Source organism: Hibiscus syriacus, unplaced genomic scaffold, assembly GCF_006381635.1.
Source record: "Hibiscus syriacus cultivar Baekdansim isolate YM2019G1 unplaced genomic scaffold, ASM638163v2 tig00111582_pilon, whole genome shotgun sequence".
Lineage (NCBI taxonomy): Eukaryota > Viridiplantae > Streptophyta > Magnoliopsida > Malvales > Malvaceae > Hibiscus > Hibiscus syriacus.
This window is the reverse complement of record NW_024063126.1, coordinates 10,954,056-11,026,144: the sequence shown is the minus strand read 5'-3', so window position 1 is coordinate 11,026,144 and position 72,089 is coordinate 10,954,056. Positions and strand designations below refer to the sequence as shown.

Sequence of the window (72,089 nt, the reverse complement as noted above, 5' to 3'; positions counted from 1 at the left end):
ATGGAAGATAAGGATAAAATAATAAATATTAAATAATAATTATAATATAATGATAAAGATAAGAAAGGGGAGTTTTTAAATTGTTTAAAGAAATATAATGAGATAAAAAATAAATAAACAACTAATTCAAATAAAATAAATTGAGATAAAGAAGACTTATGGTAAGAACAACCTCATACTTCAGGTTTGCCACAAATTACTTGGATCATCGAAATGGATCTTTACTTAAAGATTCACGTTGGCTACTTGTTTACAAGGACAAATCCTTGTGACTATGCTTTGTATAACAAATATCCAAGTGCGCTCTTAAATTTCGGTTTGTGAGTTGATCTAAGCAACAATAATGTTGTAGATCTTAAAACGTTGAAGTTCGAAAAGTTGTCGACTTGGATTATGTTGTTTCAACAATAACTGATTCTGATCTCAGTTTCCTCTTAGCAAACAATTTTGCTAAGTGTGTTCACAGAAAGTCGGATGTGCTTCAATAAGTCGATCCTTCTTCCCACGTTAACCATAACAAAAATCCAGACCAACACTGACTTTTGGTTTTGAAAATCGTTTTGATTTGAAAATCAGCCCAGAAAACATAGAGAAAATTTGAAGCAATTTAAGTGCCTTACAATTCTCACGTTTGGAATTGAGCCTTCGCTTTAGCCTTCGGCTTAAAAGAAAATTAGCTAAGCATGAACAAAGTCATACTTAGCATATTTGAAAACAAAACTTTAAAATAAAATAAAATAAAATTTGAAAACTTGAAAGAGAAAAGAAAAGAGAGAATTTTATAAAACTAGAAAGAAGAAGAATAATAAATTCTTAGTTGTTGAGAGATATATTTCTAGACTTACCCTGAGAGGGTATTTATAGCCTTCAAAATCCTTAAAACAAGGTAAAGATAATCCTAAAATAAAGAAAATAAATTCTAATTAAAATACTTAAAACTATTTAAACTAAAATACCTAAAACAAAGATAAGATAAAATATAATATTTAAAATAATATCATAAATCCTAATTAAAATACTTAAAACTATTTTAACTAAAATACATAAAACAAAGATAAGATAAAATATAATATTTAAAATAATATCCTAAAATTTGAGTTTAATTCAAATCCGAATTGCAGAAACGTGCGGCTAATCCATTCATTCTTCTAGAAGCGCTGACTAGACCTTCTAGAAGGTGTTGATCTCATCGCCTCGTCAGATATTTCATGTCAAAGTCATGCCCACTAATCCAACTTTGATTCCGAAAATAAAAAGACTACATAATTATATCCTTTTAGTGCAATTTTCAAAAATCTAGCGTCCTGCACATAAAATGAATCAAAACAAACAAATAAGCCACAAAAACCAATGATTATAGAGCAATTTAAAAGTACAATAATAGCTAAATAAATCACTTATCAGTAACCCAACAACCACCATCACCCATTGCCAACGACCACTTTCTATTCTCGAAAAATCATTTTATGCAATATTTACTGCTGTCGTAGAATCATATCCAAGGGAAACCGGTCTTGCTTGGATCATCGTCACCCAACTACTTATCGTCACGATTGAAACCATTGCCATTTCTGTAGCTAGTCGTCCGGATCGTTATTGGAGGACTTATGGTAAGAAATGGTGTTGCTCGAAAGATGCATACTCGAACTCTGCTGTGAAAATGGAATTCGACAGTGTATTAATGGGCATAAGGGCCCTGTTGAGTTAATAAATTGGATGAATCGGCCAAGAGGGGGTGAATTGGCAATTAGAATTTCGGTGGAAGCTTTTGTAGAAAATTGAAAATATTTGCACAGTGATTTAGAGTGGTTCTCTTTTCTCAACTAAAGTCTACATCCACTACCTTAGCTATCCACACTAAGGATTTTCCACAAATTCAATAATTTTTCTTTGTTTTGAGGACAAAGAGTAATTTTACAACTCCCTCAAGAATTATACCTCAAATTCTTGAGAACACTCTCTCCCAAAGAGAAAATTACAAATTCGCAAACTTTACAGAAAAACCTCACAAGGTAGATTGTTCGCACAATTCTAGAACAAGAAAAAAATACTCAAGAATAAATACAATTGAGCACAAAATGTGTTCTTGAAAGCAAAATGAATATTGAATGAAAATTGGCTTGAATTTCTCAAACTTGATGTTTGATGCTTTCTCTCTTGTTTCTCTAGCTTCCATTTTTAATTATTTTTCATCATTGGCTTCAAGAACTTGTTTAAATACACCTTCAAGGGGTATCGATACATCCTGTGTAAAATTCAAATATTTTGATCGTTATAAGACTAGGGGTATCAGTACCTCTCAGGGGTATCGGTACCCTTTGGGCATTCTATTTTTCTCGGAGCCAAAATCAACATAAAGGGTATCGGTACCTTTGAGTTATATATAGGTACCTCTTTGGATAGGGGTATAGGTACCCTATAGGGTATCCATACCCTTATTGCATTCGATGTTTGAGGGGTATTGGTACCTCTTAAGAGGGTATCGGTACCTCCCTATTTAAAACTTATTTTTGGCTCAATTTTGGTTCGAAATACTTTGTAAAAATTATTTCAAAAATGTTATAAGATTGAAATACAATTTTTCACTTAAGTAAGGAGTAAAATTGACATTTGAAAACTTGGAGTAATATATGTGATATTTGATTAATTAGATCGAATATTATTTTTTAAATTGAATATAAAATCTTAAAATTCATTTACACTTTATTTGTTATATTGAAACATCAAAATGTTTTCAACAATCTCCCCCTTACTATATTCTCTCCCTTTTTGTTAAATCAAAAAGACTCTATAACACGTTTAAACAAGTTTGTAAAGAAAATAGCCAATTAATTTATATAGTTATAGCTACTAAGATCAAAGTCAAGAGAAACATAAGCCATTAGTCCATAAATCAATATTCATAAAAAATGTGTAATGGTAATTGGTCATAATTGATTTAAATGATGCATAAGCTAACATAAAAATTCAATTTAAGTTCAAATTCTAAATATCATTCATAAGAATTCAAACAAACCATAACACAAACAATCCAAACCAAATATTCAAAATCCAAACTCATTCAAAAATTTTAATAATTAAGTTCAAATTCAACCTAAGAAAACTAGCAAGTGGAGGTTAATCATCCATCGGAGGATCTGGAAGAGATAGATGTGCTCATATATTAGCCACATCTCGTGTAAGCGCATCAAGTCTATAATTCATAGTATTGAATCGATTATTCATTGCTTCGCAGTTAGCTCGAATCTCTCATTGATTCTCTAAATCTTGAGTCCCCATAACAGTCAAGTAGGACTCTAATGATACAAACCCCAAATCTAATGTCTCCATAAATGATTGAAAGTATGGAGGCATATAATTCCCTTGCTGGGCTGGCTCATTATTGACTAGGTTAATGGGATCATCGGTATCCTGAAGAAGTTCGTCAAGCTCTGGATCATCAGCCAGAGCTGGTGCAGCTCGTAAGGAGCTAGCTCCCAGAGTTTTCTAGGTTGAACAAACCCATTTATTCGTGTCACCACTCCATCTCGATTTACGCAAAATTTTGAGATTAATTTGGGTGGTAAGAGGGATGGATACATCAAGCTCTACTCTTAGTTTGGATTTGATAAACATATTTCTCAGAAAAAAACCGTAAACTAAAGTTTCTATTCGTTTAAATGGGACATTGTTTATGATTTCAACTAGTTTGGAAAAGATAATTTGAGGTAGGTTTATTTTCATATTTTCTGGATACAATATATCCACCATAAATATAACGCTCTAAGAGTGGAGTATTTTACTCCGGATGGTATAAACCACCAAGAGATGATCAGATGAAGAAATCGTTCATGGTGATCTAACACACTCGCACTCGACTTTGCTTTATAAGGAGTACCTATTATTTCTCACTCATTATCTAAGCCGTTATTAACTAGACCAAATGTGTTAGCTATGTAGTCTGAGTTAATATAAATATATTGGCCTAGGAGATAAGACCTAATACCTACTGTGGCGGTTTAAGACTCATTTTGGATGTATATCGCATTGGAATAGAAAATGCGAACAAGTTGTTGGTAAACAGCTGGTTCAAGCAGAAATAGTTTATCAAATTTCCATGCTTGGAGGGTAGAAAGATATTTAAATTTCATATCAATCATGGCTTGAAGAGAAGGGATATGTTCTTTCCTGAATTTTATAAGATTCGAAAAGGTTAACAAACCTAGTGTAAAGATTTTCCCGACGACCAGGCTCGTTAAAACATGAGTTTCGAATTGTCATATCGGGTTCATTTAGATTTTGTGGTGGAATATAAGGTGGATTTGGAGGTAGGTTTGGAGGTCGGTTTGAACGACTCGAAGATGACCTAGGGCGTTTTGAAATGATTTACTAAATCGTAATAAAAGTACCTGCAATTTTAAAACACGTGTATGCAACAATTATCAATCCCAAAACTCAATAAGAGTCTTCAATTTTCAAGGTTCTCTAAAAATAACCTAATAGGCAATTTTGAAAACTATTTGAAAAACTTAGTTTGAAAGATCATTATATGTATAGTTTTCATTAAGACAACATAATTAAATCAAAATCAACAATTTAAAAACAAAAAAAAATTATTTCGAAAATTAAAAAAAAAATTGAAAAATCTTGAGTTTTTGATGAAATTTGTTGTAGATTCTAGTTCTAAACTATAATCTATCAAATACATGATGTCTATTTTGAACTAGAACTAACTAAAACTAGTCTTAAGTTCAAAATCAATAAAATAGTGGTTTTAGAAAATATTACCTTGAAATTTGAAGATTGAGTGAGATGTGATGTAGTTTGCACTAATTTGATGATGCTAGCATGATTAGGAGTTGAAAAACGAGTGAATTCTGACTTGATTTCGTTGAAAATAAGCAAGGAGGCAATTTTGTGTTTTGAGAGAAGGAAATGGCGTGATAGTTTATATAAGAGTTTCGGCAAAAATGAAGAATTTTAGGGATTTAAAGGCTAAACCCGACAGGGGGTATTGGTACTCATTGAGGGATATCGATACACATTCAAAGAGTTATCGATACACGTTGAAGCAGTATCGATACCTAGCAAGGGGGTATCGATACCTGTTTATGGGGTATCAATACCTTGTGCAAAAAAGTCAAAAATCTGCTTTTAATCACTCAACATGCAAAATTAATCATCTCTAGTGGTATTGGCAACTCATATTATGAAAATTAACTATGTCCAATCAATCAAATATACCCTTAAATTTTATTTGAACATATTATTAATTTTCACTAAAGATCATAAACACCCCCTAACTATTAGCATAGAAGGCATTCAAAAATGTTATTTTTATAAGCATTTTTCATTTGCTAATTAAAAGTGCTAAAATCATTTTAAACACTAATTCAATGTAGGTCAATTAAACCTTATTCTCTCCTAAGTGACCAAAATCTTTCTTTGTCTAAAGGTTTTGTAAAAATATCAGCTATTTGATGCAAAGTATCAACAAATTCTAGAACTATATCTCGTTTGTGACATGATCTCTAATGAAATGATGTCTAATTTCAATGTGCTTAGTTCTAGAGTGTTGAATGGGATTTTTAGTGAGACAAATAACACTAGTATTGTAACACTTGATAGGTATGGTACCAACTTTAATTCCATAGTCTAAAAGTTGTTGTTTCATCCATAAAACTTGTGCGACATAACTACCCGCTGAAATATATTCCGCTTCAGTGGTAGATAACACAACTCTATTTTGTTTCTTTGAAAACCAAGAAATCAGCATATTTCCTAGGAATTGACAAGTACGGGAGGTGCTTTTCCTATCTATTTTGCATCCTCCATATTCTGCATCAGAGAAGGCATGCAAACTAAAGCTAGAGTCTCTAGGATACCAAAGTCCTAAACTATGAGTGTCCCTAAGGTATCTAAAGATTCTCTTAATGGCTTTTAGATGTGATTCCTTAGGGCATGATTGAAATCTAGCACATAAGCAAACACTAAACAGAATGTCCGGTCTACTTGCGGTTAGATAAAGCAAAGAGCCAATCATAGACCTATAAAGTTTAACATCTACACATTTACCTCCTTAATCTTTGTCAAGCTTTGTAGATGAGTTCATTGGAGTGGCTTGGGGTTTGACATTTTCCAAACCTAATTTCTTGAGCATATCCTTGATGTAATTTTCTTGATTGATGAAGATGTCATCTTTTCTTTGTTTGATTTGGAGACCCAAGAAAAATGAAAGCTCCCCCATCATGTTCATCTCAAATTCACTCTGCATTAGCTTAGAAAATTCTTGGCAAAGAGCATCATTAGTAGAACCAAATATTATATCATCAACATAAATTTGAACTACCAATAAATCTTTACATTTTCGCTTTAAAAATAATGTAGTGTCATCCTTTCCTTTTGAAAAAGCTCAACCTTTCCTTTTGAAAAAGCTTTTTCAATTAAAAAGTTTGACAATCTTTCATACCAAGCTCTATGAGCTTGTTTTAAACCATAAAGCTTTTGTCAACTTAAAAACATGATTTGGAAATTTTGAATCTTCAAAACCAGGAGGTTGTTCCACATACACTTTTTTTATAAAACCATTTAAAAATGCACTTTTAACATCCATTTGATATAGTTTAAATTTATTGAAACATGCAAATGCTAATAACATCCTAATAGCTTCCATCCTAGCTACGGGAGCATATGTTTCATCATAATCTATACCTTCTTCTTGAGTATAGCCTTTAGCAACAAGTCTAGCCTTGTTCCTCACTATATTACTACTCTCATCTAGTTTGTTCCTAAATACTCATTTAGTGCCTATAGTAGATTTATTATTAGGCCTTTAAACTAATGTTTATACTTGACTTTTCTCAAATTGATTTAACTCTTCTTGCATAGCTATAATCCAATTTTCATCGGTTAATGCTTCTTTAACATTTTTAGGCTCTATGCATGAGATAAATGCAACATAATTACAAATATCCCCAAAAGAAGATCGAGTAGTTACCTCTTTCGATGGATCACCTAAAATCTCACCATCCTTGACATAGTTGTACTCTCTTGGCTATGAGATTTCCCTTTCTTCAATGGTTAGATTCTTGAAGGCATCTTGAGTTTCCTCATCCTTCACTTCTTCCTTTGATGATGGTTTTCTAACGTCATGTCCAACGTCATGTGTATTTATAATACTTATATCCTCGGAAGGGGATTATCATCAAAACAACATGTATAGACTCTTCTACCACTAATTTTTTTTATTAAATATCCGATAAGCTTTAGAATTTAAGGAAAAAACCCAGAAAAATTCCTTCATCACTTTTAGCATCAAATTTGCCAAGGTTATCTTTACCGTTGTTTAAAACAAAACATTTACATCCAAATGGATGAAAATGGCTAATGTTAGGCTTTTTATTTTTGAAAATTTCATATGGAGTTTTCTTCAAAATAGGCCTAATCATTACTCTATTAATTACATAACAACTGGTATTTGTGGCTTCCGTCCAAAAATATTTTGGCAAATTGTTTTCACAAAGCATGGTTCTAGCCATTTCTTCTAAAGTTTGATTTTTCCTCTCAATAACTCTATTTTGTTGAGCGGTTCTAGGTGCTGAAAAATTATGGCTAATTTCATTAGAATTACAAAACTCAGTAAATCCAAGATTTTCAAATTATGTACCATGATCACTCCTAACACTTGAAATGGAGTAACCTTTTTCATTTTGGATTACTTTTGAAAACGTGATGAAATTTTCTAATGCTTCATCTTTAATAGTTAAGAATAGAACCCAAGTATATCTAGAATAGTCATCTACTAATACAAAACCATATTGTTTTCCACCCAAGCTAATTGTTCTAATTGGCCCAAAAAGATCTATATGGATCAATTGTAATACTCTGCTAGTTGATACATCATTAATGGATTTAAATGAAACTTTCTTTTGTTTTCCTTTTGAGCATGCATCACATATTTTATCTTTATCAAATTTTAGCTTTGGCAACCCTCTTACTATATCAGCTTGAATTAATCTTTGTAAAACACTCATGTTTTTGTGTCCTAGTCTCCTATTTCATAACCAACTATCATGTTCATCCTTGGAAACTAGGCATAAAATTATCCATATTTATCAAATCTAAATGCACCATGTATATGTTTCATATTCTATGACCAATGAGCATAATCTTATTAGATGCAATGTCAATAACTTTACAACCGTTAGATTTAAACATGACATTGTATCCCTTATCACACAATTGACTTATACTTAGTATATTATGCTTCAACCTATTCACATATAAAACGTTATACAATGTAGATTATTGAGATTAAGAGCATATGCATAAAGTTTTACAAAATTGTTATGCATTAAAAAAATTTGATATAAATTGTTAGAGAGATATCATTTATAACATGAATTACTTGCATAAACATTAAAAATTTAAGGTCAAAAATTAGTAAAATCAAATTATTTGATAAATTGATATCAATTGTTAGAGAGATATCATTTACATTTAAAAATAATTTTGACCAAAATTTATTATGATGAACTAAATTAAAAAAATACTAAAGATCTAAATTGTTCATCATAAGGTATTTTTCAACATACATGAGTTTAAAAATAAAACATAATTATTTAAAATCAAAAGCTCATGCATGCATAGATTAAATGAGCAACCAAATAATAATAACACTAAGTTTAGAGGTTACCCATTCCTTTTTCAAGTGTGGCTAGAGCATTTGAATATCTTCACTTTAATCAAATATTGCTCCCACACACCTACAAGAGACATTTAAGTAGATTTTGGTATACAAATTGCTTTGGATCCTTGAACGTTAGTTTCAATGCCCCTTGTTCCCTTGGGAATCCATAATTGTCTGATTTTGAAATAATTTCCTTTCTTTAAAAAACAAGTATGTTCCTTGTGATTGTGATAATGACATTGTGAATATTTTGTCATTATGGAACTAGATGAATTATTTAAGATGATTTCTTTTTCTTTTGTTAAGCCTTCTAGCTTAACTTTTTGAAGACACCAAATTTTGTCCTTTAATGTTATTACATTATATAATATAAATTATATTATATAATATATGTATCTATTACATTATTGTTCCCATTTGTTTTACAAGTCCAATAGCAAAATACAAACGAGTCCAAACCTAAACAGTGGTTGGCCCAAGTGCAAACAACCCAAGACCCAAACCCAAAATGTATTCCAGCTGCAGCAACCCAGATCTAGTGCAGCAGTCCAAACACGCGACCCGAACCCGTTAGAGCCCCACGACCTGGTTTGAAACCCTAGAGCAAATTACGGTTTCAAATTTTTCCTCCATAGCATCGTTGCCTTCGAGGACTCCTCACCCACACCTCCGATCTTCACGGCTACACGCAAGCAACGTCGGCCGTTTTGCTCAAGGCAACCAACAACAAAGTTAGCCGAGTGTTTTACATTGAATCAAACACTCAAATAGACTAAAAATAGGACCCCTATTGTACTATATAAATAAGTGTAAAAAAATCAACATGATTTACATACAAAATACAAAACAAAGCACTCAGAAATACGCAAGTGATATTGTTGAGATTTGAGCACTTGTAACTTTTGAAACAACAAAAGAAATAAAGGTAGCATTTTTTACCTCGTTTGTTCGTTTCTCGCCCTTGCATGTTGTATTTCTTTTGAGATTTTTACTTAAAAACCCCTAACAAACAATTTTTGGTGGATGAACGGAAAAGGTTGTTGGGATCTATCTTATTAGATCTAGCAATCCCGAGGCCCATTTTGAGGAAGAGAACTTGGTTTTTGAATAAAGGAAGAAAAGAGCTTTTAAAAAAATAAATTTTTTTGTGTATCCCCGTCGATGACCGGCGGCCGACGCCGATCAACGGCGGCTGCCAAGGTGGCGCAACGGCCTGATTCTGGGTTCATCAAGAACCCAGGCTGCTGTTCATCAAGAACCCAGGCTGTTGTTCTTCATTTGGAAGAACAATACAGAGCAAATCGGCTTGAGAGAAGAGCAAATGAATTTTTTTTAAAAATTGGCTTATATATTCGATCCATGGACCCTAGGCGACTCGCATATTGATCCGACCCATAGCCCAGGGTCCGCGTGTTTTTGCTTCGAAATGGGTAAATCACCCTTTTGGTCCCCCTATGTTTTTAAAGGATTATTTCGACCCAAAATTCGTCTTAATTTGGTCTCTAGTTTTGATTTTATTTTAATTTGGACACCCAATTTATTTTTCTTTCAATCAAATCGCTTCACAGTTTAGTTTCTTTTTTTTTCAATATCTTAATTTTTTCCTATTTAAATATTATATTTTATTCTTTAATTTTTCATTAGTATTTATATATATATATATAGATATATATATTTAATTATTTCTTTATTATTATTTATTTTATTTATTATTATTTTCCCTCTTTATGTTTTTTAAAATTTATTTACTATTATTATTTTTTAGTATTTTATTCTATTTTTTATATATTTCTTTTATATCATTATTTTGTATATATATATATATATATATATATATTTATTATTTTATTTTATTTATATCTATCCTATTTATTTATATGTATATATTATTTTCACTATTATTTTCCTATGTTTTTTTCTATTTCATTCCTTTTTATTTGTTTTCATTTAGTTTATTTTATTTAGTTTATTTTATTTACTTATTGTCTTTATTCTTATTCTTGTTTCTTTATTTTCATTTTGTTTATGTTATTTACTTGTTATCTTTATTTTTATTCTTTTCTTTATCTTTCGTTACTCGTTTTATTTCATCTCCTTTATTTCATTTATCTTTATTTTTGTTGTGTTTTATCCCTTTTTTTATCTAACGTGTTTCTTGACTTTTTAAGGATGTTTTCAAATCGATCTAGGGTAAGTAATTTGGACCGTTCTTTTACCTTTTAATTTAAAGTTATAATTTTCTTAATTAAAGACAACTAGAAATTACATAGTACCGAAATGGCAGTTCAAGGGTGCTAACCCTTCTTTGAATGTAACCGACTCCTAAATTCGACACATCTTTGGTAAGATGCAGATCATGTAAGAAATAAGGTATCCAATCAACCCATTTATCTTAAAATAAATTATCGGTGGCGACTCCTAATCTATTTTCCTAAGTCAAAGCCCAATTCTGGGCCCACCCGAAAGACGGTTCCGATAGCTTGGCGACTCCACTGGGGACAGGTAAGCGAGTCAGGCTAAGGTAATTTCCAGTTGTCTTTTTATTGAAAATAGTAAGTTTAAATTTTAAGGAAATTTTTCGATCCTTATTACTTACTTTTGATTATTTTTTTCAAATAAATAGTTGTACTGACGGTTTTCTTAATGATTTTATCCCTTAAAGTCTTTTTCATCTAAGGCTTTATACCCGAGTACCAAACCCTATTTTTAAGTAAGGGTAAAAATGACGCCTTCATGAGAATTTATTCTCCACGCAGGCCTAGGAAGTAAACTTAGGATTCGTATACCTTATGTCTTCGTGTGAATTTATTCACCTCACAAACATAAGCCAATGTTTTCTCTCGAGTTTAACTTAGTCCATACAAGCTTGAAATGAGCTTAGGACTAAGGGTTTGGCAAGCCCAAGGGGGCACTAGCAAGGAGAACTCGGGTACCTTTTTTTGAACCTAAACTAGAAGACTAAGGAAAATTAGAGCCTACCCCGAAACTTCATTTCAAAACCTAGGATATTTTTACCCTAACCATGATGTGTGTTTGTCTTTCTACTTTTCTTCATTTATTTCATCATTTATATTTCTTTTATTATTTTTACAAACTTTTTGCTTTTGTGTTTGTCTTTTTCTAGCATTTTCATCATAAAAAGAGGCTATTGATCCCTAAAACAGTGTTTATTACACACAAATAATCTGATTTAATGGGAAAAGAGGTTGTAATGCAAGAGATAAAAAATGTTGAGGTACGACTATGTTCCGAGAAGACTCGGAAAGAGAATGGAGACAGTCTTCAATGGAGCTATGTGTCAGAACTGGTTAGCTACGCCTCTATAAGCCTAAAATAGAATGATGTGCAAGAGCTTCAAGACATCTGAGACAGTTGGAAGAGTGACCGGAAACAGAAGTTCAGCCAGCGGTACGGTGATATTGCACTTTTGTTTCATGTCAAGACTGATGAGCCCTTAATCATAGCCTTGGTTAAATTCTGGAACCCGATATATAGTTGCTTCACTTTTAACCAGGAGAACATGGTACCCACCATCAAATAGTACACTACACTGTTGCACTGTGAAAGCATCAGACTGGAGCGAGCCTAAATTAAACACATCAAAAGTCAGTATTTCAAGAATACACTGGCCAAGGTTGTCGGGGTTGACAAAAAATGGGTAACTGATCGGGCTCGATGTAAACGTAGCGGGGAAGGAATTTCTTGGCTTCATATCAAGCAACTGATGAAGAACCATCCTGATGAGTGGAAGACAATAGATCTCTTCGCCTTGGGTTGGTATGGCTTGATTATATTCCCAAAGACTTTGGAATACATTGATGCAGCTGTAGTAGAGCTATTTGAACAACTCCCGAGGTGAGTAAAACCAGAACCTGTAATCTTAGCTGAGACCTTCCGCTCTCTCAACCACTGCAGAAACACTGGTGGAGGAAGATTCATTGGGTGTGCTCAGCTTCTTCAAGTTTAGATTCACAGTCATTTCTGGAAAACTAACGGGGTTGTCTATCGTCGATTCAACACCACTTATTCACATTTAGGCGAATTCATCACTTTGAAATGGCATAAAGGCGTCTCGAATGACAAATGAATGAAGGTCTTCACGCATCTTCAAGACCGAGATATTGCATGGAGAGCCTACTGGTTGTTCCACAGTGATATTCTTTTCCGGTATGGGGATTATGATACTATGACCCTACTTGGACTATGGGGTAGAGTTGGATATTCTCCGCTTCTAACACTTAGACAGTATAGGGTACGTCAGTTTGTCCCAGCCACATACAGATTATCTAGATCAGAGTTCATGTACCTTGGAGATAACTACAAAAAGATGATCAAAGAGGTAGTTGAGTCTTGGAAGAAGGTATTCTGGATGGATGTCATGGCTATCAAAGACATACTTACTCTGGACTTTTTGGAATGAAAAAGAGTGAGGAAAAACGACAACATCCCAATGCCGGACTGTAAGGACACCCGAACCATGGAGGAACATCTTAGGCCTGTCTCATCCGAACTTGAGATAGTAAAGGCAGAGTTTGAAGCTGTGAATAATGAGCTGAAGCAGAGGGTAGGATAACTCGAGGCTGAACGATACCAATGGAAGTTAGATGTTGACACTCAGAAAGATCGGGCAGAAAAACTGGAGAAAGAATATAAGAGAGTTCATTTTTAGCTCGAAGACTTGAGAAATGGGTACCAAGAGAAAGTCCAGGATAACTCCAATTTGAAAAGGACTTCCGAGTACTGAAAAGATTAAGCTCATAGCCTGAAAAGGAAGTTTGAGGGGCCTGATGAGAGAGCTCTAAAAGAACAGCTGAAGACTACCCAAAAGCGCTTGATAGACAGCCACCATCAGAACAAGCGCTTCAGAATCTAGGTAGCAGATCTGGAGAAATCTCTTCAGAAACAACAGGAGCGAGATGGCAAAACAATAGCTGAGTTAGAAGCTATTGTGGATAGATTCAACAAGAAATCTAGCGAGCTTCAGATAGTGCCCTTTGACGGAAGTCTACAGTGGTGTTTCCGTTAGGAGCAAGCTCAAAAAAGGGTGAAAGCTAGAGATGCAGTCATCCGCGACTTCCTGGAGCAAGTACGGAAGGCAGCTTGTCATTTACACAGCCTAGCAAGGGAAGCTGGAGTGGTTCGACAAGGCATTCAACCAGTGACAGATAAAGGAAAAAGACTGGTAAACCTATTAGAGGATGTTTGGGGTCTAGAGGATTTAGTCCGGGTGTACCTTTGATTGTTTTTATGTCTCTTAAGAGATAAAACACTTTTATTTAAATAGGGATTATTTATAATAACAGGCACTTTTCTAGATCAATGCCTCTAAATTACATACATCATGCATTGCATACCTTGCATTTTATATTTTATATTTATTTTTTTATATTTTCCATGTTTTTACATTCATATTAACTAACAGAACATGTCTTAGAGAGAATAAGCATCAAGTTTACCTCCACGAGCTCAAGACACACATCATCCACACAACACTCGAACAAAGAGGAGATAAATGGAGGCCAGAATCGAAAAAATCGAAGAGAACATGGCAAAATTGTAGAAATAATTAGAAGACAAAATAGCCCAGAACAGTCAGAGTACCCTGGATTCCATAACTAGAACCCATGAGTCCTTGGTTGATCAAATCGTGGCCAAGTTGTCGGGTTTACAGCATGCAGTGCACCAGGGGTAGGTGCGTCTGAGAGGGTAGCTATACCACCAACCCTGCAAGTGGTTGTCTCACCTGAGATCTTACCCGGGCTGCAATGGGGACTTATTTGCGACAAAAGGAAAAGCCTCATCTGCTGCACAGACGCAAACTTCTACAACCAATCCTGACAACCATCTAGATAATTACTATATCCTAGATTTTGATGAGGATGATAAAGCAAAAAAGATGAAAGAAAATATTAAGATGCTGGAAGACCAGATGAAGGTGGTCAAAGGGGACCACGACTACTACAGAGTGGATGCAATAGAGCTGAGTCTGGTTCCAGATTTGGTACTTCTACCAAAATTTAAAGTCCCCGAGTTCTAGAAATTTGACGGGAACATCTGTCCTTCAGCCCACATCACTATGTTCTGTCGGAAGATGACAGGATATGGGGGAAATGACCAACTCATGATCCACTATTTCCAGGAGAGCATGTCCGGAACTCATATCAAGACATGGAGGAAAAGCACAACGAGAGTTTCCGATAGTATGCACAGAGATGGAGGGATTTGGCTGTGCAAGTTCATCCACCCTTGGATGAAAAGGAAACGAGGAAGCTGTTTGTACAGACCCTGAAGGCACCTTACTTTGGGCACCTGATGGCAATCACATCGGGAAGTTTCTCAGATCTAGTTATGGCTGGTGAGATGATCGAGTTGACCATAAAAGAAGGAAAAATTGAGGGAGGGGACTCTAGTAAGAAGCCTTGCAGCCTCCCATGAATAACAAAGAGAGAGAGATCAACAATGTTAACACCTACAGCACCAAAAAAGGTGTTACGATCTCAAGTTCAAATACCACTGCAGCTGTACCATCCGATACTTCTAAACAGAACCAAAGAGAACCGATAAAGGAAATAGAAAGGGAACAATTTGATCTCATTCCCATGACATACAAAGAGTTATACCAATAGCTCTTCGACACTCACGCGGCGTCGCCTTACCCTATGGAGCCAATAAAGCCCCCTTACCTGAGATGGTTTGACGAGAATGCTCACTACAAATATCATGACGGTGTTCAGGGGCATTCGATCAAAAAATTGTCTCGTATTCAAGAGGCTTGTACAATGAATGCGAAACAAGAATTGGATTTATTTCAACTCCGAAACACCAAATATCACACAAAATCCCTTTCCCAATCATCAGGAGACTGGGATTAATGTAGTCACTACCGAATGGGACATGAGAGTCAAATCGAGTGTTTCATAGATAAAATCTCCTTTGGATTGGGTATGGATCCAAATGGTAAATACAGGGCTTCTCGTACTATATCCAAATACAGTAAAGAATGAAGATGATAACCACTGTTGTTACCACAACGCAAAAGGGCATCAAGTGCAAGATTGCCCAGAATTCAAGACGTTAGTCCAGCTCTTGATGGACAGGAAAGAGCTGGAATTTTACGAAGAAATTCAAGATTCTCTGGAAGCGGATGTTTGCGCTACCATAGAGTCATACGACAAGAAATACGATAGGGGTAGTCCATTGATAATTACCCCTAAAGTAAAGATGACAACAACAACACAAGCCAAGGTAGTGATCACAGCACCTCGGCCTTTTCAATATAAGGATAATTGACAAGTGCCATGAAAGTACGAATGCCAAGTGAATACTTCGAAAGAGTGTGATAGCAAAGTGAGACAAAGACCACTTGAGAATTTTAAAGAAGATGTGATAGCTATCAACGAACCTATAAAGGAGGAAGAAACTAAGGAATTCCTCAAATTCTTGAAGCATAGCGAATACAGTGTTGTGGAACAGCTCCATTGCGCACTTCAATGTTGGCATTATTATTAAACTCAGAGGCACATCGGGAGGCACATTGGGAGGCACTGTTGAAAGTTCTGAATCAAACGTTCGTGCCACAAAACATACCATTCAGCAAGATTGATCGACTGGTAAACAATATTCAAGCTGATAATCTCATCTCATTTTCAGATGATGAGATTCTATCTGGAGGAAGAGGCCGAACAAAGGCATTACATATCACTACGTATTGCAAGGGGCATGCCCTACCAAGTGTTTTAATCGACAACGGTTCAGCCCTGAACGTGATGATTTTAGTCACATTGAAGAGTCTGCCAATGGATACCTCTTATATGAAAACCTGCCAGAACGTGGTCTGAGCATTTGACAGGACCAAGAGAGAGGTAATTGGCAAGATCAAGGTTTCGTTAACAAACAGACCAACCACATACGACGTTGAGTTCTTAGTGATGGCTATCATGCCTTCTTAGAATTGTCTTTTGGGAATGCCATGGATTTATCAAGCAGGTGCAGTGTCGTCCACACTGCATCAAAAAGTTAAATTTGTTATTGACGAGGCCTTAGTAATCATCAATGTTGAGGAAGATATCGTGGCAAGTGTGACCACGGAGGCCCCACATATCGAGGTAGATGAGGAAGCGGTAGAGTGCTCATTTCGCTTCTTAGAATTCCTGAATACCATATTTTTGGCAGAAGGAAGAATGATTCATAAACCCTAACTCTCTAAGTGCACTAAGATGAATATCAAGCAAACCTTGGGACAAGGCGCCAAGACCAGAATATGGTTTGGGAAGCAGCTGCCAGGAAGGACTAATCCAGTCCTTCTAATTTTAAAATTAGATCAGTTTGGGGTTGGTTTTCAGCCCAATTATCATGAAAATATGAGGGAAATCCAAAAGAACCGGGAAAGAAGACTAGTCAGGTTGATTAAAAGCGAGTTTCAACGAGAACCAACGATATTCCCACCTCTTTACAAAATATTCAAGTCACATGGTTATGTGTTTGAGACCACCTCATCAAATTTAGAAATGACTCTAGAAGATCTAAGCATCAATGTCGTGACCACAAAAGATATTGACAACGCAGATAGATCCAAAATCTACCCTCTGTCACCTAGGTTCGTGCCTAGTAACTGGTATATGGAAGAACTTCCTGTGATTTACAAGAGACTTTCAGAGTAATATTTGAACTATCCCTATTTGCCTATACTCGGGGTAATAGGTGATCTTTTGTAAGGGTGAATAAACATTTTGTTTAATTTCAATAAATGATGCATTTTCTCTTTTCATGGCAAACAATTTTTCTTGTTTCATTTCTTTTTCAGTTATTTTTCCTTTTCTTCATTTCAGTACTCTTTTTCCATTTTCTTTCGAATTTAATTCTCGACTGTTCTGTGTGGGATGTTTTCCTCTAACACATATATATTTCTCTTTTCCTTCAGGTGTTCAGATAACGATAGTACATGCACTGATGATCCTGATATGGAGGTGGATTTTGAATCAGTCGTTTGTCTCGGGGAATTTGATGAATGCAACAATGAAGATGAGAGCAACTTGCCTACTGAATTGTTGAGAATGGTAGAAAGAGAAGAAAAACAAATACAGTCACATGAGGAAAAGATCGAAATCCTGAATTTGGGCACTGAGAATGATAGAAATGAGGTTAAAATTGGCACAACTCTTTCGACTGAAGCAAGACAAAACCTGATAGTCTGACTTCAGGAGTACAGAGATGTGTTCACTTGGTCGTATCAAGACATACCGCTGCTAGACACAGATATGGTAGTCCACAAACTGCCTATCAAACCAGAATGCAAACTCGTGCAGCAAAAGCTGATGAGAATGCGACCTGAGATGCTCCTTAAAATCAAAGAATAAGTCAAAAAGCAATTCGATATTGGTTTTCTTCAAGTGGCAAAGTATCCAGAGTGGGTGGCCAACATTGTACCGGTTCTGAAGAAAGACGGGAAAGTGTGCATGTGTCTCGATTACCGAGACCTTAACAAGGCAAGTCCCAAAGACAACTTTCCTCTGCCATACGTAGACACTTTTGTAGACAATACAACCAGGAACTTCTTCTTCTCATTTATAGACGGATTTTCAGGATATAACTAGATTCAGATGCATCCTGAAGACTTAAAAAATGCCACGTTTATCATAATGTGGGGAAATTTCTACTACAAAGTGATACCCTTCGGATTCAAGAATGCTGGGGAAACATATCAGAGAGCTATGATGACTCTGTTCTACGATATGATACACAAATAAATTGAGGTTTATGTTGATGATATGATTGTCAAGGCACAAACCGAGAATGAACATATCGAGAATCTGAGGAAGCTCTTCCAGAGGTCAAGAAAGTTTCAGCTGAGATTGAACCCTAGAAATTGCACATTCGGAGTAACATCCGGGAAATTGTTAGGCTTCGTGGTCAGCAGAAAAGGCATCGAGGTCGATCCCGATAAAGTTAAGGCTATTAAGAATCTGTCTCCCCTACCGAACGCAAAAAGAGGTATGAGGTTTTCTAGGTATATTGAATTACATAGCACGGTTCATATCTCAGTTAACCGATAAGTGTGATCCAATCTTCCGCCTTCTCCAAAAGAACAACTCAGGAGCTTGGGATGAAAACTGCCAAATTGCATTCGAGAAAGTAAAGGATTATTTATCTCACACTCCTATCATAATGTCCCCTATCTTGGGTAAACCTTTGTTCTTGTATCTCTCCATATTCGAGAACTCAATAGGGTGTGCCCTGGGTCAACATGACGAGTCCGGAAGGAAGGAAAGAGCCATCTACTACTTGAGCAAGAAGTTCACCGATTGCGAGGTCAAATATCCTTCCATCAAGAAGGTTTGTTGTGCTCTAGTCTGGGCTACAAAAAGACTTAGACAATACATGATGTATCACACCACTTGACTGATTTCCAAGTTAGATCCCCTAAAGTACATAATGGGTGTACATTCTCTATCTGGAAGGTTAACCCGATGGTATGTGTTATTGTACGAATTTGATATCGAGTATGTGAGCCAAAAAGAAATAAAAGGAAGTGTCATATCGGAGTTCTTGGCAAGCAGAACCAGTGAGAATTATGAGCCATTGGACTTTGATTTCCCAGACGAAGACTTGATGGTTATATCCTTAGAAGAAGCATGTACTTCAACAGACAGTTCCTGGAGAATGCATTTCGATGGTGCATCAAATGCATTAGGACATGGCATCGGGGCAATCTTGATCTCTCCAAAAGGGAATCACTACCCATTTACTAGCAGAGTGAACTTCGATTGCACCAACAACATGGCAGAATATAAAGCATGTGTCTTGGGAATTCAAGCTGCACTGGGGAAAAATATAAAGACCATGCGGGTATACGGAGATTCAACCTTAGTAATCTATCAGCTCCATGGAGAATGGGAAACCAAGGATGTAAAGCTGGTAGAGTAACGAAAACTAGTACTAGATCTACTCGAAGAGTTCGATGAAGTCATCTTTCACTATGTGCCAAGAGAAGAAAATCAAATGGCTGATGTTTTACCTACCTTGGCAGTCGTATTCAAGGTTGGCGGGAAGTCTGCAATGATGTCAATTGACATGCAGTCGTATCAATACCCGACTCATTGTTACCAAATTGAAGAAGCGAAAGACACTAAGCCTTGATACTACGATATTCTGTAATATATCAAGCATCGAAGTTATCCAGAGGAAGCCACCGAAACTAATAAAAGAACTATTAGAAGGATGGAAGTTGGCTACGTCCTTAATGGGCAGGTATTGTACAAGAAAAACCATAATCACGTGCTGTTAAGGTGTGTCGATGCAGAAGAAGAAAAGATGATAGTGGAAGAAGTACATGACAGAGTTTGTGGAACACATGCAAATGGACATATGATGTCGAGGTAGATAATGAGATGCTGATATTTTTTGTCCACACTGGAAAGTGATTTCATCAACTCTTCTAGAAGATGTCATAAATGTCAGATTTATAGAGATAAAATCAATGTTCCATCTCATCCACTTCATGTAATGACGTCACCATGGTCTTTCTCTGTATGGGGCATGGATGTTATCGGGCAAATCCATCCGAAGGCTTCAAATGGTTACCAATTCATTCTTGTGGCAATCGATTATTTCACCAAATGGGTAAAGGCTGCATCATATGCCAGTGTCACTTAATCCACTATTTGTAAGTTTCTGAAGAAATAGATCATATGTCGGTATGGTCTACCTAAAAGGATCATTATCGATAATGCTACAAACTTGAACAACAATATGATTAATTTTGCTTATGAGCAATTCAACATAAAGCATCACAACTCTACTGCTTACAGACCAAAGATGAATGGAGCAGTAGAAGCAGCAAATAAAAACAACAAGAAGATAGTAGAAAAAACAACTAAGACTTACAAAGACTGGCATGAGAAATTTCCCTTTGCTTTGTTCGCTTACCGAACCTTGTCCACACTTGTGGGTACTATAAAATGAGTGTGGATATATGTGCAAATATACACAATCGAATAAGTAATACAGTGATAAGTTGAGTATCGTCTCCACAGGGAATTGGGGAAATCAAATAGGTTTGTCAAGGCACTTTACTTTGTCACCTAAGTAAAGTTAGTGTTGGTATGTACAAATGAGAATGTTGTGGCAAAATGAGATGGATGTTGTGAAAATGGAATGGTGGTAGTGTGGTTGCAATTGAATATGTCGTGGCAAGTTGGATGAAATGTCGTGGCGAATTCAATTGTGATAGGTGCAAACTAATAGAAATGTCAAGGCAAAATAAAATGCAATTACTGGATTTAATATATATATATAGGACTTTAACTTTCTCACACGACAAACTGATATGGGAATGAGTGATAGGAGTCACTGGGAAAATCTAAGTTTATTTCTCCGAATGATATTTCTTCTAAGCCTAGCCTGCCCGACAGAATCTACTAAGGTACCCTATGTTATCTCTAGTAAGGGACTCGATAGATTAAAGATGCCCTTGCATAACCAATTGGCGTAAACCCCTGCAGTGATCCTATTGGTCCAGATAACAGGATATGTCTCAGCAATACCTTTTTGTTACAGCATTAACATCTAACTTATCGTTTTTACACAACTCCTTTTAGTCAAATGAAATCCTAACCTTATCTCTAAGGTGGATTAGGCCTAGTTACTACCTAGAACCCCTTGTTTATATAGTTTCTCCCTGGTTTCTCTCGAACACTAAGGATAATTTTCCAAGGCATTCTCTCGAACCCTCAAGACCTCCTAAGGAAAGGCTACTCTCGTAGCTCCTACAACCTTAAGGCATTAAGTTTCATAAACAAAACAGATGAAAGTATAGCAAAGTAACCATTCATTGAAATAAAAACTTAAACATCCAAGTGAACTCCCACCAAATAGGATTAGTTCATGGTGGGGTTCGAATTAAACAAGCACAAAACAAGTATCATTCGTTCCTTATAACCTAATAACAAAATATGAAAGCAAAGAACTAAGGGATGAGAGACAGCCTTCGACGTGCACTACCCAATGCTTCCTTCGGCCACCAAGCACTGCTCTTAGCAAACTGGCTCCTCTCGGATGCTCAGGACGCCACTCCCTCCGGCTTGTCAAGGACAAATGCCACGGTAAGTAAGATTGACAGAGAAATATGAGACTTTCTCTCTCTAACTTTTTAAGCTCAAATCTGCGTGGAACCAAAGTCTTCAACAATATGGCTTTATCCTCTATTTATAGGGGAAAACTAACCCTAGGATTTGGTGTTAACTTTCCTAGAAAACCCCAAAACCATGGTTAAGTTACTTGAGAGTCGGGCAGGACAGGCTATGATACAGCCTGGGTAGCTGGCTGAGTGACCAGCATAATCCCGTTGCAGGCGCCCAAGGACAGGCAGGATCTGCAGGGTCAGGCGACGTCATTAGCAGGACCGGCGGTTGCAGTGCTGATCCCTCCAGGCGGATCTTCAAGGTAAATCTCTCGGGCAGAGCTCTCAGAAATTCGGAAACAGTTGGCTTCAAAAAAATCTTCTCGTACATTAAGCACTATTGAAATGCCAATCAAACTTGGCAATTTCATTTTGCTCAGCAATCTTGAATTGAACATAAACCCAATGATTTATTTACTTCTGCAAAAGATAATCGCATATTACTGTACAAAGATTCATTGAAAATTACAGGTACCTAGAAGCCGATCAATGCTCATACACATACTTAAGATGGTCGAGAAGAGTTTCCCAAATCAAGGAAAAATAAAGTGTGCACATCATATTTGAAAGTTGAAGAATTCAAGATCAAGAATCAGAACTTCAAGATTCTAAAAGCGCAATTCCATACAGGCAATCGGAGATCGAGATTTCTCTTTAGAGCCCAAAATAACACATTCCATATATGCATTCTTAGGCATACCTAAGAGCATTGCATCTATAGTATTGCATGTATGCATAACTTTGCAGGTTTTAGCTAGAGTCAATTTCAACTTCACAGTAAAGGATATTAGACTCGAAGCGACACAATTTACTTGAGATTAGATTTCAACTTCACGACGAATGATATCTAACTCAAAGACAAACAATACTTGGATTTCAACTTCACAACGAATGATATCCAATTCAAGACTCAACTTCACAACGAATGGGTCATCCACGATTTCAACTTCACGACGAAGGATATTGTGTCTACCAGCAATATTCATCTTTATATTGGATTTCAACTTCACGATGAAGGATATCCAATTCAAGGCTTAACTTCACAATGAAGGGGCCATCCACGATTTCAACTTCGCAATGAAGGATATTATGCCAACTCAAAATTAGATTTTAATTTCATGAAGAAATATATCCAATTCAAAGCTCAACTTCACAGCGAAGGGGCTTCCCAGTTTCATTCAGAGCCAATTTCAACTTCACGGCAAAGGATATTGGACTCGAAACAATAAAACTTACACAAGATTAAATTTCAACTTCACGACGAAGGATATCCAATTCAAGGCTCAACTTCTCAACGAACGAGCCATCTACAATTTCAACTTCACGAGGAATGATATCGTGCTTATACACAAAATTGGATTTGAACTTCACGACGAAGGATATCCAATTCAAAGCTCAACTTCACAGCGAAGGGGCTTCCCAGTTTCATTCAAAGCCAATTTCAACTTCACGGTGAAGGATATTGGACTCAAAACAACGCAACTTACATAAAATTAGATTTCAACTTCACGACTAAGGATATCCAATTCAAAGCTCAACTTCACAACGAATGAGCTATCTACGATTTTAACTTTACAACGAATGATATCGTACCCAACTTCACGACGAATGAGTCATCTGTAACACAGCAACACCGAAGTCTTTAGATCAAGTTTCATCTTCACGATGAAGTATCTTGAACCAGAAGACAATTCAGAGGCCACTTGCCTAAAGCTTTGAGTTCGATTTCAACTTCACGACGAAGGATATCGTGCTCAGAAGTTTCCAGTTCAACTCGACCTCACGATGAGGGAGTTATTTCATATTTCAGGTCAAATTGACAAACCAATCTTAATATCGAATTTCAACTCTATGACAGAGGATATTTGATATGGCCGAAATTTGTGTCTTTTAATCTTTGCTCTATTTTTGTTACACGATAATGAGCAAAAAGGGGCAACTAAAGACAACAAAATTTGCCCTTTAATGTTATTACATTATATAATATAAATTATATTATATAATATATGTATCTATTACATTATTGTTCCCATTTTTTTTACATGTCCAATAGCCAAATACAAACGAGTCCAAACCTAAACAGTGGTTGGCCCAAGTGCAAACAACCTAAGACCCAAAACCAAAATACATTCCAACTGCAGTAACCCGGATCCAGTGCAGTAGTCCAAACACGCGACCCAAACCCGATGGAGCCCCACGGCCTAGTTTGAAACCCTATAGCAAATTAGGGTTTCAAATTTTTCCTCCATAGCACCGTTGCCTTCGAGCACTCCTCACCCGCGCCTCCAATCTTCATGGCTACATGCAACCAACGCCGGTCGTTTCACTCAAGGCAACCAACAACAAAGTTAGCCTAGTGTTTTACATTGAATCAAACACTCAAATAGACTAAAAATAGGACCCCTACTGTACTATAAATAAGTGTAAAAAATCAACATGATTTATATACAAAATACACAACAAAGCACTCAGAAATACGTAAGCGATATTGTTGAGATTTGAGCACTTGTAACTTTCGAAAGCACAAAAGAAATAAATGTAGTATTTTTACCTCGTTTGTTCATTTCTCGCCCTTGCATGTTGTATTTCTTTTGAGATTTTTACTCAAAAACTCCTAAAAACAATTTTTGGCCGATGAACGGGAAAGGTTGTCGAGATCTATCTTTTTAGATCTAGCAATCCCGAGGCCCATTTTGAGGAAGAGAACTTGGTTTTCGGATAAAGGAAGAAAATATCTTTTTAAAAAAATAATTTTTTTGTGTATCGTCGCCGATGACTGGTGGCCAGCACCAATCAGCTGGCGGCCGACAAGGCTGCGCAACGGCCGGATTCTGGGTTCATCAAGAACCCAGGCTAATGTTCTTCATTTGGAAGAACAAGACAGAGCAAAACGAGAGAAGGGGAATACTCGGTTTGAGAGAAGAGCAAATGAATTTTAAAAAAATGGCTTATATATTCGATCCATGGACCTTGGGTGAACCGCCTGTTGACCCGACCCATAGCCTAAAGTCCACGTGTTTTTGCTTCGAAATGGGTAAATCACCCTTTTAGTCCCCTTATGTTTTTAAAGGATTATTTCGGCCCAAAATTCGTCTTAATTTGGCCTCTAGTTTTGATTTTATTTTAATTTGGACACCCAATTTATTTTTCTTTCAATCTAATCCCTTCCCAGTTTAGTTTCTTTTTTTCAATTTCTTATTTTTGCCTATTTAAATATTATATTTTATTCTTTAATTTTTCATTAGTATTTATATATATATGTTTAATTATTTCTTTATTATTATTTATTTTTTTATTATTATTATTTTATCTCTTTCTGTTTTTTTAAATTTATTTACAATTATTTTTTTAGTATTTTATCCTATTATATATATATTTCTTTTATATCATTATTTGGTATATATATATATATATATATATATATATATATATATATTATTTTTATTGTTTTATTTTATTTTTATCTATCCTATTTATTTATATGTATATATTATTTTCACTATTATTTTCCTATGTTTTTGTCTATTTCATTCCTTTTTATTTCTTTTCATTTTGTTTATTTTATTTAGTTTATTTTATTTACTTATTGTCTTTATTCTCTTTTTCTTATTTCTTTATTTTCATTTTGTTTATGTTATTTACTTGTTATCTTTATTTTTATTCTTTTCTTTATCTTACTTTACTCGTTTTATTTCATCTCCTTTATTTCATTTATCTTTATTTTTGTTGTGTTTTATCACTTTTTTTATCTAACGTGTTTCTTGACTTTTTAAGAATGTTTTCAAATCGATCTAAGGTAAGTAATTTGGATCGTTATTTTACCTTTTAATTTAAAGTTGCAATTTTCTTAATTAAAGACAACTGGAAATTACATAGTACCGAAAGGGCTGTTCAAGGGTGCTAACCCTTCCTTGACTGTAATCGACTCCCGAAACACATCTTTGGTAAGACGCAGATCAGGTAAGAAATAAGGTATCCGATCAACCCATTTGTCTTAAAATAAATTATCGATGGCGACTCCTAATACATTTTCCTAAGTCGAAGCCCAATTTCGGGCCCACCTGAAAGACGGTTCTGACACTTTTAAATCGAAATTTTCTTTTTCAATACTTTCAAATTTCATTTTTGAAAGCTCTAGATCCTTCTTCAATATTTCGTTTTGATTCTCAAAATCTATTTTAGTTTTTAGAAGAAGATCATTTAATTCAAAATTTCTTTTTCAAAGTTTTTCAGATTTCATTTTTGAAAGCTCTAACTCCTTTTTCAACATTTCATTTTGATTTTCAAAATCTATTTTAGCTTTCAAAAGAACATCATTTTTAGCTATAAATTTAGAAATCAATTTCTTATATGAGGAGTTCATGGTCTCAAACTCCAAAAATAATTCATCGTAAGCATCTTGTAACTCATTAAAAGAATATGAATTTAATCTATTTGAGTTAGAAGATACCTCGGGCTCTTCTAGAGCTAATAGAGACATCACCTTTGTTGGTTCTTCTTTCTTATCTCTATATTTTTCCCCAAGCTTACCCCACAGCTTCTTGCCATTTGAACAAGAAGAAACTTCTTTATAGATATTAGGATCAATTGCACAACACAACATGTGCATAGCCTTAACATTTTGTAGAGCTTTCTTTTGTTCTTGATCACTCCACTTGTTTGCCTTCTTTGTAGGAGAAGAATATCCTTTCTTGATTATTATCCATGCACTCGGATCATTGGCTTGGATAAATACCATCATTAATTTCTTCCAATAATGATAGTTTGCTCCATTGAAGTAAGGAGGCATGTCGATCGGTCGGGAGTCTTCCATGGAGAATGAGCCGGAAGTGGAAGTCATATTTCTCGATTGTTGACTTGAATATCGATTGAATTCTTCCCGAATTTACTCAAGAGGTGGTAAAACCTTCAAATGAGTGTAGCTCTCATACCAATTGTTGAGTTAATCAATTGGATGAATCGGCCGAGAGGGGGTGAATTAGCAATTAAAATTTCGGTGGAAGCTTTTGCAGAAAATTGAAAATATTTGCACAACTATTTAGAGTGGTTCAACTTTATCAACCAAAGTCTACGTCTAATACCTTAGCTATCCACACTAAGGATTTTCCACAAATTCACTAATTTGTCTTTCTTTTGAGGACAAAGAGTAACCTTACAACTCCCTTAAGAATTATACCCCAAATTCTTGAGAGCACTCTCTCCCAAAGAGAAAATTAAAAATTCACAAACTTTACAGAAAAACCTCACAATGTAGATTATTTGCACAATTCTAGAACAAGAAAAGAACACTTAAGAATAAATACAATTGAGCACAAAATGTGTTCTTGAAAGCAAAATGAATATTGAATGAAAATTGGCTTGAATTTCACAAACTTGATGTTTGATGCTTTCTCTCTTGTTTCTCTAGCTTCTCTTTTTAATTCTTTTTCATCAATGGCTTCAAGAACTTGTTTAAATACACCTTGGATGAGTTCTAGCCGTTGGGGATCAAATTGGTGATGATAGAGTCGTTGTAGTGTGAAGATCCACTTCAAAAAGCTGTTGGGAGCATAGGGGTATCAGTACACCTTCAAGGGGTATTGATACATCCTGTGTAAAATTCAAATATTTCGACCGTTATAAGACTAAGGGTATCGGTACCTCTCAGGGGTATCGGTACCCTTTGGGCATTCTATTTTTCTCGGAGACAAAATCAACATAAGGGGTATCGGTACCTTTGAGCTAGATATCGATATCTTTGCATAGGGATATCGGTACCCTATGGGGTATATGTACCCTTATTGCATTCGATGTTTGAGGGGTATCAGTACCTCTTAAGAGGGTATCGATACCTCCCTATTTAAAACTTATTTTTGGCTCAATTTTGGTTCGAAATACTTTGTAAAAATTATTTCAAAAATGTTTTAAGATTGAAACACAAATTTTCACTTAAGTAAGGAGTAAAATTGACATTTGAAAACTTGGAGTAAGATATGTGATATTCGATTAATTGGATCGAATATTATTTTTGAAATTGAATATAAAATCTTAAAATTCATTAAAATTCATTTACACTTTATTTGTTATATCGAAACATCAAAAAAAATTCAATAGGCCCTGAACCCTAAAAAATTTCAATAACTTCAAAGCACACCAAAATGATCAATAGTCACTGAAACAAATCACTAATGCAACACATTGAAACACATCACTAATTAAATTATCTTTATTAAGTAAACATTAAAAAACTGAAGGACATTTCCATGATTAATCCACTAATTTTGAAGGATAAAATTTTTAATCATTCACTAAACTATGTTAAAATTATTTTTTTAATTATTAATCTTTCAAAAGTTATATAATAGATACTAAATTTTATTTTTTTATAAAATAGTTATGACAACTTTAACTGTCATTAAAGGGGTGAAGTGACATACTAACTTAATAAAATAATCTCATTTACCCCTCAATTATAAATAAATTTTCATTTTTGATAATTTTTCATCATTTCTAAGTAATAATTCTAAAACAATATTTTTAAAAATATATATAAATTCACAATTTGTTTTTAAAATTACAAAATATTTTTTAAAATTATAACTTTAAGAATTTGTTAATTCATCAAATTAAAAATAATTTTTTATTTAGTTATGATTAAATTTGTAAAATTTATAATTTATATTTTCGAGATCCAACAATTTCAATTGAATTCAATTAGTTTTTTGTTAAGCAATATGATTCAATTATTTAACTTTTGTTTGATAAATTTAAATACAATTTAAAATGTATTTATAGTTTCAAAAATAAATTCTGAAATTCAATATATTTTTAATAAATATAATTTTTTTATTTTTTGGATATTCTTACTTAACAATATTAAAAAAATATCAGAATAAAATTTTACTCAAAATTGAGGGACCAAAGAAGATATTTTATATTAATTTAAAATGTCATATCATCTCTTAATGATACTTAATAATCAGTGCTCATACTTTTAATAAAATTTAAAGTTTAATGTATATTTTATAACTTTTAAAAAGTTTAATAACTAAAAAGATCATTTTATCATAGTTTGATGATCATTTGTATTTTACCATATTTTAATTTAGTTAGTGGTATGTTTTGGTGTGTCGATTTAGTAGTGTATTTCGGTATATGACGTTCACTGTAAAATTTTCCATTAAGTTAATATGTCACTTCACCCCTTTAATGACAGTTAAATTTTTAGTATCTATTTTATAAAAAAAATAATATCTATTATATAACTTTTAAAAGATTAATAACTAAAAAATTATTTTAACATAGTTTAGTGACTATTTAAAAAATTTATCCTATAAAACTAGTGGATTAATCATGGAAATGTCCTTGAGTTTTTTTATGTTTACTTAATAAAGATAAATTAATTAGTGATGTGTTTCAGTGTGTTGCATTAGTGATGTGTTTCAGTGTGTGACATTCACTGTACACTCATCCATATTATATATGTCTTAAATAGTTGAAGCCAAAGCCACATTTGAGGATCTTAAATATTAATATTAAAAATATAATTTTTATTCTTATCTTAAAAAAAGTAAAGTAAAAAATTAGTATTTTCATAACTTAAAAAAAATATATTATTTTTACTTTAATTTAAATATTTATATTTTATTCTTATAATATTTTAAAATTAAGATAAAAATAAAATATATTTCTTAAATTAAAATTAAAATAATATATATATATATATATTAATCAAAATTAAAATAAAATATATATTTTTTAAGTTAAGATAAGAATAGAACATATATTTTAAGTTAAAATAAGAATAAATAATATTTTAAAAAATTAAGGTAAGAACATAATAATTTAAGTTAAGAATATAATATATGTAATAAGTTAAGATAAAAATGAAATATATTTTTAAAAGTTAAGATAATAAATATATTTTAAGTTAAGATGTGAATTTAATTTAATGTGCAAATTTACGTTAATATATATTTATAATATTAAGAATTTAATATTACACTAAAATGCAACATATATATTACATGTAATTTACTTCAAACTAATTAATCAACTTGGCCCAATGGTTGAGCTTCTCCTTTCAACCCTAAAGAACCCAGGTTTGGGTCTCAAGTACCCTCATTTTAGGGCTCTTAACTTTCTTTCAATCAGAGGGTTCTAATTGGTGGAAAATAAATATATTAAATTAAATTAAATAAATTTAATCTTTCAATTGGATGATGGCATATACCATGCATTTGGTACCAATAACACATGATATCATCTGATTCGATGATTAAATTTATTTTCATTTATTAAAATAATAACCAAATTGATCGAATATAAAAGTAAGAGTGACCAAATGTGTGATTATATTAATTTTATTAACTGTCACGTCAGCTCTTCTGTCAAATGCTAACGGCATGTGGCTTGATTGAATGCATTTAAATGGTTGGGTGACTTGATTGATAAAATTTCAAAAGTAGTGTCAAAATAGAATGGAGCAATAGTTAAGTAGTTAATAGTATCATTTACCCATATAATAATTAATAATTGGATGAGGAGTTTGACGAAGGGGAATCATTTTTATTAAGGTTTTCAATATTTTAAGAATGAAAATTTTTGTTTGGATAAAAATAGTAAGAGGTTTTAAAATTCATATGAAATTTTAGATAAAGATTTTTAGCTATGAAATAAAAAGAAATCAATGATATAAATTGAAATATTTAAGTTGGATTTTCATTGAAGAATAAAATTATCGTAGAAAAAAGATAAAAGGAGAATAGAAGAGAGAATTAGAAAGGGAGAGAGGTTCAAGGTCCTCCATGTCCTATAAGTTTGATTGGTTTCCGAATACCTCTTTAACACTCAAAGCTGCATTAAAGGGTGAATAAAAATCGACACATCGAACACTCACCCTAATTGCACCACCTCTAAAATCTCTATCTAGCTTTGTTAAAATATCACTGTTAATCCCTATCTCAACATTGAATGTTGTGACCAACTCCAACAACTTGATCACTTACCTAATTAGAATGTAGTATTTATTCGAAAGATTTTTAACTTTTTGAAAATATATGTTCAAACATCTTTATATACGACATGCTCAAACTCGAGACTTCTAAAAATAAAAATCATCCCTTTAGCCACTTAGCTCGCTTGGTTCGTGCAAAGTTTGTCTCTTTTTTGAATTAATCATTAGTATCTGATTTATTGACCGACTAATCCAGATCGGATACTGCAGAGACAATGACGACCCTCCCAATCCAAATTGCTCCATTCATAAACGCTAGGGTCCGAACTCCTGACCTTACTTAAGGAATCTAGTGTCTCATCCCATTCAATATAACTATATAATAGCAATATCATTTTAAATTCATTTGTTTAAAAATTAATTCATTACAATTACCAGGTATTAATATAAATATTTTGTATTAATGCCAATCGAATCAACTAATATTTTCATATATATTATTTTATTACAAAAAAAAAGGAGAAGCTACCATCACACATATCAAGTTCGTTAAACTTATCTAGTTCAGTTAAATTGATCCTTGTATTGTTCCTTTGTATTGTTCCTTTGTGGAGGGAACTGTAATTTCCTTTAGAGTTAATTGCATCATATGTCCTTAAAGTATGATCTTTATTTTAAATTGGTCTCTAAATTTTTAAATATTCTAATTTTATTCCTAAAGTATAACTATCATTCTAAATTACTTCTCAAACTTTTGAATATTTCAATTTCATCCTCAAACTATGACATGCATTCTAAATTGATCCCCAAACTTTTTAGCATTACAATTTCAGCCCAAACTATACGTATATACTAATCACATCCCTTGTTAGTAAAATCGTTAGGCCAAGTTATATCATTATATGTTTGAAAAAAATAAAATTTAAGTTAAATTATGGTTGAAACTAATTACGTATTTGGATGAATTTGGGGATGAACTTGGAACATTCAAAAGTTTAGGGATCAATTTAGAAAGAGGTCGTAGTTTAGGGATAAAATTAGAATGATAAAAAGTTTAAGAACTAATTTAGAATCAGAGTCATAGTTTAGGGATGAAATTGGAATATTCAAAAGTTTAAGGACCAACTCAAAATAAAGGTTATAGTTTGGGGTCATAATGTTGCAATTAACTCTTTCTTTTAATTATAAGCGTCTAAGTAAAAGTTAATCTCGTCGAATCTTAAAAATGATGAATTCTCATCTAATTCGAATACTAATGTTCACTAACATGAAAGGTATAAAAGTATAGATTCGTATCAATAGTATCAAATTTGAAGTTGAAGGAAAAAAACTAATAGCCTCTCTCTATTTAAACCATGGTCCTGCACTTCACAAGGGCAAATTACAATGTTTCCCTATCCTGCACTTCCATCTATGCACAACGTGAGTAAAGGATGCAGAAGGACCAGAGTCAGAGGCAGCCCCTGGTTGCTGAAGTCTGTACCCGTCTCCGACACCGTTGAAATCTCCGATTTCCATTTGGAAACCCTATTCGGGAGCTGTGATGTCAATGTCGATGGTCGCCTCAGTAGGGCAGAACTCAAGGAGGCCTTGAGAACCCTCGGTTCACGTTTCCCGGCCACTCGAGCTGCTAGAGCACTTCATTATGCCGACAGATGGGTGTACAAGTGAGGAGTTGGATGCTCTGGTTGAATATGTAGTACAACGTCGTTATAAAGTTGGCATAGAGTAAGCTTAAGTTTGGTCCATACATTTGGTGTCAACAAAGAATTCAATGGGATCTGGGAACTAATGCCAGAAAGTGGAATGGAAGGGTAAAAACTACATGTCTATATGTATATTATCCACTTCATGTCTGGTTAAGTTCACTTTGTGTACTTGAAATTATAAGGGTAAATTACACTTTTAGTACTTAAACTATTATTTTTGTCTCGTTTTGCTATCAAAACTTTCATTTTATTCAAAATCATACCAACGTTTACTTTTTGTTTTGTTTTGGTACATCGCTGTTAAAAGTTTAACGAAACTGTTGTTGTTGTACGTGACACTTGTAAAGTAAATTACATCATTCATCACTCAACTATTTTTTCAACCCTATTTTGATCATTGAAGTTTAATTTTTTTTTTAAGTTTAACTACTTAACTTTCAAATTACACCTAATTTAATCACCTAACTTTCAGATTTGGTTTTTTTATTTTAATTATATATTAATAAAATAATAATAAAAATGTCATGTCACATATTAGTGATTAAAACAAGAGCAATTTGAAAGTTGAGTAATTAAATTGAAAATATTTAAACTTTAGTAACCAAATTAAGAGTAAGAAGATAGTTGTGTGATGAATGATGTAATTTACCCATAAAAGATACCACCTACAACAGTTCCATTAAGTGGGTACAAAATAAAATCTAAACTAAACGTTAGATATGATTTTGAATAAAAAAATTAGGTACTAAAACAGAATAAAAGTAATAGTTTAGGTACTAAACGTGTAGTTTACCCAAATTTTAAATAAGTTATTTTTAGGGTAAATATAAGTTTAGTACCCCAACTATTTTTTGTTTCATTTTGATCATTCAACTATTTTTTTACCAAACGTTATATTTTGCTATTATTTTAGTCACTCACAGTAAAAAAATTAATTGTGATATCGATGTATCACATTAAGGCAATAACATATCATTGAAAAAAATTTAAAAATAACATGCCAGCAGTTTTCTTACTTTTTAATGGTAATTGACCAAAATAAAATCAAAACGTAACGTTATGCATAATTTTGAAATGAAAAATAATTGGGTGACTAAAATAAACTAAAAGTGATAGTTGAAGTACTAAAGGTGTACTTTACCCTTACTTTTTATTGCACTTAACAACTTAGTAACCTAATCAAATATAACATTATTTCTACTTTATGCTTTATTTTCTTCATGAGTTACTAATTTTTTCTGTTATGATCAAAGATATTTTAACTCATTGATTCTTTAAGTTTTTGAAATTTAATTGCTTTTTATGTTTTTGAACAATACGACGCAATTAAAAAATAATATTATTTAGAGTTTTTTAAATTATTAATATTTGTTATGCATACATATTTCATAGATGTAACTGTTTAAATTCATATCATTTAAAAAAATAACATTATATTTTACCACGAAGACTAATTAAATAAAATTATCATAGAAGATAAGTAAACATATTTGATTGGTTGGACAAGCTGTTTTTTTCTTTCCCCCTTATATTCTCTTAAGATGTGTTTGGTTTAAGTCATCTCACATTACCGGGGGAATGGAATATCATTCCCCCATTTGGTTGGCAAACATTCTCAGCCCCCGATAATATTTTATTCTCAACAGTGGTATTTTTGGGGTATATTACCGGGAATGTGTTTACCCCCTTCTCTTAGGTATTATTGGATTACCAGCGTTTTTGACTAAAATGCCATTAAATTTTTTTTCAAAAATATCATTCTTCTGTCGTTGAATAAAAAAAATTCTACGAAGGTTAAATTACAAATTTATCCTTAAACTATTTTAGATTTACAAAAAAAAATCATAATTAGAATTTTATATAAAGTTCAGGGGTTAAAATAAAATTTTGTCCTTTCGTTAAACCTATTTATCTTTTCAATTTTATAAAAAATTATATAAATTTTATGAATTTAAAATTTTTAAAGAAAATATAAAAATTAATTATAGTAAAATTATAGTAGAATTCAACTTGTTAAAAAAATAAATATATAATAAGGACAATTTGATAAAATATACATTCCAATAATCATTTATTCCTTTAACCAAACACTGTAATTTTACATTCCTGCTAAAAGAACCAAACACAAAATACAACATTCCCAGTAATCTTATTCCTACCGGTAAACCTATCCCCGCTGATAATCTTATATTTCGTGAACCAAACGCACCCTTAGGTTATGAGTTCTAAACCCACTATGAGCACCCTTCTTTCCCTTAGAATCCTCATTCCCCAACATAAAGATTTGAATTCATACAAAATAGGACAACATAAACATCCTTAACCACGCAATCATTTATAGGGGTGTAAATGACATAGCGTTTGGTGAACTATTCGTGAACCGTTTATATAATATAAATTTATATTCGTTTCTTAAGTTAAATAAACGAGTATGGACAAAATTATTTATGTTTATTTGATAAACGAATGAACATGAATAGGGGCGTGTTCATTTTGTTTATATTCACGAACAAGCTCATTTATCGACTCATTCATTTATGTTCAAGAACAAGCTCGTTTACATATTTCTTCTTTTCTTTTTATTTTTTTATATTTTAAATATCGATGAAGGTAAGGACCAACATAAATACATGGTAAAAGTTAAAATTTAAACTATGAATGGGGAATTTAAGCATTAGTGGCATAATTTTATCATTTTTCTTTAGTTTACAAATGGAAAGATAAAATTGAAAATTAAACATATAAACGAACATGAACGCGAAACGAAACGCATATATTGGTGAACATTAAATGAACACGTTCGTGAACATATAAACAAATTTGTTCACGAATAATAAATAAATGAACATGAACAACTTCAAAAATAAATAAACGAACACGAATACAATATTAAAAATTTAAGCGAACACGGATCGAATATGAATACCTTAAAAAATAAACAAACATAAATACAATCTTATTCGTTCAAGTTCGGCTAATTTAAACATTTAAAACTCATTTAATAGATCTCCTCTACCTTTCCTTAGTTCGTTGAGATAACAACCCTCCCATACATAATTCTATATGGTAAGAGTCCCAACCTTAAAACAACTGCAAAGCAGTGCTGTTTCCATGGATCGTTGGAATGGTGTGTTCAAGGTTCAATTACACCCAAACGCTGAAAATTACTACAGAATCGCAACATCTCTCTGCTTTTCACTTTCCTTCAGATCCCTAATCGTAAGTAATCCTTTATCCCTCTTTTCAATTATTTTTTCTTGAAAAAAGCATTGTTTGGAAACCAGTGTCTTACAATGATACCATCGGAATTAGGCGCCTTCGGCGAATGCCATATTCTTCAACGGAGACAGAGTCCAAGGTACCAGAAACCCAGTGGTGGAGAGACTATCGGATCCGCAGAACATAGCTGAGGTTTTGGCTTCTAAATTCGGTGGCTCTGTTAATGTTTGGATCATCGAGGCTTCCATTTTCAACGGGCCGTTTGCCGTTTATAAGGATTTTATTCCGTCGGTGAATGGATATGGGAGCCTAATCGTATTCTCCTGTGGATTCCCTGCCTCTGCCACAACTGTTTCGCTCTTATCAAATTGCCTTCAACATGTATGTTTGATGAAAAACGATTTGGTTAAATTGTAGTTTTGGTCCTCGAATTTTGAATTTAGGATTTAGTCTTACTCCTATCAAATTGCCTTGAACATGAATGCTTGATGAAAAGTAAATTGGTCAAATTTAGTTTTAGTCCTTTTTCTATACTCAAAATTTGGATTTTGTCTTTGTACTTTAATTTAGAATACTGCCTCACCTCTGTCAAATTACTGATGAAAAGCAAATTGGTAAAATTGTAGTTTTGGTCCTTCTTCTATATTCAAATTTGGGATTTAGTCTTTCTAGTTGGATGAATTTGCACAAGCTTGCGAGTATGAGTTTTTTACTTGGATTGTTGGTGATAGTTCCCATGTACTATAACTTGTATCATTGTTGCAGGCAAAAAATGCAATTTCAAGTGAACCGAAGAAACCAAGCTCCGTTAGTTTATCTTCATTACAACCACCCAAAACCTTAATTATTGGTTTTAGCAAGGGTGGTACTGCAGTTAACCAGCTTGTTACCGAACTCGGTTCCTTGGAAGACGATGCCCCGGTAAATCCTAGCCGTGTAAGAGAACAGCAGCCTGGGGTTGATGAATTATCTGTTGTCCAAGAAGAGATTCAGATGATTCCGACCACGAAGGAAAGCTTATTAAACAGCATCACGGAGATTCATTACGTGGATGTGGGCTTAAACTCTTCTGGCGCATACATCACTGACAAAAACGTGATTGAAAGTATATCGAAGCGCCTCTTGGGTGGAGGAGCTCAGGGGATTCGTTTTGTGCTGCACGGAACTCCGAGGCAATGGTGCGACAGCAGGCGGACTTGGATACGAGACGAAAAGGAAAGATTGTATCGTTTGCTTGAATCAGAAGCTCAGAGAAGTGGTGGCAGATTGAAGGTGTATGAGAGATTTTATTTCGCCGATAGGACTCCTGATATGCAGATGCATTTTGAAGTTATTCAGAAATGGATGTTAGTTGATTGCATAGTGTGCACGTTTCTCTGTTGTTTATGATCATGAGAAGATGGGGTGTTGGTCTCTTTATGTTTGTTTCTCCTTATGCGTCCTTTTTGCTCTGTAAATATAAGAAGAAATACCTAACTTCACGTCGCCATTGCCGGTGCTGCCTGAATTTTGTTGTTTGTGGCTCATCGAGGAAGACAAGGGTAGGGATGGGCACAAGATCCGAACTCTATAGGTTTCGACTCAATCCAACCTATTAGGGTTCAGGGTTTTTTTTTTAAAAAAAAGAAATTAAAGTTTGTGTCGGGTCAGTTCATTTTTTAGATGATAAGTTCGGGTTCAAGTTTAGAATGGAAAATACCCGACTTGACCCGAAAAATAATATAATTATATATTATATATTTAAGGATAATTACAATAATGTCATTCTTTATAATTTTTTCCAATTAGATCCTTATTTTATTAAAAAATTAATAATTTTATATTATTTGAGGTAGAATCAAAATCGGATTTTATCTCAAAAGTTAGATCAAGTCTTGGGTTGAGTCGGATTTCGGAGGGTATAAAATTTTTAGATCGAGAGGGCTGAAAATTCAATCCAACCCGACTTATACCCATCCCCGTACAAAGGTGAGAGCCAAAGCTTAAAAGAAAACACGCTACAACGGAGAGCAAACCCTTATTTGATATCAAAATCAAAACGCATTAAAACCTTTTATTCAAGATAAAATTCGTTAGTTTTATTAAAAATATAAAAATATTCAAATTACAATGATAGTTTATAATCATAATCATAAATTAAAACACATAATAAGAATATTTTCCTATAATCATTAACACAAGAAACTAATAACTTAATATCACATAATGACCATATAAAGAAAAGATTAAATACATAACCAAATAAACTCGAATAAGAGGTAAATACGAACAGATCTGATCGCATCGACAAACTAACTAAGCTATTAAAAGATCATCGACAAATTATAAATTAGAATTGAGCGACATGAGAAAACTATTTACGTACACAAATCGCATATCTAAAACTAATCTGATGGTCAAAAAGAGAGAAAATCAGCATGATAACAAATGAGCGATATCTTGATCAGTTGTGGCGATATCAAATTCAACAATGAGAAAAATGATAAACGAAAATAATGATCAAACAACCGAAAATATGTTAAATAACAAAGAAAATGTGTCATAAAGATAGATTAAATGTGTCGTAAATGCAGGGTTATTAACAATTAAAAAATAAGAAAGAAACAAAGAAACGAATAAAAAAATGATTATATATGGTCGATAACCAATATTAAAGTTGGTGTCATCGTCGATTATAAGAATAAAAGAAAAAAATTCTAACAATGACACAAGCAAAAAAGAGAAAACTAGGTTTAGAATCCTAAAAATGTATTAAAACTTCAATGATTGTAATTTAATCTATACAATAACCTTGAATAAAATTAAAGAAAAACAATATTTAGGATAAGTTATTTTTTTGTCATTCACCACAGTAATTAATATTGTTTTTTATTATATTTTGATTACTTGTCATTAAAAAATTTAATGATGATATTAATGTGATATTATCTTATGATGATATATCAGTATTACTATTAATATTTTAACAGCAGATGATCTAAGTGTAATGTTAAGTATAATTTTAAAAAAAATTATATAATTAAAATAAATACTAAATAATAGGTGAGTGATCAAATAGTTTATCTTTATATTTAAGGTATTTTTTTTAAATTCGTGCATAATTCAAATGGTTTTTCTGTTCAAAATCTAATCCCCGAAGGTGCACAAAAGAGCGGCGGTGATAGATGAGAGCTAAAGAACACTGGAAGTTGCACTCGCTGTGGCGTCCGGTAGAGAGAAAATGCATGTTCCTTCTCCAACAAAAGAACACAAAAGCTACTCTCCTCCAAATCCACGCTTTCATGCTCCGTCACTCCATCGAAACCAACCTTAATCTCTTCACTAAGTTCATCACCTTAATCTCTTCACTAAGTTCATCACAGCCTGCGGTTGTATTTCCTCTCTTTCCGCCATTAAACACGCCCGCCGCCTGTTCGACGTTAGGCCTCATCGAAACGACACACCTCTTTGCAATTCTATGATCAAAGCGCATCTGGGTGTCAACCAGTTCATCCAATCTTTCACTCTTTACAGAGATCTTAGAAAGATGGGGAGGGTTTGTTCCCAACAATATCACGTTTTTGACCCTAGCTAAGTCTTGTGCCTTAAATATGGCTATCTGGGAGAGTTTACAGATACATAATCACGTGGTTAAATTTGGGTTTAGCTTGGATTTGTATGTTTCGACGACTTTGCTTGATATGTATGCGAAACTAGGAACCATGGGTTCAGCAAGAAAGGTTTTTGAAGAAATGCCTGAGAGAAGTGTAGTTTCGTGGACAGCTCTGATTTGTGGCTATGCTAAAGCTGGGGATATGGAGAGCAAAAAAGATTTGGATGAAATGTCAGAGAAGGGGGATTCTGCCTTATACAATGCTATGATCGACGGATATGTTAAGTTGGGTGATTTGGATTCGGCTCGAAGTTTGTTTGATAAAATGCCGGATAGGAATGTGATTTCGTGGACTAGTATGATCAATGGATATTGCAATGGTGGTGATGTTGTGTCTGCTAGGGTCTTATTTGATTCCATGCCTGAAAAAAATCTAGTATCTTGGAATGCAATGATCTCCGGGTACTGTCAGAATAGGCAACCTCATGAAGCGTTGAAATTGTTTAACGAAATGCAGTCAACGACGTTGTTCGAGCCAGATAAAGTAACCATTGTGAGCATTCTGCCACCTATTGCGGATTTGGGTGCTCTTGAGTTGGGTGAGTGGGTTCACCATTTTGTTCGAAGGAAGAAGCTTGATAGAGCAACCAATGTATGCACTGCTCTTGTTGATATGTATGCAAAATGTGGAGAGATAAATAAAGCGAAAAAAGTTTTCGATGAGATGCCAGAAAAGGAAATAGCTTCATGGAATGCTTTAATAAATGGATATGCAGTCAACGGATGTGCCAAAGAGGCACTGGAGGTATTTTTGGAAATGCAGACTCGAAGAATTATGCCGAATGATGTGACCATGATCGCTGTCTTGTCCGCTTGTAACCATGGCGGTCTGGTGAAGGAAGGTAAGAGATGGTTTAAAGAGATGGCGGAATTTAGGCTCATCCCGAAAATCGAGCATTATGGTTGTATGGTTGATCTGTTAGGGAGGGCAGGATGTGTGGAGGAAGCTGAGAAGTTGATAGAAAGTATGCCCTATGAGGCCAATGTAATTATTCTCACTTCACTTCAATTTGCATATTGGTCCTTGAATAATGTTGAAAAAGCTGAGTGTTTGTTGAGTAAGTTGGTCCATATGGAGCCAACTAATCATGGGAGTTATGTTATGTTACGGAATCTGTACGCCGCTGAGAAAAGATGGGAAGATGTGGAAGGAATTCGGAGAGAGATGAGAAGGAACGGGGCTCGAAAAGAGGCCGGCTGTAGTGTTATTGAGATTGACAGCAGGGTTTCGTAGTTTGTATCCGGAGATAAACTGCACCCTAAATGGGAAACCATAGAGTCAGTGGTGCTGCAGTTGCGGATGCACACGAGGGGGCAGTCGGACATGGAAGCTGCACACGAGTGATGCATGATATTTGAGCTCTCGATTATGCCGGTTGTGTTAAATTTGGATCGATCTAATTCCCTTCTGGTTGATTTTTAATTCGAGTCACTCGGGATAATTCAACTTGAACATTCAAATTATTTGGTTTCAAAATAATTTCAAGTTCTCATACGGTCATTTGTAACTACATAGAAGACATTTTTTCAATGAATACAGAGACAAAAGATGAAGTACAGGATTTTACATCAAGATCTCATTAAATTTACCCAAACCTAAAAGCAGATTCCAATAAGTAACAAATTGTGAGACTAAAGGGGGAAATATCATGAACTCTTTACCATTACTATCCCTACCTACAACACCTTTAAGACGTAATGAACCTCCAACAATTATCCACGTTTTGTTGCAACATAATGGAAACCAAGACTACCCTTGCTAGATGAAGAATAAAATTAGGGTACCAAAATACATAGATTCTGACTAGGGCGGTAAAAAGTCGAGATTAAGTATTCTAGAGTCGTTCGAAAAGTTTAAAACTAAGTTTGACTCGAAAACTCGCAAACTTAAAATTATCAAATTTAACTCAAACATAAAATTAAAAATTAAAACTCAACTCAATTAAAAAAAACTCGCAAACATAAATTTTTATAGGAGGTGATTGCAATACATAATGTCATAATCATTTTCAGTCACGTAAGCCAAAGATGCATTTAACTTGAGGAAGAGTATTTACTAAGACTCAATCGACTGGATTCGCCTTTTTAACTTGCCCGACCGAAAAGAGTATCACTTCTCTAAATAATTTCTTTGGGAGCTCTATTTTACAATAAGTATTATTTTGGATGGACAGGGATGGCAATGGGTTTGGTCAATCCGACCCGATCCGAAAAATATATATCTTCCACCCGACTCAACCTGAAAAGCATATTTCTTCCACCAAAACTCAACTCGACCTATTTTTTAGAGTATAAATCTGACCGACCTGACCCAACCTGATATAATAAGGACTTAATTAAAAAATTATATAAAGAGGGGTATTATAGCAATTGTTCATAAATTTTGAAAAATTACACTATTACTCTCAAGTCGAGTCAAAATCTTTCACCCTCCACACGAACCTAAACCGACCTCACCCCTATATAAATATGACCCGACCCGACCCGAATCCAAATTTCTTTTTAAAAAATCCACTCTATTGGTTGGGTCGGATCGGAATCCGTTAGTTTCGGATTAAATTGTCATCCCATGGATGGAGAGATAATAAAGTCATGTATTGAAAGTAGAGGATTAAATTTTAAATGTATAAAAGTACGGGGAGAAGTATGAAGTATACCAAAGAAAAGACGCTTAAAGTAACCGCTAAAGTTTGCCAGGTCATCGATCTGAGTCAATACTTGTTTTCATCTAAACCCTCCATCGTATATCATCAACGGCCACTGTTCATCGTTAAGATTTTCTCGCGGATCACAATCTTCCCACTTCCCCCCTATAAATTCCTCACAATCTTATAACGCTCCACAAATTTCTAATTGAATTATCCAAATCACTTGCTCTTTTATTGAAGATGTCAGAAGAGAAAGGGAGGTAAGGGGCTGGGGAAGGGAGGAGCGAAGCGCCACCGTAAGGTCCTACGCGATAACATCCAGGGTATCACAAAGCCGGCGATTCGACGCCTTGCTCGCAGGGGAGGAGTGAAGCGTATCAGCGGCTTGATCTACGAGGAAACCCGTGGAGTTCTCAAGATCTTCCTGGAGAACGTCATTCGCGACGCCGTGACCTATACCGAGCATGCTAGGAGGAAGACCGTGACCGCCATGGATGTGGTTTACGCACTCAAGAGGCAGGGTAGGACTTGTATGGATTTTGGCGGTTAGATGAGTTTAGGGTTTTGGGGCTTGGGTTCTGTTGTAATCTGTAATTGTGCTATCAGTTAATTACGTTCTCAGGTGGAATCTCGACACAGCCTCATTGCAGTCTTATATAATATAGGGATAATGGTTTAAATGGCCCTCAAGTGATAACAAATCTTTCAATGTGGCACTTGTACCTTCAAAACCTTCTGTTTTAGCACCCCCAAAGCTTCATTCTCCATTAAAGTAGGACATGCCATTAATGTAGTTAAGAATGAATTAATATAGTTTTCATCAATTTGTACATCTACTTGAACATAAAACTTAACCATGTCAAAATTGTTCCATGATAGGAAGCATTGGATGGTGATAATTATGGAAGGATACTAAAGTTTATTAGTACATATATGTTATGTTTAGCAGTGATGACGCTCGAAATTTAAGATTTTTTTTTGAAAGAGAAAAAATTGGCTATATATAACTCCTTAGCCTAAGTGTTGATTATTAATCAATTAAAGATTTTACTTAAAAAGGGTGATTTTGATAAAAAAAAATAAATGTTGAGGATTAAAGTATTTCGAAAAAGGAATATGAGCAAAAATAATTATTCAAAAAATCGATACAGGCAAATTTTTACATTATGCCCAAATAAATCAAATAATCTATTCTCATAAGTAATGTTGCATTTTATGTACCAAACCCCTCAGACAATTAATACTCAATGACTTGATCGAAACTATTTTAATAATTTATTTGACAAAATTCATTGTTCAATCATGGAAATAAAACCATCCGAGTGTTTACCCCATTTTTATTTATACAGTGGAAAGGTCGTATATTCATATACATGTTTAAATAGTTGTTAAAATAGAAGGGTAAACTACACATTTAGTAACCCAACTACTATTTTTATTCTATTGGGTCGCTTAACTCTTTTTTATTTCTAAATCATATTAAACATGGTTTCATTTTTATCATATTTTATTAAAAAAACTAATAGTGTTGTTGACTTGTTACCATAAGATAATTTTATATCATCATTAAATATTTTTTTCAAAAATATCACATTAACAATTTTATTAAATTTTAATGACAAGTGACCAAAATATAATGTTGGATATATTTTTAAAATAAAAAATAATTAAATAACTAAAATAGAACAAAATTAATGATTGAAATATTAAACGTGTTTATCGACTATAGACGTCACGTGGGTAAGGTGCGCCCCCTACAACGCGTCTTGTTAAAAGTGTAAAAAATTCGGATGCTAATTTTGTAAATATTTTTAAATTGGTGCCTAATATGTAATTAGTTTCTGTTAGGGTGATATTTATGTAAAAACTCTAACTTTATCTATTTATTTTTTTGTGATATTATTTTTAACAACAGTTAATAATGTTTATTAACTTTTAAAATTAATTGTTTAAAAATATTAAAATAAACTTTTAATTACAATGGATATATTAAATGAATTATTATTATTTAAAAAATAAATAAAAATGTAATAAAAATGAATTAAAAATGAATAAAATTCAATAAAAATATAATATAAAGCTAATAAATATCACCTCTTTATTTAAAATATTCTTTCTAATATTAATTTTAAAAAATATAAAATATAAAATAAATATTAAATTTTAATTTTATTAAAAATGAATAAACATTATTAAATGATGTTAAAAATAATAATTAATGAATAATAATTCATTTGATCCCTCAATTGTAATTAAAAGTTTATTTTAGTCAAGTTTATGATTGTTAAACAGACGTAGGTTTGGAAAGCTACAGGAATCGAATAAAAATTCGATCGTACAAAGTCAATAACTCAAAATTGTCTAACTGCTGTCTAAATATTAACTCAATTGTACCAAAAATAAACATCCGATCAAAGGGTTGATCTTTTCTGCTCAATCTTCACAAAAATTGTTTTGTCTCATCATTTTCTCCCGTGTATGAGCTCTTTTCTTTTTCAATTCTTTTCTGTTGAATATAGTTGTCCACATGCACACAGAAAAATCAAAAGTAGAGAGATTTTTATTGTAAAAGTCAATTGCAATTAAAAGTTTATTTTAATATTTTTTATATTTTTAAACAATTAATTTTAAAATTCAATAAATTTTCAAAAATATATGAAATTTATAATTTTTAAATTATAAAATATTTATTATCATCATCATTTTGTAAAAGAAATACTATTTATAAAACTTTTATAAAATTATTCATATTTTAAAATACTTTAAATATTTTTTTGTAAATTATTTTATAACTCGACAAATTTTGATTTTTGCATGAAATTACACAATACGTATATTCTTTTGCATGAATGTTATAAAAAGAAAGGAGCTCATACGCGGGAGAAAATGGTGAGACAAAACATTTTTTGTGAAGATTGAGCAGCAAAGATCAACTCTTTGATCGGATGTTTATTCGTGGTACAATTGAGTTGATATTTAGACAGCAGTTAGACAATTTTGAGTTATTGACTTTGTACAATCGAATTTTTATTCGATTCCTTAGCTTTTCATACCTACAACTGTTTAACAATCATAAACTTGACTATATGTCTTGAGAATAGAGTATTTTAAAATTATTTTTAAAAAATATAACAAAATATTAAAATAAACTTTTAATTACAATTGAGGGATCAAATAAATTATTATTCAATAATTATTATTTTTTAACAACAATTATAATGTTTATTAATTTTTAATAAAATTAAAATTTAATATTTATTTTATATTTTTTAAAATTAATATTAGAAAGAATATTTTAAATAAAGATGTGATATTTTTTTTAACTTTATATTATATTTTTATTGCATTTTATTTATTTTTATTGTATTTTTATTTATTTTTAAAAAAATAAATAATAATTCATTTGATCTCTCAATTGTAATTAAAAATTTATTTTAAATTTTTTTATATTTTTAAATAATTAATTTTAAAAGTCAATAAACAATATTAACGGTGTTAAAAATAATATCACAAAAATAAAGTTGGTGTTTTTAAACCTATATCAGCTTAACATAAATTAATTACATATTAAACATCAGTTTAAAAATATTTACAAAATTAACACCCAAATTTTTTACACTTTTAACAAGGAGCGTTGCAGAGGACGTGTCTTACCCCACGTAACGTAAAACGTGATGCAAGAAACGTGCCTTTCTACAAAGAATATTAGATCCAAAAATATAATTTGAATAGTGTATGACAGAGAAATAAAAACGCATAGAATGATCTATCGGGAAAATCGTCAACACATCTGTCGTGAGAAATATTTCCAGTTAAAAAAACATGGGTTGTGTGTGTCAAATCTATTCAAAGCATCTTAACCCAAAAAAGGACACGTGTGCTTCATGCACAAAGATTATTATGTAGTAGCTGCTGAGTAGGTACACCGGGGAATTTTTGTGGAGAGAGGTGTTCAATTTTAACTTAGTTAATTGATTGAAATGAATTAGTTTAGTTAAACAATTGACTATCGAAATTAATTCGGTTAAAGAATTGTTAATATTTTTTTAAAAAAAAAATCGATTAACAATTAATTAATTAAGTGAAAATATTTAATATATTATATATTAAATATATATTTTAAACTCAAATTCATTAGAATTAAGTTCAATTATTCTTTAAAGCAAACACATTTGACGTTGTTCGAGCTCATCTTTGATCACTCGTATTCCTTTAGTTCATGGATTCTAGATTTACTAAATGCGTCTCCTTGCCTTTCCTTTTCCTTCCTATCCCCTCTAAATAAAATTAAAATTAGATTTAAAATTTATAAAAAAATTATTCTTTAATCACTCTAAACACATTAAATTATCATTACATGATTAAATTTAATTCAAATAAAAGTACCTTATAACATTCTAACATCTCTTTCTTAATTAATTTCGTCATTTTATTTGTAACTCGATTATCATCTTAATAAATTAATTTACGCTTGCTCTTTATAAATTATTTCATCAGTATCGTAACATATTGTATTATCGTTAATTTCAAAATCAAACAATTTGATAAAATATGTATCATAACAATTATTAAAACTTAAAATCATTTTCTTATATTTTAATATAAAATTAATGTCTCGACTCTCGATCTCTATCAAAGATGTAAGACATGTATGAAAATTTAGTACTCGTCAAGTGAAGGGTATCATCAAAACAGACATCGCAAAATAATTGAATATTCTAAGTACTACTTTTAAGAGAAATTGGAAGGTGAGGGCAATAGAGTAACGATGCAGTGGCGAAATTTACATATGAATTGACTTTGGACTTATATTTTCAAAGAATCACATATATATTTGTTGAAAAATTCAGGTTCCAGTAAATTTAGCTTATAGAGTGGACTTTGAATTTATGGTGAAAAATGGATTCATTTCGATAAAAAATAGTATAATTATTTTTTATATATTTAGAGTTAATTATAATTATATATCTCTATATACTTTTTCAATTAAGTATATATATTTAATCTTAACTGAAGTTATATAGTATTTTTTATTATTTTAAGTTTAATTCGATTGCCATATTATTGATATAATATATAAGAGAATATAAAATCGAGTATACTTGAGTGTTTAATATATACTTTATTTATGGGTAAGAAAGTAATTTGAATAATATGTACATTGTATCAAATTGTACCAAAATGAAACCAAAACTAAATATTAAGTATGATTTTGAAATAAAAAATAATTTTTTTTAAAGGAAATAGCGATCATTCATTAATTAGATACCGATAACATCAAGGATTATATCGTTTTTAATACAATCGGGTTCATCCACATAAAACCAAAAGGGGATGTCTCTCGACAAAGCCCACTATGCAAGTGAGTGCGCTACACGGTTAGCCATCCGATTAATATAGCGGACTTTGAAACTAGGGTGGCTTGCGACGAAATTACGAGTCACATTAGAACCAAACCAATCACCGAAAGGTCTTCTTGAGGGCTTGAAATTCGGTTGACAATGGATATTGCATCCCCTTCGATAATCACTTGATCCCACCCATGATACTTCGCCATTAGAATGACTTAACGTAAAAGCCATAGCTTCAGGCGACTCCAAAGTTTGGGGAGGGTCAAGTCTCCTTGCAAAACCTCCAATGATCATTCCATGATGATCACGAGCAACATTCCCGACTGCAGCCTCCCCAGAGTGAAGTCGAAAGGCTCCATCAACGTTGATTTTAATGGTCCGACAAGTGATTTGCTCCATAGCTTCTTCGGTCGGGCAAGCAGACCATTAGGGCCAGAAAAGGAAGAAGCTGCTGAGAGTTTTATGGCAGACCCGAGTTCCCAAGCGGCAGAGATGACAGCACGTTCCTTTTGCAAAACATTCTCATGTACCATGGTGTTTCTTCTATTCCATAAATTCCAAATGAGAATGCTGAACATGGTGAATCCTTTAAGACCTAGAGATGAAGCAGCTAGTCAAACCACAGAAGTGATTGTTGGAGGTTATAAACATGGACGTTTTTTCCGAAATATCACCGGTGACTGGTATATTTACCGATCTAATACCGGTCAGATTATATTTCCCGATCTAATACCCGTAGCAGTAAAGCGCGTTCCCTGACCCACGTTATATGTTGATTTGGCGCCACGTGGGGTATAGCGCACCCCCTGAACCGCACTATATCTGTGTATCTAGACAATTATATTTAGCGCAGACCCTGATCCGCGCTATACCATAATACCGCGGTGCATGTACCGCGCCTTGTATGGCTATATATACCCTTCTCCCCCGGTTATGTTCCTCACATCTCTCTTCTCAACTTATAAATTAATACAACAATTCCGTCAACGAGTCAATAATTTTGGTAATCTTCTCATATTTAGTTTAGAAATTCGTGCGATTTTTCGTTATAAGATAATTTTGTTATAAATTTTTTTTATTATACTTATTATTTATTATGATTATTTGAAAAAATATTATACTAATTATTTTCAATTAATTTTTATGTTTGTAAAATTAAAAAGCGATAGTATACGTCGAAATAGTTTTACGGTTAAGGTAATAATATAAAATTATATTATTTAAATTATTTACGTTGTTGTGTAAAAAATTATTGTGTTATTTTTTCGTTCATATATAATTTATTTAATCAGGTTTATTTCAGTTATTTTTTTTGCAGATATAATATTGTTGCACTTTTAAACTCAAAGAATGACGCGACTTTTAGCTATTGTTTATTATGATGGTGAAATTCGAGAAGATGAAACCGGCGTTGTTTTCGTATCAAATGAGCGTGTTAAAATATCATTCAAGAGAAACATAACTCTTGAGGAGCTGATAACGAAGATTTCGAGGAAGATTCATGTTGGAAGTAGTAGAAGAATGTCGTCGTTGCAGTACAAATTTCCAACATCATTATTTCCATTAACTTATACAGCGTTCGAACTTTCGAACTATGATGATGTTGAAATGATGGTTGAAGCTCAAAGTAATTATTCATACGTCACTATTGAGATGTATGCACATTTTGTTCAAGTGCTTGCTATTCGGGGTCAATCATTAAGCTCCCACTATGGGCTGACTGAACAAGTTGATCAAGTTGACAGCCCGACAACAGTAATGTGTAATGATTTTAGTGCCATAATGGGGAGACATTCATCCGCAACTCCTTACGATATGTACCGAGATGGGTCCACGAACAATCCGTATGGAAACACCGCGTCCAGTTCAAGGGGAAGGCATTCATCTAAAAATTTCTTTGACCATATGGAGATGCCATCGACGCAACCATCTGTGCAGTTTCCATTTGACACGATGGCTTCAAGCTCCAGGGGGAGGCATTCGACTGCGAGCTTTTTCGATCTCAATGTCGATATGCCTTCCAGTTCAAGGGGAAGGCGTGCAAGTAGTATGTTCTTCGACCCAAATGTGGAGAGCATGGAGGAACCATAATCTCCACAGAAGAACCGCTTCGTGAGCCTGGTACGGATGGTGCTAAGACTGGACTATTCATTCACCCAGAATCACCGCAATTCAACTCCGATGATGATGAAGTTCCAGGAAATGTGGCACAAACTGACCCTTCCTGCACACATGTATGAAGCTGATTATGGTGCAATGTACGGGCCAGAATTTGCGGATATGCCTCATCTCGGTGACTATGGATATTACTCATTAATAAATAATGGTGAGTTATTTTTGGGCATAGAGTTTTCAAGCAAAGAAGAAGCGGTGATGGCTATAAAAAATTACAATATACGTAATTCTGTTCAGTCCAGAGTAAACCGATCGACGACCGAAAAATATTTATGCTAATGTGTCCGACGCGAAAACGGATGCAAATGGATGGTTCGCGTATCGAAAATGAAGAGGAAAAATATAACATATGGGAACTAACAGTATACAACGGTCCTCACACATGTTGTGTTGGAGGGGTCAACCAAGATCATCCCAACTTGGACTCTGAAGTGATATGCCAAGCCATCATGCCCATGGTAAAAGCAAGCTCTCATATAGTTGTTGAAGTGTTGATTTCAGCTATACAATCGCAGTATGGGTACATTGTCTCCTATAAAAATCTTGGTTGGCAAAACAAAATGCCATTGTCAAACTTCATGGCGAATGGGATGCATCTTACAATGAACTTCTAGGCTGGTTTAGGATGGTGCGGAGATTGAATCCTGGGATAATTGTGGACTTTGAAACCTCATATACATACTATAATGACTGAGTTCTCCGCGATCGATGCCAATTCTATCGGGTTTTTTGGACTTACCCACAGTGCGTTAATGATGTCAAATACTGCAAGCCTATGGTCCAGATCAACGAGACTTTCTTGTATGGAAAATACAAGCAAGTTTTATTATTGGCAGTTGTCCAAGATGGAAATCGCAACATTCTTCCAGTTGCTTTTGTTCTTGTCGAAGGAGAAGATACAGATTCTTGGGCTTTTTTCCTCCGAAATTTACGTGCACATGTTATCACGAGGGAAAAAATCAGTGTCATTTCTGATCGCGGAGCTGGGATCAAAGAAGCAATGGAGTCTTTGGGTCTAATGTGGCAACCACCCTTTTTACAAAATAGGTATTGTCTCCGATACATTGCTGCGAACTACCATGGAAGATACAAGAAGAAGAATGATGAGCGTCAATTACTTGTGCGCATGGGTAAGTGAAACTGATGTAGTTTGTTTTCTTTCGATCCTTTTGATCAGGTTAGTAAGTTATACATTTTTTGATCAGGTTACGAACTTCTTCCTCGAACGTTTGAATCAATGCTTCAAGATTTACGGGCGAAGAACGATGAAGGATACGATTACATTAGCCTCATCGATAAAGAAATGTGGACGAATGCATATGATGGTGGATATCGATATGGACACATGACGACCAACTTGGCTGAGGCAATCAATTCAACCTTAAAGGGTGCACGTCACTTACCTGTAGCGGCTTTGGTAAAAACTACATATTTTCATTTGGGGGTGTTTTTTGCGAAGCTCGGGGGACAAGCTCAAACCTGGATGCAAGGCGGTCATGTCTATCACCCTAGATTAGTTGCAGATCTACAGAAAAAAGTCGCTGCATCAAATGGAATGTCTGTAACAAGCTTCTCTAGAAGGCATGAAATGTTTCGTGTCATAGAGTTACCGCAACCTCTTCAAGGGATTGAAGATGTGTCGTTAAGAGTAAATCTAAGGGATAGAACGTGCGACTGCGAGTTTTTTCAAGCTTTGAAGTATCCATGCTCTCATGTGATAGCAGCTTGCTCGCATACACGTCAAGACTATAACCATTTTGTGGATCCCGTATACCTACTATATGAAGTTTTTAAGGTATACGAATTTGAGTTCCCCCCCATAGGTAATACAAAGACCCTGATGAGGTTCAAGATTGGCTTCTGATTGTACCAAATCCGAGTTTATTGAGGGAGCGTGGTCGTCCAAAATCCAATCGAATTCATTGCGATATGGATATTCGAGAAATATCTAGACAAGACAGAAGATGTGGGCATTGTAGAAACCCAGGACACACTAGAAAAACATGTCCACTTCTGTTGTCATCAAGTAACAATTGATGAGGAAATGATGTATTGTTTATCAAATAATAATTCTTGTACTTTAATTTGCATTTACTTCAAGTTAATGTCATTCGATAATCGATGATGAAGATTAAAAAACGAACACAATCATTAAATTTTATTAAACTAATAACAATTTGGTATTTGAATATAATTTTAAATACAAAAAACTTACAATAAGTATTAAATGGTAAATGATAACCAAATTACAATAACTGATATTAAATTGTAATAAACAAAATGAACTGAAATACATTAAAAAATCCAACAAATTTAACAAAATAAAGTCGAGGAGGATTTCTTCGTATCACTGGTTCTGACTCCTCGCTGTCATCATCATCACCATCATCGTCGTCGTTGTCGTCATCGTCGTCCTGAGCAGGTACATTAGGTTGATGAGGAGCTGATGACGATGAAACACCTCCATAGAATAAGGACACTGGAGGTGTAATGACTGACTATCCCACCGGCCTGCGAAAACTGGGAAAACTCATAAAACCCAGACATCGCTGAGTGTGAAAACTGTACAGGAAGTGTATGTGCTGCAGCCATGGGTGATGAGGCTGAACTCGCCAAATATCCAGCATATGAACCCCAAGTCGGATCTACAAACATAGACCCATAATAGCCTCCATGAGGGGTCATCTGTGACGGTGGCGACATCTGGTAATGGAAAGGCGATGGCGGCATCATATATGGCTGTGGTGGCTGCTGTGAAGGTCCTGTTGGTGCAGCTGAGGATGAACCAGAAGCACCTGTTCTCCGTCCACGAGTCGGGGGACGATGGTGCTGTGTCGGATCACGTCTCTGTCGACGTCGCGGAAAGGTCTGCCCTCGTGCATCCTCGGGAAGCAGAAACGGTTTCCCGTTACTGTTGAACCACTCATAATAACCGTCAGCAAACATCAAGAGGTCATAAAAAATGGGCTCTCTACGGGGAAGACGCCGATGTCGATCCTCCCACAACACGACCCACTCATGATGCCTCACTAGCCAATCTGTATCTGTCTTGCCGCGTCTATCTAAGCTATGTAACTCGTCTATATTACGAGGTGCTTCCGGAATTGGTTGAAAACAACAAAACTGCCAGAGCACGCGATCAGTAGAGTGCCACTCGACGATCGCATAACAGATTAGAGAGACCATCGCCATCCAAATATCCGATGGGCCCCTCAACTCAGGTGGGATCACCGCCCTCACATCATTAGTACAATATGACACCCATTCAAACTAAAACAAATATTATATAATTTTTTATCAAAATAATAATCTAATTTATAACTATAATCTAAAATTGATTTCTAAACATTAAAATTCATACCTGTGTGCCAGCCTTCTGATCGATTAGCACCATAATTTTTTTCTAAATCATCAGGTAGCTCCTGATGATTTTTCCTATCAGTAGACCACCTATTCAAGGAAAAAAATTTATTATACGCTATATAAAATTATTAATATACAAAATCAGTTTTATAATTACCTCAGAAGTAGTGGAAATACGAATGGGTTCTTCACAACGGGACATAAAAAGGGCAATCGATACCATGCCCAAGACTGCAGCAGCATGAGACATCTGTTGATAGAATTACGCCTGTAGTCAGTGGCTCCACACATCTCCCTGTACAGCAAAGCCAAAACTCCCGAGCCCCAACTGAATGATCCGGCCAGATGAAAGTCGCTAAGATGTCGCAACCACATACAGTCAACTAGGTTGCGCGATTTGTCCGGCATCAACAACCCTCCTATCAATTGCAGTATGCATGCCCGTGCATACATTTTAACTTCATCCTCAGAGGCGTCTGCGCTCAACTCCAAAAAATTGGCATCTAACCAATTTAACGGTATCCTACCTTTGATAAAACTTTCCGGGACACGTCCTACATTTTCCCGACACAAAGTAGTCCAAGAATCGGAAGCTATCCCTGATATCACATCTCTATCCACCGAAGCCCCAGGTGCATAGAAACATCCTCAAGCGTGATCGTGCACTCTCCGCACGGAAGATGGAATGTGTGGGTCTCCGGCCTCCACCGCTCTACTAAGGCAGAAATAATGTCTGGTTCTATCTTACAATGACCCTGATATCTACCTATGTAACCAAATTCAGCCTCTACTAAATACGGCAAGACACGGTTAGGTATCACTAACTTAAGATTCCTAATAAAAGGATCTAATATACGGTCCTTCTCCTAAAAATAAATAATTACAAAAATTAATTCTTAATCTAATAATCATGCATTAAATAAATCAACAAATTATTACTAATAATTTAAATTAAATTAAAACGTTAAAATGTTACTGTATCAGCAAAGTGTCGAGATATATGATTTCCATCTAAGCGAAGTAGACCGCCTTCCATTATATATCTGTAAAAAAATTATATTAGTAAAATATTAAATAAAGTAAAATACTTAAATAAATTAAATACATAATATTAAAAATATTATAAAATATACCTTAAACGAAAGAAAATTTGAGAGAATTTGGTGTGATGAAAGTGATTGAGGATGAGGTATATATAGGGAAGGGTGGGGGTGTGAAAGACCGGGTAATTAAAGCTATAACGCGCCCCCTGCACCGCGCTATACCCCACGTGTCAGATAAATAGGTATAGCGTGGAGCAGGGGGCGCGCTATAGTCACGTGTAACCCAGTCAACGTATAGCGCGGTGCAGGGGGCACACAATACCTTACGTGGCGCCAAATCAACATATAACGCGGGTCAGGGGCACGCTTTACTGCTACGGGTGTTAGATTGGAAAATATAATATGACCGATGTTAGATCAGTAAATATACCGATCACCTGTGATATTTCGGGAAAAACGCCTATAAACATGTAGTCTACCCTAAAATATATAATAAAAATTATTTTTATTGATGAATCTGGGGTAAGTACAATGCAATATGAGTTTAAAAATAACTCTAAACCATTTAACATTAAACGTTCATCCCCAACATTTATAGTGTTCGAATTCGAAATCTAAAAATACAACAACAATTTTTATATCACAGAAATCATTTGATTGGAGCTATAATAAAATTATTAATTATTATAATAATTACCCAAAGATGGGTTAATTACATTCTGAATCCAATTTCAGAATAACTTTTCAAATTCAGGCATCAAAGTTATAAAATGTAAAAAAGAAATAGATATTTCATTCCCATTCCACCCTAGTCAAATACAACAAACCCAGAACCCTTGAAGTTGTGGGCAACCCTTGAAGTTGTGGGCAAACTCAGCTCAAAAACGGTTTCATACATTTAAGGTAAATAAGCAAAACATGAAAGGACAAAACTGGAAAAAGAGAAAATAAAAAAACCTTCTAATGGTTTGAGAGTGCCATAACTGCTCTTTCTTCTTCATCTTCTTCAACATAAAACCCTCAAAAGCTTTCACTTTTTTTTCCACAAATTCTGTCTGTCTTTTTGTCTTTTCCCTCATAAACTCAGATTCCTTCTCTTCTTTCTAAACTCAAAATTTTCCTCATTGTTTTTCAATCTCAACCGGTGGAGAGGAAACGGAGGAGAATTCTCCATGTTTTGATCGATCAATGGTCCTTCGTTCACTCTCGGAAAAGAAGAAACAATTCAATCAGAAGCTAAATTCTAACTCACACTGTGCTGATGGCTTCTTCCTCTGCTATGAAATCTCAACCTCTCCATAACTTTCAATTATATGGCCCCAAATGGGCCATGAACCAGACCAGCAATCAACGCCTCCGGAAACTCACCGATTCCGCTCAGAGATCTCCTCATCGTTGCGAAACCGATTCCGACTCCGATATTATTCGGAAGAAGAGCACAGTGCGGGAAGCTCCTCCGTGTAACGGAGCTTCTTCCGGCTCCTCTCTTGATCATAAGGCTGGAAGATCGGGGAAGAAAGTCATCAAGGGGTCTGGTGTTTCGGTTACTTCGGAGATGAAAGTCATCGATGATTCTGGTGTTTCGGTTACTCCGACGGAGGGTAGATCGAAGATATATATACGCCTGCGAACGAAGAGTCGGAAAACTGTTGTTGAGGTTCCGGAAACTGGAAATCAGAGCCTGAGTGTGGAAGACGTTGATGAATTTGTTCCTAAGATGTGGAATCTGAGGCCTAGGAAGCCAATTACTAAGCCGCAGATTCAAAATGGAGGTGGACCTAAGATCGTAGCTTCGGCTAACGAGAACAAAGCTCAGAGGCCGGAGTCGAGCCGGGCTAGGAATGCAACTGAACCGAAAGCGGCTGAGAAGAAGGCGAAGAAACAGAAGTTCTCGATTTCGCTTACTAGAGAAGAGATTGATGACGATATCTTTGCTATGACCGGCTCGAAGGCCTCTAGAAAGCCGAAAAAGCGACCCAAGAATGTTCAGAAACAACTCGATGTAACCTATTTGATTTGCTTCATTATATATCTTCTGAAATTTGGATTTGTTTTTCTAATTCTTTTTTGAATCTTTTGCAGGGAAAAAAATTGCTTCATTATCTATCTTCTGAAATTTGGATTTTTTTTTCTAATTATGTTTGAATCTTTTGCAGTGCTTGTTTCCTGGTATGTGGTTAGATATGGTAAGACCTGATTGCTACAAAGTCCCTGATCCTCCTTTAAAGGTCTGATGACTTTGCTTATTCAAAAAGTTTAATCTTTTTAAGTACTTGCTCAAGTTATTCCGAGCAAAGGTTTGATTTTTTTGTGATTGCAGGGTTAGATGGGAGTGCTGCTAAAACTTTGATTTTGGAGGGTGGGAATAAGGATGACTGCTAAACATCTTTTTTGCAGTTGTACAATGAGCTTGTAGAGATGAAAGGGTAACAAATGTGTCTTGTTCTTGTTGCCTTTTTGTCTAATCTGTAACGAGGTTAGAGGGATGGCGGGAGACAGTATATTATGGAACTTGTTATGAATTGCTGCAGCCTACAGATTGTAAATATGACTTGTCAGACTCATAAATAGGGTTTTAACCTTTCAGTTTATGTAAAAGGAAATCTTTTAGATCTTTTAAGACTTTCAGTACTTGTTAGTTGTTCATGGAACTGGTTAAATTTTAGAGCATAATGACTGTTTATGGATCCAGAAAGTTTGAGATGCATACTTGTCTTGGTGTGCATGTGTTTCTTTCTCGTTTTGTTGTGGATCCAGTCGTTCTGTTCTCTCATTTTGTTCTTTCTGACATGCTCCGGTTAGATAAAATGTTCTCAGTTTGCCTACAGTTGATCGATTCGAGAAATACATTAGCAATTATTGGATAGTAGTTATGAGCTTTGTTAGTTATTGATGGATAAAGTAGCTAAGGCCACATGTTAGTAATCAAACGATTAAGTAGATATGAACACGTTTAAGAGCATAATAACTGTTTATCAATCAAGAAAGTCCAGGATGCAGACTTGTTTTGATGCTCATATGTTTCTTTCTTATTTTGTTCTTTCCAATATGCATTGGTCACATATAATGTTCTTAGTGTGCTGACAATTGATTGATTGGAGATATGATTTAGTAATTGTTGGATAGTAGTTATGAGCTTTGTTAGTTATTGACGGATTAAGTAGACATGACCACGTGCTAGTAATCAGCCAATTCAGTGACTGAGCGCACACTGTAGTTAACGGATTGACTGGTTTTGAGCATGTGTTAGCAATCAACAGTTTGGGCATTTTTGAGCAAATGGTTATGAGATTTGTTAGTTATTGATGGGTTAAGTAGATATGACTACGTGTTAGTAATTAAACAATTAAGTAGATATGAACAGGTGTTAGTAATCGACCCATCCAGTAGCTCTGAGCACATGCTATAATTAACGATTGAGTGGTTCTGCGCACGTTTTAGAAATTAACAGTCGTGTACTGAACACATGTTAGCTATCAACAGTTTGAGTAGCACTGAGCACGTGGTAGTAAGTGATGGGTTAAGTAGTTATGAGCACTTGAGCATATGCTTGAGCTACTATGTCTTATGTTAAAAATACAAAATTCTTAAGGAGAATATAATGGAAACATATATGGTAGGAATGCATCTTTATGATTCATTTGCAACATTGGATCTATATTTCCTTCTTGCTTCTTAAATGCACATTTGTTGAAGCAAAAACGGTTAGTTTACCGGCTTCAATTTATTTAGGAAACATGCACCGGTTGCATTCAAGGCAAGATGCGTGCCTGTGAATGGTAAAAGTAGTTTTTTTTTCTCGTTCTTTTTGTTTTATCTCTAGATAGCATGAGTGACAAACACGCTTCAGTGGCCATTCAAGGCATGATTTGTGCCTGTTAATAGGTTGAGGTATTTGAGTATAATGCCCTTCTAACTGTCTTGCAGGTATTGTATCTTTATATTCTTACATGCCATCGGAAAGCAAACTTATGAAAAAAGGTTAATTCACAGGCTCTTGATTGGTTTGAGACGAAGTTCAATTGTTAATGAATTATAAAGTTTTGTTTTGCGCGCCTTTCTTTTTTTGAAGAGATTGCGAGGTAGATGCATCAACTTTATTTCTAAGATAAGTTTGATCAGCAAGAATTACATTTCATAGGAGCCATGCATTGTGTGACTTAAATCTTTTATTACCGAGTTCAACACTTGCTTTGAAACTGCATTCATGAAAAGTAAAAGTGGTTGGTTTATCTCTATTTACCAGATCTAAGAAAAATGCCGTTCTCAATTAGTTTATTTGTTCATCTCCCGTACTAGGAAGTGTTTGAATGACTGGATGCAGTAGCAGTTGTTTATGCTCAGACGTTTGCTCGTCTGTATGGAAGCGCACAAGCCAAATAATCTACTTGATGCTTTTGTTGGCATTCTCTAACTGCCTGTTTGAAATGTGTGGAAAATTTGTTGGCGTGTAATGGAAAGATGTTAACGACTGATTAGGCTTGGAATTTCATGGAAAATATCAGTATTGGAAACTGAAGGGTTTGGTTGCACTATTATGAGTGACCTCCATGCTTATATGAGCATCTGGGAGTTTGTATATTTTCCCTGTAAAGAAAAAAAGCGCTTTTGGTAAACTTTTGACAAGCTTCATATATGGAAACTCTATAAATGCCAAATCCTACTATAGCAGCATATCAATTGGAGATATCATGAGGTTTGTTGTTTTAAAGTTTATCAGATTTGCTGTGTGATTGCTAGCTGTATAAGCTATTGATTTCTTCATGATATATGCTCACATGCACACGCACATAATAGAGGAGCATGGGCCTTAAATTTGTTAGGATGTCTTTTCTGAGATAAATGATGATCCCATCAGTTATTTTGATATTTCTACTGGAAGTCTCTGGTGAGCTATGACTCATATGTATCTGGTTGGAACATTGAATACAAAGGTGTTTATGGTTAGATGCCTCAGCTTATATGCAAGGAAGTTCAGTAAGTTTCATAATATTCATGTGTTTTTTTTACTTTGTTTTGATATCTAATTCAGTGTTCCATCTAAAATGCTGGGTTCTTACTGTTTAAAGCTTCAGCCTAACTGAAAGACCATGAACCCCCTCCCCAACAAATTGTTGTCGCGTTTTGACGACAACATGGAAGGTATCATGCATCGTTCTGTTTCCTTCTTTATTTTTGGTAGGTAATATTTATTCTGCTTGTGTCAAATTTTCAGTTTCCTGCAGATTATAATGTACCATCAGACCAACAGAGATTCTGAAATGGATAATGATTTGCACCGGGATGTGATCCAAACTCGAAACTGCTCAATGCTGTTCGGTAGCTTCCTTGTTGGTCCTAGCTGGATTATGGTAACAGTGATACTAATACCGTCCATTACAGAAAAGGCTGAAACTAAGAATCAGATGAAAATGACACCCAGCAGCCTACTCGATGTTGTTTGCTACCAACATGTATGTATGTTATAGGGGAGCTTTGAAACTAGGAGTACTTAGATGATGATGGGATTTCTTTTTGATAAATAATGGGGAGAAGAGTGGCTAGAAATGTATGAAACTTCGGTCATGTAGTTCCCACTTTAAAAGTGGTCCAGCTTTCAACTTTTTACTGTTGTGTTTTTTCTTTGTAGATCAAATGATTTTGTGGTGGGAAACTTCCCATGCCAAACTATCTTTGTAGTAAATGGTAGTCACCAGTATCATAGTTTTATGATATATTGGCTTTGTTTCCAAGCTTTGTTGCTTTTATCACGTGCTTACTTATCAAACATCACCAAAAACTGTGATTTAGTTTCATTTGTTCACTTTTAAAAATCATGTCAATCTTTTATGGTTGACTTGTGCCTTCCTTGTATGAACCATCTCTTTCAACCTATGGGAGTGACAGATTCATGCCGACAATCATTGTTTGATTTCCTCCGGCGACAACCTTGTCCTCGATGCTACTCCTTCGCCATTGGTCACTTTGTGACATTCACAAACAATCAAGTAGGTATACTTCCATTTGTTGTCGGTTTTGTCCTTGAACATCTCGGCAAAAACTTTCCCGGCTCCATGGGGCCCACGGATATAGAAATTAACCTGTTTGAAATGGTTAAGAAGCAATCACCAAATCAAAAATTGCATATGAGAGGACTAGGACGCTATAAATTTGCAACAATACAAAGTTGCTTGCAAACATCTAAACAAATAAAGAATTTTTCAAAACAATCTTGTAAAGACTAGAGGGTCACCTCCACATGTTCTATGCCATTTTCGTCCGTGTATATCCTGTTCGGAATACGTTGGCGAGCAGCACGATTTCTAGTTTCTTGACCATAGCCAGTAATAGGATGTCCAATCCTCACCCTAACCTGACAGAAATAAATGTAATACCATCTGGCATAGAATTAGAATCATATATACCTCGGTTGTCTGTCGAATATATGCTTAGGGTTATATATACATGCAAGAAAAACAGAAACATACTTATAATTATCAAGCTAGAATATGCTAGATTCATCCAAAATATGACTCGATAAGTGTTCATTGTTTTATTTGTTCTCCGTTTTATTTTAATCTCTTTAACATACTCTGTTGTTCTTATTTATGCCTTCTAAGATACTATTTTGATGTTCATGCTGGCTGCAGATGTATATTGACAGGCTTCTGCCTGAAGATCTGCAGCTATAAATTATAATCCATGTTGCACTGTTAACATTTCTAGTTTTGATTGAGAACTGATTAACTGAGGTAAACTCCAATGCACTGTTTCAGAGTGTAAGTTCAGAGACAAGAAAGCTACTTTTTACAACCTGGCTTTCGTTCTGAATCCTTTCCAGGGCCTGGTTGAATATCTTATACCTATAAAACCATGGTTTCGAATTAGGGTACAAGTAAAGAAGGGAGTAGCTTAGCAACCCTAATCATCAACTAGGCGTTTGAAGCTTACTCTCTTGGTTGAAATATCAACTCCTTGAAGACAGCATATCCTGCAGCAGCTGCAATCCCAAGCCCAACAAGGATTATGAGACTGTAGCTAGCGCCCTCTGTAAATGTCACAGGCTTTTCTGGGATATTGTATGTAGGAGCATCAAACGGATCCTCAACATTAGACAATTCTTTTCTAGTCTGCTAAAGGGATAAAGACAACAAGTCAGAGCGACTGATGTGAAGCTTCAAGTAATCATAAAGCCCACAGAACTGGGAAATGCAGCAATTATATGTTGACCGGTAATAGCATTTGATGAGTACAGCTCAGAAAACCTCTGAATTTAATTGTTCTTTCCTTTTTTGTACACAATTGCCTTTGAGGTCCCACGAGGACAGATGGAATTTACTCAGTACGGAATAAACTTCAGTAGTGATTATGTTTTCTTTAATATTTATTGCTATGCAATAACCAAAGTATGATGAAATAATTTAAGTTGTTCCATGCGCAATTAGGAAAGAAAGATGATGATAAATCGCACACACTTTCAGATAGATTCCTCTTTAGCATCCTTTCAGCATTCGGGCATAGATTGCCTCACCATAGAAGTGGATAAAACATGCATTCACTCACACATTCGAATTACAAGCAATCATCATGAACAGTATTTTTGTCAATTAAAGCCAACCGTGATAAGAACACAAAAAGGAAAAATATTTAAGCTAAGATCCGAACCTCAGATACTTCTTTCGATTGCTTTGAAGTTCTTGATGCAAAGAATCTAGCAAAGTAAGGAGACATGAGCTTCAATCCACAATTTTCTATGTGATGGACCGAAGCTTGAAACTTAACTATACAATCTCCGCCGCACTGTCCTCTACTTAGAAGAGAAATGCCTGTCGGACACAACTGTCAGATAAAGTAGGTAAAACAATATCTGAGAAAAGAAGATAACAATTATCCTTATGCAGTTATGCTAATCCAACTTGGAATTAACTTTTATGCACTTCAGGTGGTAGGCACTTATGCATAAATCAATATTCTACGCAACAAAGCAACAAAAAGACAGTGAGGCGAATATGGAACTTACCCTTAATAGATGGCTAATGATAATAATTGTGAAGTTAAATTTTAGTAACAACACGAATACAAGAATCCCATCGACCATAACCTTCAGGAATTTGGATGAAACCTAGGGAGAAAAATATTTTCTCTAACAAATTGAACATAAATGTTTCAGATAAACATAGATGAGAAATAACTAACCATTAGCTCCAAGTACACTCTGTAGAATGAAAGAAGAAAGGATTTAGTTTGCACTTTGCAGCTATCTAGAGAGAGAGAGAGAGAGAAAAAGTCATTTAGAACTACTGCCTCACCTTTGATATATTATTGGCACCTGTCACATACTGTCTTGCAAAACTAGAATTCCGATCCACCGGAGACTGCAGGAATCAGTATGTCATCAGAAAATGGTTCAACAACTGATACAGATTGAACATAACTAAGAAACACTCTTAGAGGAATTTCAAAAACTATAATGAAATCATATTATTCAAGTCAAAACAAGGTTTAGGCTCAACTCATAAAAGCAGAGGAAGCTCCAATAAATTTGATTGGATCATAGGCCTTTTGATATACTAATAAGTACTATCTAGTATATAAATTATGCTACTATATTCTATATCACTCCATTTCACTTAACTTACCAATCACCATTGCAACTACTTTGCTAGCTAATAACACAAACAAACAGAATAACATATTTTGTAGGCAAGCAAAACAGAAGACATCAAACAAAGCATTTGAAAGAACAGTAATGTCAAAATAGAAAACTAATTTCAAAGAAAAGAAATGAGGAATGGTGGAATAAATCAACATACCCTTTTAGAAGCTGAAGTAAAATCATTCGAAAAAGGCTTACATTCCACAAATGATCTGAAGGAACCACGCCATATGCTCTTACTAGATATTACAGACCTCCTAATGTTCTGCATCTTCAACTACAAAAAGCTTAAACCTTTTTCCTTCTATAACTCTATAAAAATACTATCTTTCTTTTTGGATTACCAACAAAACACCAAATCAAAACAAGAAGAGAAAAACCCAAACCCCAAAAAATTCAATCCAAAACGCATAAACCAGTTAAGAAAGACGAGATGACATTGGGGGAAACGAGAAACCCCAGCGGTAGAGGTTTTGTTGAAGAAAAATGGAACCAAATGCTCGTGCTTGGGTCTAACCTGAGCCCAATAGTTGCCTACAAAAACATGAAACACACATCAAGGCCCAGTATCCTGAAGGATATAATGACAAACGTTTCCAAGATAGAGGGGGTCAAAGTGTAATTATGAGAGACAAAAAGGGTCTTCTCTGTTGCAAAATATGAAATATTCATCACCCACCCCTGGTGGTCGAACAAAACTCAACTCGACTTGAGAAATTGGTTTTTTAATTTGAATCGACTCGTAATTTTATAAATTCGGCTGGACTAAAAAAAGTTTTAAATTTGAGTCGAATTATAAAATAGAACTCAAATAACTCGAAATTTTTAGTAATTAATAGATTGATTTTCAAATTTGAGTTGATACTCTCAACTCCGTATGATATATGTATATCACATTTGAAAAAATATGAAGAAACATATATGTATATTATTATAGAAAACCAATTAAATTGACATAAAATAATATCATATTATTATAAAATATATATAATTAAATTTAAACAGAAACTCGAATAACTTCACTCAAATTTCAATTTTTTTTAAATAAAGTTTAATTATAAGACTCTAAATTCAAATAACTCAAAAAAAATTAACTTGACTCGATCGAATACTCATTCCTAACATCCGGGTATTTTTCCTTTTCTTCACTCTCTTATCTGTTTTCCGATTAACAAAGACCGAGAAGAAACAGGATGGAACTTGATTTAGCTGCCTTTGCCGGGTAACCCCTTAGCTTAATTTTTAAGAATGTATCTTATATAAGCTCAATAGTGTACAAAGATATGGTTTTGTCATGTAATTGTACTTTTAGTTGAGCAAAAGCTTGAGCTTTTGAGGTTTCCTGGAACTAATGATGTGGAATGAAGAAATAGGAAGTTCTTGAGTCTTGGGACATTAAATACTTATTATTTTGTCATGTAGTTGTACTTATGTCACATACTTATTCTTTTCTTGTTATGTGTCATTTTGGACATTTATCTCTTTTAGTGATTAAATTAGTCTAAACCTTTCAAAGATATATATGTAATCACTAAAAAGCAGTTGTTTAAGTGTCGCACAGACAAAAGAAAAAAAAGAATATGTACTTATCACCACCACTTATTGTGAATTTTTTTTTTTAAATTTTGCCCCAAGTTTACGTTGAAGCTGACTGAGTTAAGTATTATTGCTGCGCAAGGTTTGTGTTTTCATTTTGACTAAAAATATTACACAACTTACATAAATAAACTGAGGTCTTGATGATAATTTCTATGTTCTTTTGAATGGCGTTGGCAAAACTTGGGCTTATTATTGATGGGGTTTTTCCATAGTTGAAATATTGCAATACCTTAGCTCTTAAGTCATGTAATCACCGCTTCATCTGATGTAGATGGCTACATGGGATCAGATTCTCTCTTCCTGTACAAAATCCGCCGACCTTGGAGTTCTCTTCACAACATCTTGTGTGGTTGAAGGTGGAAGGTTGGCGAGACCATAACATTAAAGTACGGTCATAATACAGTGTAACGATTGTATCGTAACGTTTTTTAAGGTTACCGCGATATCATAAACTGCATCCACAACATAAAAATATAATTACTTTAAGAAATAAATCACGTCGTAACGTCCGCAACATCTGTAACTACAACACCGTCGCTTTAATCACTTACTGAAGTTGCAGCTCGAGAAACAGATGAATCAGATGAGAAGGAACTTCTTAGCCACAACTAACCATCCGAACTTCAAAAGAGTGTTTAAGATAGAAAATGCGGAAATAAGGATACCTGTGAACAGGCGACAAATGATCAGAGTTGTGCTGTTGATATGAAAATTGTTTCATAAGAGGCTGTCATACACTCTGCAATCAGCGCTCTGGTTAGGAGTGTTCAAACTGTCGGATCCATTATATGGACCTGACTCTCACAAACAACATACATTTTGTTGGATCATGAATTCCTTCGTTCGTTCTTTGTTCATGCTCAATAAATTCATTTGTAATTATGTGATTCAGCTAGTTGCTTTAAATTATAGCACCAAGCATAAATTCTTTGTTTTTCTTAGCTACACATTTTTCTTATGATGTGATAAGCATGGATAGATATTTGATCCGAGTTCAAAAAATTTTGATCCGATTAGAATAGATATTTTTTTTGTTAAAAATCTAGATTCAAGTTTGGTAGAGTTTCTTTAAGGATAGTGACGAATCAGGTTTAAGTTTAGAGTGAAAAAATTTCGTCCCGATATAATATTATAATTATTCTTTATATACTTAGAGATTCATCCCTATATTCTTTTTTTCAATTAAGTCTTTATTTTATATAATATATATATATATATATATATATATATTTGTGTCGAATCAGGTTGGATGTGGGTTTTCACCTAAAAAATTAAATCAAATTTTGGATCTAATGAGATATTTCTAAACCCAAATTGAGTCAGATGCAAATGGAGGAATTTACTTTTTAAGTTAGATTCAGGCGGATCAAAAATCCTACTCCACCCATATATGATAAAGGAAATGTGGTCCTCAGCTACAAAGTTCGACTTTTGTCCCTTGCATATTATTGCTGCCTCTAGTTGTATGAGGTTTTTGTCTTCCTCAATACTATTATCATAAAGACTTTTTTGAGCCATGAAAAAAGAAAGTTGGTTTAGTTATGTTCCATAAAGTTATGTGATTAAAGTACAAATCCAAATCAAAGACACCAACTTCGCTGAATCAATAGCATCTACGTCAATATCCAAAGAAAACACAACTTCGGTTCATCTTAACACAAGGGAAAGAACACTCAGATTCATGAAGTAAACCTGATTATTCGATCAAATTCAATGACTTTAAGAACTGATACATAATAAACAAATAGCAGTCACATCATGAAGAAGGCTGAGACATGCTTGAGATGATGAAACTAGAGTCATCTTCTTTCATGGTTTCATGGAAAAGAATCGAAAACATTACCATTGACACATTCTTCAGTTGAAGTAAGTGATCCCAGTCTGACCACTTTTTGTAAGCACCTCAAAGTTCCCAGCGGTGATGGACCCGTTTTTGCTTGAGATCGATCTTCTTAATTCCGAATACGCACAGTACTCTACTTCGACCTAGGTCGTGTGCTCCGAGAACCCCGAAACCGAAGCTCCAACTCCTTCCCCTGGCATTATGAAACAGAGAACAAAGGGCTAAAATACAGCAGAAGCAGATGAAATCACTGTAATTCTTGTTTGCTAGAAGCTTACTTACCATGTGTGACTAATAGCAGGTTTTCAGAAGGGTATTTATCAGCCAATGCCTTAATAGCTTGTGCATATCTACTTCTACAACCCTCCACAGTTTCTTCCCATTGCGGCAACTGTAATTTTTTAAGACAAAATTCTTGTATTGTTTAGACATTGGATATATCAAAATCAAACTGCGAATACTTTACTATCACTTTCTTGATCATCTGAGTGGACTACGAAATTTAACGGGATGCGAAACTAGACTATCAATAGAATTTGAAATTTTCAGAAATACGATCTTACTCAATACCTCCCGGTCCATCTCTGATCTTACGTATAGTCGGATTTGAGAAACATTACCTCTTTGTAAACTCGTTCAACACTAGGATCCAACGTGCCACTTGGTAGCATAGACTCAAGCTGTGGAACATCGAAACGGAAGATCCCATCTTTAGGTGCTACATCAACCCTAATTGTTTCGCTATTTAACATCTCACACAATCCGTACTCAATAGAAACATGTAAAATACGAACAAAATGAGCTCAAATAAGAAAGCATAAGTAATTTTTCATTGCATAATATCGATCTGAACCTTGACTCTTGATAGATCGAGTTTGATGACGTCTTTAGATGACTTGCCACCGGCGTCAACATCGACGGCGCAAAGGGCGGCGACGACCTCGGAGGCTGTCTGGACGCAGCGGAAGAAAGGGGAGACGAAGACTCGATGGATCCGGAATGGAAGGAGGGTCCGTAAAATTCGACCCGCCTTGAAAGCCCTGGCAAGGCCGTTATCTATGAGCGGAGGGTCCCATGGCCTCTCCGCCGTTTTGATCCACGTGGGATCGAAGTTGTCCTTTTTAAAAGTACAGCTGTTGGAGGAAATCGCATTCCAACTGCCAAGTTCTATTATATATATTCTTATCCTCCCTATTCCTATAGTTTTGCCTTAATTAATCTAGATCAATTTATATCGTACATCTAATTTTAATGAGTGGATCTTTTAATAGTAATTTTCTAAATATATATAAAGCTTTAAACTCGAGACATACTTAATCGATATTAAATTACTTACTATTTCATTCAACTCCGTAGATTCTATTATATTTTATTAGAATTACATTATTGTTTTGAACCTTTTAGATGGATAGAAGGGGTGTTGGAGATTCTAAATTCTTTCCTAATTAATTTTTTTATACTTTTATTGATGATTTAATTTCGTATCATTTAATATTTTTAAAATTTTATATCCTTAAATTTTCAATATAACTTTTTGTATTTGTACTCCTAAAAAAAATTGCCTCCGTCTATGATTCTATCATACAACTTAAAATTTAGTTTTTATATTTTAATTTAATATTTTAATTATATTTGTCAAAAATTGTTAATATAATTTTTTTCTGAAAATTTTAAATTTCAGTTGAATCATTCAAAGTGTTTTTAAAAGAGTTAATAGTGAAATAATTGATTTACTTATCTAAGGTAAGAATGGCAACGGGTCGAGTTTGGGGCGGGTTTTGCTCGTCCCGTCTCCGAACCCGAAATGAATCCCCGTCCCTGACCCCGACGGGTTTTTTATCGGGGCACCCTGTCGGAGATTTTTTTTGCCTCGTCCCCGAACCCGATCCGAAATATTATACCCGAACCCGACCAGAACCCAAAAATATTTTATATATAATTAATATAAAATATACAATATTATATATATAATTAATATAAAAAATAAAAAATATTATATATATATATAATCGGGGCGGGGATACTTTGCCCCGAACCCGACCCGAAAAAATCCCCGAAAAAAATCTCTGATACCCGACCCGACCCGATATCATTCAACCTGACCCGACCCGAACTTAACCGGGTTTCGGGTTTCCCCGTCAGATTCGGGTCATACTGTCATCCCTAATCTAAAGAATATTTAGAGATATTTAAAAAATAGTAATTAGTTGATTTAATGAGACGAGTTATTAAATCTTTTAAATAATGGATAAAATAAACAAATGATCTCTAGACTATAAGGTGTTATTTTATTGAGTCCACCGATTATTAAAAGTTACAAAATGATCCTTCAACTATAGAATGTTGTTTTGTTGAGTCCATCGACTATTAAAAGTTATAAAATAGTCACCCAATTATTCATTATGTTTCAAACTCGTCATTTTCCGTTAAAAATATTGACAACAGACTGAGCTGAAAGTTAACATGCGGGTCACCCGATTATTCAATGGAAAGCCAAACATCATGGGGTCGACCTTCTACTTAGAAGCTCGAGTCTTGGTGATGTCAAACTTCTTAGAGCAAAGCCGCCTACCATCGACGATGAACTTGGTCTCCCTTTTCCCACATTAAATAATCACCGATGGAATCCAACTTGCCTTAAAAACAACCTTCCCGAACTGCGGAGTTGTGATGTTTATCTCTTCGAAATTCCTGAGTGTGGGCTAATGCACGTACACCCTGTCCGACCAATCCCCATATTTTCTGCAACAAAAACAAACTAACCTCAAACATAATCAAACTATGTAATAAACAGTGACTAAACGGTCATATATACTTACAGTGTAAAGAATCTGACTATCTGGGGCCCAGGAATTGGCTTTCCATTGGAGAATGTTATGAACAAGCACCGATCTTCCTCGGGAGCGCAGTTGCTCTCGGGTAACCACTCCTTTGCAGGGTTCAGTGGTTTGCTGTTGCTATGGTCACCGCCGCCGCTGCCACCGGGAGGCAGTGCTTCTCCGAAAGGCAAAGCTTGGGATGGTACATCCATGGTGTAGATGATACTGAACTTTTTTTTTCAATCAAAAGAGTGAGGAAATTGAGAGAAACTGTGGGTATATATTGAGCAATGTTGATGGTCCAGGTAGCGGGCCGTGGCCCTCCCCAAACATCAATATATATATATATAAATATTAATTTTGACCCTCTCATATTAGTACGATAAATTATTAAATTTGTTTTTCTCATAGATCTATTAATTGTATGAGTAGTCAATGATACTTATATTAATTCATCTTATGTTGGTTCGAATATTGATATTTACATTATAAATATAATATCTCTCTACTTAATAAAAAATTGGTTGCCTAAAAAATAATGTATATTATTTCAGGATTTGGAAATCAATTAAATCTTATTTATTAAAAACAATTAATATCAATTATCCTTTGTCATTTTTTATTTCAAAATACAATTATTATGTATTTTTCCTCTTTGGTTGTTAATCTTCTTTGAGTTGATGACTTCAATAAAATTATAAAGTGTTTCATCTTAGTTGAAGATAAATTTTTAAAAATATTTTTAACTCAATAAATATTTATGGTTTTATTTTAAATATATATTTATTATGTGGGTTCGTGAATTTTAATCTTTTAAAAAATACACTCACACACACATTTCTCCTATGTCTCCATTTGCTGAGATTGAAAACATTAATCTTTTGTTTATAGAACGTGAACCGGAGTTACATAAGTCAATGTAGGAATATTCAGTTAATAACCGAGATGAAATTGGACTTGAGTGCAAGTCCATATCAAATCTATTCATCTAATTATATATTTTCTCAATAAAAACGTGATAAATGTTATTAGTATTCTTGGTTTGCTAAAAAAATTAAATGGCCCCCTAGAAAATAATGATGAGTTCCGCCACTGACTGTCATTGCATAAAATGGTGGGCTATTTTATTTAGATGAATTGTTTGTTGAACTTAAGGTTAGTGTTTTCTTTTGGGAACTTATAGTGAAGTAGGGATATGTGTTAGTGTGTGATTGTATCTATGTGACAGAAAGAGACAACTATCTGTCACCAAATGAAGAGGATGTTTCTTAGAAAGGCCGCTCCAAGCAAGAAATGCTTGAGCTTAAGGAGCTGGTGGAAATATTACATGAAGATCATATTAGGCGAATTACTAAGATGACATTTTTTAATTTGATAATGCATGTTTTATCTGTTTTTACATCTCAGTTTTATAAATTGTTGTTAGTGTGTATAGTTTATTCATGAAACTATAAGCATGAATTAATAAATAATGATATTTCCATAGGTTGAGTTAAAGATGAAGAAGTCAACCGCGAGGCTCAAACGACAGTTGAAAGAGGAGCAAGTGGCACGTAAAATACTAAAATACATGCTAAGTTTGCCCTAAAGACATCAAATGAGGAAATTCGCAAGCTTAGGGATGATTTAGGGAAAAAAACTGAGGGAGAACGAAAAGTTCTACAGAAAAAAATCGAAAGCAAGTGTACCATCCTCTGATTGCTATTGACACAATTGTAAAAATTACCACCCAAATTTCTAGAATTATTAGTAATGTTGCATTACCAAAATTATTGACATGAATGAAACAGGACTAGGGATGGAGTTTCAAAACAAATGGACAAATACATTTTAATGATGACCTATTGTGAGACATGGTGGATATATGTGTTATATACTTAGGTTGGAGACATGTTATACTTTGTTTTAAGCATGTTATAGGATAGTTTATGAGGTATTTAATGCATTTTGGCATGATCATGTTAAATTTATGGACTAAAAAATTAAATTCTTGAAGATAAGTTTTATTGAACATTGTTGTTGAAATCCAATACAACTTCTAGCTAAATATATAATTATCATTTAGGAGATATATCTCGGGAATATTCAAGATTAATATAAAAAAGTAGATGTTTAGAAATATCCATAAAATAATCTATATATTTGTATTATTTAATAGAGAAAATAACCTCATTGACCAAAAATGCCTTATAATATACGATTTTAACCAACTTTTTTTGGATTTGCCAAAATGACCAACTAAATCGCAATGCGATCGATAATTCGCAACGCGATCTCCGGTATCGCAAATCAGTTTCCAGATTCGCAACGCGAACTTCGACTATCGCAATGCAAACTTGGACTATCGTAATGCGATAGTCGACTATCGCAATGCGAACTTGGACTATCGCAATGCGAACTTCGACTATCGCAATGCGAACTTGGACTATCGCAATGCGAATATGTAAATCGCAATGCGAATATGTAAATCGCAATGCGATAGTCGAAGTTCGCATTGCGATAGTCCAAGTTCGCGTTGCGATAGTCCAAGTTCGCATTGCGATAGTCGAAGTTCGCATTGTGATAGTCGTGGTCGTGGTCGTGGTAATACGTGTCTTCGACACGTACGCGCGAATACTATCTTTTTAGAGAAAATTCTTAAGAAACAAATGCAATACCACCAGTCGTTGCGATTTTGGACTATCGCAACGAATTTGGAATAAATCGCAACGCGAACTTCGACTATCGCAATGCGAATATGTAAATCGCAATGCGATAGTCGACTATCGCAATGCGAACTTCGACTATCGCATTGCGATTTACATATTCGCATTGCGATAGTCGAAGTTTGCATTGCGATAGTCGAAGTTCGCATTGCGATAGTCTAAGTTCGCATTGCGATAGTCGACTATCGCATTGCGATTTACATATTCGCATTGCGATAGTCGAAGTTCGCGTTGCGATTTATTTCAAATTCGCGTTGCGATTTATTCCAAATTCGCGTTGCGATTTATTCCAAATTCGCGTTGCGATTTATTCCAAATTCGCGTTGCGATTTATTCCAAATTCGCGTTGCGAATCTGGAAATTGATTTGCGATACCGGAGATCGCGTTGCGAATTATCGATCGCATTGCGATAGTCGACTATCGCATTGCGATAGTCCAAGTTCGCATTGCGATAGTCGAAGTTCGCGTTGCGAATCTGGAAACTAATTTGCGATACCGGAGATCGCGTTGCGAATTATTGATCGCATTGCGATTTAGTTGGTCATTT

At 34.3% G+C, this 72,089-nt stretch overlaps 5 protein-coding genes and 2 pseudogenes across 6 annotated transcripts; 5 read left to right on the top strand and 2 right to left on the bottom strand.

Moving 5' to 3' along the window:
• The first annotated feature begins 35,534 nt into the window (after positions 1–35,534).
• Positions 35,535–37,127, top strand: LOC120165327. Its single transcript, XM_039174875.1, has 3 exons — positions 35,535–35,708; positions 35,802–36,089; positions 36,474–37,127. The coding sequence occupies exons 1-3, from the start codon at positions 35,553–35,555 to the stop codon at positions 37,095–37,097; spliced, it is 1,068 nt and encodes a 355-aa protein (XP_039030806.1). The 5' UTR covers positions 35,535–35,552; the 3' UTR covers positions 37,098–37,127.
• A 1,420-nt stretch (positions 37,128–38,547) lies between these two features.
• On the top strand, positions 38,548–59,594 carry LOC120165383. Of its 2 annotated transcripts, XM_039174916.1 has the most exons (5): positions 38,548–38,559; positions 39,449–39,454; positions 55,156–55,942; positions 56,097–56,168; positions 56,261–56,543. In XM_039174916.1, the coding sequence occupies exons 3-5, from the start codon at positions 55,202–55,204 to the stop codon at positions 56,264–56,266; spliced, it is 819 nt and encodes a 272-aa protein (XP_039030847.1). In that variant the 5' UTR covers positions 38,548–38,559; positions 39,449–39,454; positions 55,156–55,201; the 3' UTR covers positions 56,267–56,543. The 2 variants fall into 2 exon arrangements, 1 of the variants encoding a protein (XP_039030847.1); XR_005519816.1 differs by lacking the exons at positions 38,548–38,559; positions 39,449–39,454 and adding an exon at positions 59,156–59,594 and having other exon boundaries at positions 54,920–55,942; positions 56,261–56,416.
• On the top strand, positions 38,873–39,496 carry LOC120165444 (annotated as a pseudogene).
• LOC120165382 (pentatricopeptide repeat-containing protein At2g44880) lies at positions 39,470–40,775 on the top strand. The gene has a single exon (XM_039174915.1). The coding sequence runs from the start codon at positions 39,503–39,505 to the stop codon at positions 40,592–40,594; it is 1,092 nt and encodes a 363-aa protein (XP_039030846.1). The 5' UTR covers positions 39,470–39,502; the 3' UTR covers positions 40,595–40,775.
• LOC120165443 (histone H4-like) lies at positions 40,685–42,591 on the top strand. Its single transcript, XM_039174961.1, has 2 exons — positions 40,685–40,701; positions 42,249–42,591. Exons 1-2 carry the CDS (start codon positions 40,685–40,687, stop codon positions 42,556–42,558), a joined length of 327 nt encoding a protein of 108 aa, XP_039030892.1. The 3' UTR covers positions 42,559–42,591.
• A 246-nt stretch (positions 59,595–59,840) lies between the features above and the next one.
• Positions 59,841–63,050, bottom strand: LOC120165442 (probable mitochondrial import inner membrane translocase subunit TIM21). The gene is made up of 8 exons (XM_039174959.1): positions 62,733–63,050; positions 62,229–62,294; positions 62,116–62,134; positions 61,585–61,745; positions 60,871–61,049; positions 60,734–60,782; positions 60,173–60,292; positions 59,841–60,020 (listed from the first exon to the last, which is right to left on the bottom strand). The coding sequence occupies exons 1-8, from the start codon at positions 62,844–62,846 to the stop codon at positions 59,841–59,843; spliced, it is 888 nt and encodes a 295-aa protein (XP_039030890.1). The 5' UTR covers positions 62,847–63,050.
• A 2,836-nt stretch (positions 63,051–65,886) lies between these two features.
• On the bottom strand, positions 65,887–69,048 carry LOC120165441 (annotated as a pseudogene).
• Positions 69,049–72,089: the final 3,041 nt, after the last annotated feature.

What these genes read in the sequence shown, in the direction of transcription:
- LOC120165383 (XM_039174916.1), top strand. Translation starts at nt 55,202, where the DNA reads ATGGCTTCTTCCTCTGCTATGAAATCTCAACCTCTCCATAACTTTCAA. An exon ending in ATGTTCAGAAACAACTCGAT is followed by an intron (nt 55,943 to 56,096) that starts GTAACCTATTTG and finishes AATCTTTTGCAG; the next exon opens with TGCTTGTTTCCTGGTATGTG.
- LOC120165327 (XM_039174875.1), top strand. Translation starts at nt 35,553, where the DNA reads ATGGTAAGAGTCCCAACCTTAAAACAACTGCAAAGCAGTGCTGTTTCC. An exon ending in TTTCCTTCAGATCCCTAATC is followed by an intron (nt 35,709 to 35,801) that starts GTAAGTAATCCT and finishes CATCGGAATTAG; the next exon opens with GCGCCTTCGGCGAATGCCAT. An exon ending in TATCAAATTGCCTTCAACAT is followed by an intron (nt 36,090 to 36,473) that starts GTATGTTTGATG and finishes TCATTGTTGCAG; the next exon opens with GCAAAAAATGCAATTTCAAG.
- LOC120165382 (XM_039174915.1), top strand. Translation starts at nt 39,503, where the DNA reads ATGGAGAGCAAAAAAGATTTGGATGAAATGTCAGAGAAGGGGGATTCT.
- LOC120165442 (XM_039174959.1), bottom strand. Translation starts at nt 62,846, where the DNA reads ATGCAGAACATTAGGAGGTCTGTAATATCTAGTAAGAGCATATGGCGT. An exon ending in TTGATATTTCAACCAAGAGA is followed by an intron (nt 60,783 to 60,870) that starts GTAAGCTTCAAA and finishes ATGGTTTTATAG; the next exon opens with GTATAAGATATTCAACCAGG. An exon ending in ATGGCATAGAACATGTGGAG is followed by an intron (nt 60,021 to 60,172) that starts GTGACCCTCTAG and finishes CATTTCAAACAG; the next exon opens with GTTAATTTCTATATCCGTGG.